Source organism: Rutidosis leptorrhynchoides, chromosome 3, assembly GCF_046630445.1.
Source record: "Rutidosis leptorrhynchoides isolate AG116_Rl617_1_P2 chromosome 3, CSIRO_AGI_Rlap_v1, whole genome shotgun sequence".
Taxonomy (NCBI): domain Eukaryota; kingdom Viridiplantae; phylum Streptophyta; class Magnoliopsida; order Asterales; family Asteraceae; genus Rutidosis; species Rutidosis leptorrhynchoides.
In genome coordinates, this window is record NC_092335.1 from 118368163 (window position 1) to 118440251 (window position 72089).

The 72089-nt window shown below is 34.0% G+C and overlaps 1 protein-coding gene and 1 non-coding gene across 2 annotated transcripts; one reads left to right on the plus strand and one right to left on the minus strand.

Moving 5' to 3' along the window:
* Positions 1–14859: 14859 nt before the first annotated feature.
* LOC139900324 (uncharacterized) lies at positions 14860–44859 on the minus strand. The gene is made up of 6 exons (XM_071883108.1): positions 44745–44859; positions 44569–44669; positions 43017–44508; positions 41689–42479; positions 40545–41617; positions 14860–15418 (listed from the first exon to the last, which is right to left on the minus strand). Exons 1-6 carry the CDS (start codon positions 44857–44859, stop codon positions 14860–14862), a joined length of 4131 nt encoding a protein of 1376 aa, XP_071739209.1.
* A 4428-nt stretch (positions 44860–49287) lies between these two features.
* Positions 49288–49394, plus strand: LOC139903160 (small nucleolar RNA R71). The gene has a single exon (XR_011778002.1). It is a non-coding gene; the product is annotated as a small nucleolar RNA R71 (small nucleolar RNA).
* The last annotated feature ends 22695 nt before the right edge of the window (positions 49395–72089 follow it).

Sequence of the window (72089 nt, forward strand, 5' to 3'; positions counted from 1 at the left end):
AATAAAAACTGTACATACTTACCTGTGAGATAGAATTCTGAGAGACCTGCTTTAGACGACTCATAGGAGAGTCGTTCAATTTGGTTTTCCATAGCTACATAGGCGTAACCTCAATTCTTCAATAACTTTTCTTCTAAACATATGAATGGTCCTTCTCTGCATAGAGTAACAAATTCGGTATTGGAATGTGTTTGATTGTTCGAACATTTCCCTTCGTGTGACCATTTTCCGCATTTATGACATCTTTCAAGGTGTCGTGCTCTTCTTTTTGTTGCGGATTTTGATTTTTCTTTACCAAAGTGTATCTTATGATGATCTTTCCTGAGTTCTTTCCTCACTTCGTCCATTTTGCCTCTTATGAATGATACCAGTTCACTCGGGAAGATGTTATTATTACGTTTAGTAATCATAGCGTGTAGTAGTAGACCATGGTTCAGATCAAAGGAATTCTTCATCTCGTAAAACCTAAAAGAATTAAAAATTCAGAATGGAGGGAGAAGACTAGTTCTTTAGGGTCTGCTAGGGAAAGACCATTCGGATTCCATACTCGGAAACTACACGAAAACAGAACATCTAATTCTAACAGAAATTCATATTACCCTTAAAAGATTCGAATCTTCCCACACTTAGTTAGCTGTGGTGTCGAAATTGTAATTAACTTCATCTTCAACTACCATTGGATTATCTATGTAATGTTTAACTCTGTGACCGTTAACCTTAAATTCAATCCCGTTTGAATTTATTAACTCTATTGTTCCGTACGGGAAAACTCTTTTGACTATGAATGGTCCAGACCATCTTGATTTCAATTTTCCAGGAAATAGCTTGAATCTTGAATTGAAAAGAAGAACTTTGTTTCCTTCCTTAAATTCTTTTGAACTTCGGATTCTTTTATCATGCCATTTCTTCGTTCTTTCCTTATAGATTAACAAATTTTCATATGCATCATGTCTTAATTCTTCTAATTCGTTTAGTTGACTTAACCGTAGACGTCCGGCTTCATGTAAATCAAGATTACATGTCTTCAAAGCCCAAAATGCTTTGTGCTTAATTTCTACTGGAAGGTGACATGCTTTTTCATAAACAAGTTTAAAAGGTGTGGCTCCAATTAGAGTTTTGTAGGCTGTTCTAAAAGCCCAGAGTGCATTCTCCAATTTCATGGACCATTTCTTTGGATTTGATCCTACGGTTTTCTCTAGAATACATTTTAAAGCTCGGTTGGTATTTTCAACTTGTCCACTTGTTTGTGGATGATAAGCAGTGGAGATTTTATGAGTTACTCCATATCTTTTAAGAACTTTCTCAAGTTGATTATTACAAAAATGAGTACCCCGATCACTTATTAAAGCTTTCGGTGTTCCGAACCTTGCAAAAAGACATTTTAAAAAGTTGACTACAACTCGTGCATCGTTTGTTGGGAGAGCTTGTGCTTCTACCCATTTAGATACATAATCAATGGCAACGAGAATGTAGAGATTATTATGAGATTTTGGAAATGGACCCATGAAGTCAATACCCCAAATGTCAAATACTTCACATACTTGAATGACATTTTGTGGCATTTCATCACGTTAACTTATTTTTTCGGCCCTTTGACATGCATCACAGGATTTACAAAGAAGGTGTGCGTCTTTGAAAATTGTAGGCCAATAGAATCCAGCGTCATAGACTTTTCTTGCTGTGAGTTGAGGCCCATAATGCCCTCCTGTTGGTCCTGTGTGACAATGGTTTAAGATTTGACTAACTTCATCTCCGAATACACATCGGCGTATTATTCCATCGGGACAACTTTTAAACAAATGTGGATCTTCCCAAAAATAGTGTTTTATATCACTAAAGAATTTCTTTCGTTTTTGGTACGACAATCCTTTTTTAAGGAATCCACATACTAAGTAGTTTACATAGTCTGCAAACTATGGAATTTCATTATAATCGATCTTCAAAAGATATTCATCAGGAAAGTTATCTCGTTTGGCCGATTCATTTAGAAGTTCTAATTCAGGATTTTCAAGACGAGAAAGATGATCAGCTGCGAGATTTTCTGCTCCCTTTTTGTCTCGGATCTCAATATCGAACTCTTGTAAGAGTAAGATCTAACGGATTAATCGTGGTTTGACATCTTGTTTCAAAAATAGGTATCTAAGAGCAGAATGATCGGTATAGACCACCGTTTTAGCTAGAACGAGATATGAACGAAATTTGTCAAAAGCAAAGACAATAGCAAGGAGTTCTTTTTCAGTAGTTGTGTAATTCGTTTGTGCTCCTTGTAACATCTTACTAGCGTAATAAATAGGTTGAAATCGTTTTTCAATCCTTTGTCCTAAAACGGCTCCCATTGCAAAATCACTTGCATCGCACATGAGTTTAAATGGTAGGTTCCAATTTGGAGTTATCATGATCGGCGCATTAGTGAGTTTTTCTTTAAGAATATTAAAAGATTTGATGCATTCATCTGAAAAGATGAATGGAACATCCTTTTCTAGGAGTTTATTCATAGGAGTGGCAATTTTGGAAAAATCTTTTATGAAACGTCGGTAAAAACTGGCATGCTGTAGTGACCCGAACTTTTTCATGTTTATATATATTAAATGAAATTGATATTTACATGATTAAGTGTTTCCAATATGTTAAGCAATCAAACTTGTTAAGACTTGATTAATGGAAATAGGTTTCATATAGACAATTGACCATCCAAGTTGACCGGCGATTCACAAACGTTAAAACTTGTAAAAACTATATGATGACATATATATGGATATATATATATGGATATATATATATATATATATATATATATATATATATATATATATATATATATATATATATATAGTTAACATGATATTATGATAAGTATGTATCTCATTAAGTATTTTAACAATGAGTTATATATATAAAAATGAGACTATTGAATTAAGAAACTCGAAAACGATATATATAACGATTATCGTTATAACAATGTCTTACTAATTACATATGAATCATTTTAAGATATTGATACACTATATATAAACATGATAAATGATAAGTAAACATATCATTAAGTATATTAACAATGAACTACATATGTAAAAACAAGACTACTAACTTAAGGATTTCGAAACGAGACATATATGTAACGATTATCGTTGTAACGACATTTAAATGTATATATATCATATTAAGATATATTAATACATCATAATATCATGATAATATAATAATTTAACTTCTCATTAGACGTAATAAACAATGAGTTAACAACATTTAACAAGATCGTTAACTTAAAGGTTTCAAAACAACACTTACATGTAACGACTAACAATGACTTAACGACTCAGTTAAAATATATATACATGTAGTGTTTTAATATGTATTCATACACTTTTGAAAGACTTCAATACACTTATCAAAGTACTTCTATTTAACAAAAATGCTTACAATTACATACTCGTTCATTTTCATTAACAATTCTACTCGTATGCAATCGTATTCGTACTCGTACAATACCTAGCTTCTAAATGTATTTACTATTGGTATATACACTTCAATGATCAGCTCTTAGTAGCCCTTGTGAGTCACCTAACCATGTGGAAACCATCATTTAACATCTAGCATGAAATATCTCACAAGATTACAAACTAATGGAGGCTATATGTCAAGCCTCATTCACGTGAACACTCACCAACCATAAACACATTTCAATTCCAATTTTTATGCATCAAATTACTCTCTCTCAAGTGTTCTTCCTTTGTTCTAAGTGTTCTTCATCATCTTCATCAAAATCTAGCTCAATCTAGTTCATAAATCCATACATAAACCAAGATACAAAACAACTACTCAAGAACATACCAACAACACTTCCAAGTTTGCTAGCTTACTTTTAATCTTGCAAATCCATTTCAAGTGATCATCCAACCTCAATAAATCTTTCTTATATACAGTAAGATATCTCTCTAATACAAGGTAGTACTCATATTCAAACTTTGATTCAATTTCTATAACTATAACAATCTTATTTCGAGTGGAAATCTTACTTGAACTTGTTTTCGTGTCATGATTTTGCTTCAAGAACTTTCAAGCCATCCAAGGATCCTTTGAAGCTAGATCTATTTTTCTCGTTTCTAATAGATTTATCCACAAAACTTGAGATAGTAATGAAGTTCATAACATCATTCGAATCATATATATAAAACTATCTTATTCGAAGGTTTAAACTTATAATCACTAGAACATAGTTTAGTTAATTCTAAACTTGTTCGCAAACAAAAGTGAATCCTTCTAACTTGACTTTTAAAATCAACTAGACACATGTTCTATATCTATATGATATGCTAACTTAATGATTTAAAACCTGAAAACACGAAAAACACCGTAAAACCAGATATACGCCGTCGTAGTAACACCGCGGGCTGTTTTGGGTTAGTTAATTAAAAACTATTATAAACTTTGATTTAAAAGTTGTTCTTCTGGGAAAATGATTTTTCTTATGAACATGAACTATATCCAAAAATCATGGTTAAACTCAAAGTGAAAGTATGTTTTTCAAAATGGTCATCAAGACGTCGTTCTTTCGACTGAAATGACTACCTTTACAAAAAATGACTTGTAATCTGTATTTCCGTCTATAAACTTATACTTTTTCTGTTTAGATTCATAAACTTAAGTTTAATATGAAACCATAGCAACTTGAATCACTCAAAACGGATTTAAAACGAAGAAGTTATGGGTAAAACAAGATTGGGTAATTTTGCTTGTTGTAGCTACGTGAAAATTGGTAACAAATCTATATTAATCATATCCTAGCTAACTTATATTGTATTATACATGTTTTCTAATATATTATGTAATCTTGGGATACCATAGACACGTATGCAAATGTTTTGACATATCATATCGACCCATGTATATATATTATTTGGAACAACCATAGACACTCTATATGCAGTAATGTTTGAGTTAGCTATACATGGTTGAGGTTGATTCCAAAAATATATATACTTTGAGTTGTGATCTAGCCTGAGATGTGTATATACTGGGTCGTGAATTGATTCAAGATAATTTATATCGATTTATTTCTGTACATCTAACTTTGGACAACTAGTTGTAGGTTACTAACGAGGACAGCTGACTTAATAAACTTAAAACATTAAAACGTATTAAAAATGTTGTAAATATATTTTGAACATACTTTGATATATATGTACATATTTGTTATAGGTTCGTGAATCGACCAGTGGCTAAGTCTTACTTCCCGACGAAGTAAAAATCTGTGAATGTGAGTTATAGTCCCACTTTTAAAATCTAATATTTTTGGGATGAGAATACATGCAGTTTTATAAATGTTTTACGAAATAGATACAAGTAATTGAAACTACATTATATGGGTGAATGATCGAAGCCGAATATGCCCCTTTTGCTTGGTAGCCTAAGAATTAGTAAATCGATCTACTAATTGACGCGAATCCTAAATATAGATCTATTGGGCCTAACGAACCCCATCCAAAGTACCGGATGCTTTAGTACTTCGAATTCATTTTTATCATGTCCGAAGGATTTCCCGGAATGATAGGGGATATTCTTATATGCATCTTGTTAATGTCGGTTACCAGGTGTTCACCATATGAATGATTTTTATCTCTATGTATGGGATGCATATTGAAATATGAAATCTTGTGGTCTATTATTACGATTTGATAAATATACAGGTTAAACCTATAACTCACCAACATTTTTATTGACGTTTAAAGCATGTTTATTCTCAGGTGATTATTAAGAGCTTCTGCTGTTGCATGCTAAAATATGGACAAGATATGGTGTCAGCATGCTTGTATAATATTGTTTAAAACTGCATTCGAGATTTACTTTGTTGTAACTTATTAATATTGTAAACCAACATGTATTGGTAGTGTGTAAGTGTGATATTTTTAGATTATCTTTTCTGATAATCTAGGTGGTGTCCTTTTAACCTTGTCGATAAAATAAAGGTTATGGTTTGTTTTAAAAACGAATGCAGTCTTTGAAAAACGTCTCATATAGAGGTCAAAACCTCGCAATGAAATCAATTAATATGGAACGTTTATAATCAATATGAACGGGACATTTCACATGCCCTAGAAAACTCCTAACTCCTCTAACATTGGTGGGATGTGGAAGTTTAGCAATTACATCTACTTTAGCTCTATCCACTTCAATTCCTTCCTTTGAAATTTTATGACCAAGAACGATGCCTTCTCTAACCATGAAATGGCATTTCTCCCAATTAAGTACAAGATTTGATTGCTTGTATCTAATAAGCATTCGTTCAAGATTAAATAGACATGTTTCAAAAGTATCACCGAAGACTGAAAAGTCATCCATGAAAACTTTCATGCATTCTTCTATCATGTCGTGAAAAATCGCCATCATGCACCTTTGAAAGGTTGCAGGGGCATTGCAAAGTCCAAATGGCATGCGTTTGTAAGCAAAAGTACCATAAGGGCACGTGAATGTGGTTTTCTCTTGGTCCTCGGGTGAGATTGGAATTTGAAAGTATCCGGAGAAACCGTCAAGAAAACAATAGTAACTGTTCCCAGCTAACCTTTCCAACATTTGATCAATGAAAGGTAAGGGAAAGTGATCTTTTCTGGTGGCGTCATTTAATTTTCTATAATCAATACAGACACGCCATCCTGTTACAGTCCTAGTAGGAATAAGCTCATCTTTTTCATTTGTGAGGACAGTCATGCCACCCTTCTTAGGTATACATTGAACTGGGCTTACCCATGGACTATCAGAGATTGGATAAATTAAACCTGCATCGAGCAGTTTAATAATTTCTTTCTTAATAACATCTTGCATATTTGGATTTAGTCTTCGTTGGCATTGCACATATGTTTTATGACCTTCTTCCATAAGGATTTTATGTGTGCAATACGAAGGACTTATGCCTTTAATGTTATGAATCTTCCATGCAATAGCTGGTTTAGGAGCTTTTAGCAAAGAAATAAGTCGAGATTTTTCATTTTCAGTAAGAGAAGACGATATTATTACAGGTAATTCAGATTCACCATGTAAATAAGCGTATTTCAAATGGTTTGCAAGTGGCTTTAACTCTAATATTGGTGGTTCTTCTATCGATGATTTGTATCGATATTTGTCTTCCTCTTTTAACATTTGAAGTTCTTCTGTTGTTGGTTCGTATTCATTAGCCATGAGTGCGGCTAACATTTCAGTTTCATCAATTGGTTCAGTTCCTTCTCCTAAAGAACATTCTCCTGTTCCTTGTAATTCTGGAAATTTGATCGATGTCGAAGGGTCTACCAAAAATAGCCTAATTACTCTAACTTAGCTAGGGTAAGTAGGGTTCGTTCCACGGAAAGTTATGGTTAACAAGCAAGCAATTTCCAGATTGAGTTGTTGGTTTAACTAAAGACTACTTAGATTAATCACTACTTAAAACTTAAACTTAAACTAGCGTGCAGTTGAAAAGATTGAAATGTAAACAATGAGAGTAAAGTCTTTATCCTTTCACAATCCCAATTTAACATGCATTCATTCAAACAAGTATTATGTTTATCAATTGTTGATCAAATCTCATAGACAAGACTTCTTGAGTTCAATAATTCAATTATCTTGGGTTTAAACTATGCAATCTAGACAAAGTGTCTTTATCCCTAATCTAATTAACACTAAGTTGGATCAAGAACACGCTGTTAAATCACAATAATTTAACTTGCAATAACAAACATAGAACTTGCATTAATCAAAAATCAACTTGATTCATAACATCAAAATCCAAAAGTAACATCACAAATCACATAATCTTGAATGAAATTATACATGATTCACTTGTTCATGGAAAGGATAAAGTTTAGAAAACTAGCCAAGCATGTTGGTGATGATAATCAATGAGTTTCTTGATGATTGCATGATGAACCACACCTTGATCTTGACTTGAATCCTTGAATAATGATGATTGGATGGTGTTTTGAGGTGTTTTGGAATGTTTTCCTGCTGCCAAAACTGATGGAAAAAGTGTTGGTTTCGTAACCCTAGAGCTCCCTTTAAATAGGGGTTAGAAAACTTGGCCACAAAGCTAATTTTCGAATTTCACCAGGAATTTTGGACTGGCGTATTTTACGCCACATCTGGCGTATTTTACGCCAATGTTATTTTTTCTGGGCGTATTTTTACGCCAAAGATGGACTTTTGTTCTGGATTGACCTGAGCTGTGGCGTATTTTACGCCAAAAATGGCGTATTTTACGCCAATACAAATTTCCTGATCACTCTTTAAGCTCTCAAATCTTGTCCATAATCCACTTTAAACCGCTGTTTTGTACCACATTTTGATCCAACATCTTTCTTACCTGTAAAACATAAAACCACATCAAAGTATCTTCTTTTTCACTCACACATAGTTAATTTTGCGTATTTAAACATAAATAATCGTGACAAATAAGGAACGATAAAACCCCCACACTTGGATTTTGCTTGTCCTCAAGCAAATCTGTTTTTAACTACAAGACCACAACACCTAGGTGGTATTAACTCAAATAATTTTTCGCAAACAAAATTAACTATTAAACAAGATGTAAGGACGATATGGGCCAATCACTCAAAACCTCAAGCAACTTTTATCCTCTAACACATTCAATCATGAACTTCTTTTCACAGAATATTTCCTTAGCTCAACAATTCCTCCGCTAATCATATCATCATAAACCTCAAGCATTTCCCCGAATCATCAAATGGATCAATACTTAGACTAGGTTAAACAACTATGCTTCACAACTTTTATGATCCACACTTACTCTTTTAATCAACAATACAAATGCATCTAAGTAACATGTCAAAAGAAACACAAAACGGGTTTTATTACATCCGGAGTGATTGTATAAGGGTTAGTCATGACTCAAATAAAAATAGGTGTAAAGCGGTTACAAATGTCGAACCAATCAAACTTTATAAGGTTTAGAAATTTTAACGTGACCCTCATTCGCACCAAGATAAATTAATTTAAATCGGAATGTCCACTAAAACTAGAATCATACATATGTTTGTGTTCTTATCCTCCTTAACTTTTCAACTAGCCAAACTCATGCCCTTGTCTACACTAGTACTAAGTGCATAGCTTCTAAGTCCCGACACCAATGAACCCCCTAAGTCTAATTGGAAATACCCCATACCACAAGCTCGGTGAAGTGGATTTTGGTTACATTGCCCATTTATACGAGGCATCACATGAAAGGTGTAGGTACTTTGTAAGGTTATAAGGAGTTTTGAATTCTTGACTTGACATTTCATCGAGAACGAATTTTATGCCTCAGTGGTCCATGCTTTATAAGGCACTAGTTTCACAATTTTTGGCATACTCTTCTTCTACTCTCTTTTTATCATTCATTTTTTTTTCTTTTTTTTTCTATGCCTCAGTGGTCCATGCTTTTTAGAGCAATCGTTTCACAATTTTTGGCATATATCATTTTCAAATTCGTCTCTTTCACTTCCTCCTCTCTTTTTTTTCATGATAGCACATATCATATAACATTTTAAGAATATTTAGGATGTAATGGTGAATATGTGGTGATGGTGACAATGATATGTAGGTATATGTATGTAACGTAGATGATGGTTGTTGGGTGTATATCATTGTCATAGCTTGTGATATAAAGTACCCCCTTTCGACCTTTGCCTAGGGAAGAGTAAACTCTACAAGTGTTGCATTGGTGACTATCATCATTATTATGCACTTTCATACTAGTGAGTAAATCGCGGAATCCATTGTGGAACCTCGGAAACCACTCTGAGTCAAACTAATTAAAAAACCACAAACACTATAACATAATAGCTAGTTATAATTGCCATGCTAATTTAAACCAATTATGTCTTAGCAAAAATGAGTTGCATTGTCACCTAATGTTACCAAATCTAAACAAGATAAAGCAAGATTACATTCGACATCAATAACCAAAAATAAGGGTAGGAATGGGAAGTTGGTTTTTCTCTTTTGTTTTTTTCTAAGGCTTAGGCTGCTAATGGTCACTACTTGATTCTAGTACACAATTGTGTACTAACGACCTGGGTAGACTGGCTGCGAAAATAAAATAAAAAAAATTGGTTTAAAAAGAAAATCCTAAAGTGCTTCTTTATCATTCATGCTACTTAGCATACAACAATGAGATCTCATTCTCAGCCTTTCTTTTCCCATAAAAATACAATTTCTTAAAGTTAATTCGTCAAGGTCAACAAGTCAAATGCCTAACACTATCATTCCTCACCGGCCAAGTCCAAAAACTTTCAAGTTAATTCTTAATCACTATGGGTATTCTCATGGGTCAACATCTTGATTATAGCTTATAAAAAAATTAAAAATTAAAAATTTTTACCACCTAGGCCATTAAAACCATTTATGTCATAAAACCTTTAAACAACAAGCATTTTCAAGCTAAGCCAAATGTGCAAATTTCCTTCCTCCCCCCCACACTTAAGTCATGCTACGTCCTCGTATGCATGTGTAAAAGTTATGTTAGCCCACAGTGAGGAAATTTAACAAGGAGAAAGAAGAAAAAGAACAATATTACCCGGGATTAAAAGCAACTTCCATAACAATTGTCACAAGCATACCAACTCCAATTCATCACACAACATGTTCCTTCCATCCAACTTTATTCTTACAAAACAAAAACAAAAGAAAACATAAAAACTAACTAGCCCACTTTCGGAGGGATCTGCTTTAAACCACCCGATAGCGCGGGTGGACAAGTTTTGTCTCGTGAGGGCTTCTAGCGAACATACCCACAAAGTTCATTTAGCTACTAATAAAATAAAATAAAATAAGCAAAATAAAAGAAAAGAAAAGTGTACATGTTATTACAGACAGAGCACATGACCTGATTAAAATCAGAGAGGCTCATCCCATCCTAGGATTGGGACCAAATATGCTGTCAAATAAGCTCTTTGATAACGGTGCCATATCAAACACTGACTTCCTGCCCTCTTCTCTAGCTCTCTCCATATCCGGTGGTAGTGGTGTGGGTTGCTGATAAAACAATGGTGGTGCTACAGATGGTGCGGGTGGATTCACATACTCCACCCCTGGTGCAAACCCCGAAGCATAAGTCGAATAATCAATCGGCTCATAATACTGCGTAACCGGCCAATTCTGCAACTTATCCTCATACTGAAGCCTTCGGTTATCCCTTTCAAAAACATCTTGTTGATATCGCTCAGTCAGGTAAAGCTGAGCCCTAGCTGCATCAAGAAGGGTACTCTGTTGCTCCTCCATTCTAGTCAACCTTTGTTCATCCACCTGAATATATCTCCTACCTCTACTCGATCCTTCACCTTGAGGGTTGTAGTTCGGATCATCCCTATCATTTATATTCTCAACAGCTCGGATAATCCGCTCGGCCGACGCTGCTGAATCATAATCTTTTTCTTCTTCAGGAAGTTAAATCATCCTCTACCCCGAAAGTGTACCTCTCCAAATAAGATGGATTCTCGATTACATAAGCATCCCCTTGTCGCATAAACTCCAACCCGGGAACCTTTTCTTTCACTTTCTTAATTTCTTCTCTTTTTCCCTTGGGATTATTCAAGGACAAAAACCGCATATAAGGGATCACCGCCCTTTGTTTCAATTGTTCTTGACATTCCCAAATCCAAGTCATCATAACAAATCGTAATGAAGGTACCGTTGCATTGGTTACTATGGCATACAACAAAGGTAGCTCGTGCATTCGAACCAACATAAGATCGCTTTTTCTCTGAAGTATATTGTAATTAATCACCGTTGACAACAACCTTGGAATTATTTTTAGCTTGTTTCTTGAAAGCTCAAAGTTCTCAACATCATGTCGATCAACATGAAATAGCCTTCTCACCACCATAGCATATCTATCAGCCGGTACTTCAAACAACCCTTTTGTAGTCGGATAATCATACCCATTCTTCCCCTCAATTCTTATCCCTGCATCATATGGTAGGTCTGGGTATGCTAACTGATTAAAAGTCTTCAATCTCATTGGAATCACAGTGTTTCCCACTTTACCTTCTAATACCAATGTATGTGGAAAATTATCCCCTGGGACCCACTTTAACGTTGACATCCAATTAAACACCTGTGTGGGATAAGTCATCTCCCATGAGCAATTCAGCTGTGTGCTCGAAAAACCCATTTGGACTGGTTGAAGTGCAGCTTCCCATCCCCAGTCTGAAAATACCTGAAAAAACCCCATATTTTCTCCACACACTTGCAGTTATGTACCTTTCGCAGAAAGCGTTTCTCAAGAGTTGTTCCTTCTTTTCTTTATACAAATGAACCTGCCAATCATAAGGTAATTCACTTAACCACTTCTTATCCATCCAATTTGGAGATTCTCCTTGATTGCTACAGCTTCTCTTACCTTTTCCCAACATTTTCTGTAATTACACAATCTCAACAAACAATTTAGGACTTAAACAAAACAATTTACATGTCATTGCTCAATATATCACATTATAAACTTTTAGCAATACATGCAAATCCTAACCTCATGCACTAAATCAACACATCAATCTTATATACCTCGTTTAACCACAAGACACTTAATTTAACATGTTATACATTATCATCACCATTAATCACCCCCTTATTCAAGTAAACTTTATATTACATTGTAATCATCATTCCAAAGAAAACTACAAACTTTATTATCTAACAATGTTGCATTGACACTTAACAAACACCAATTTAAACATTAAACATTGAAAACACACATTCAAGTCACAAACATTACCAATTTTTCAGTCAAAGTCAACCCTAGTCAACTACTTGGAAGCAATTAACAAGTTTTAACCTAAACTTTCAAATTGGTCATGCATACATATCCTACTAACATATCTAAGCACAATTAACAATAGATAGAATAAAAACAATGCTTAAACATAATTATTTCGAATTAACCCTAGCACATAAACATGAAAGTAGCAAAAACCCTAATTTGATAATCAAAAACAATGAAAAACACAAGAATGATGATTACCTTGATGTTAAAACACTTGAATTGAAAGAATACTTGAAGAATTTAACCCACAAATCAAAACCCCCAAACTTAGGTTTTAGCCAAGAACACAAATCAACACCCAATTTGAATGATTTTGTAAGGATTTGGATGTTTTTGTGAAGTGTTATGACGAATTGATGATGTTTTAAGCTTCGATTTGGTGTTTAGATGATGAAAAATTAGGGTTTAGAGTGATGGTGGTCGCGGTTAATGGCTGCACATGAGTTATATATAAATATATAATTTTTCCCCATTTTAAACCCCTAAAACCGGCACCAGCGAAATTACACGGGCGTAAAATACGCCGGATCTGGCGGAAATTACGCCAATACAATTTCTGGCGTACAAACCTGGCGTATTTTTACGCCCAAGATGCAAAAATTTTCTGACTGCACGAGTTACATAGGCGTAAAATACGCCAAAAGTTGCGTAAATTACGCCAGTACTCAGGTACCCAAAAAATTTTAAATTTCCATTTTTCACATTCTTTTCGCACAAATCGTTTTTGGGACTAAAAACCTTGACCTCCTCCCACACTTTGAGTATTGCATTGTCCTCAATGCACAAAGTTAGAGATAGTCCTTTAAACCAATCCCATTTTAAGCCTCAAAAATGGTTCTTTGCCCCACCCGTATGTACAAAACAAACTAAAACACCTACAACTTACAAACTTTACAAAGGTGTGCGGATTTTGATGGAGTCGTGCACTCGACTCCTCTTCCGGATTAGCATTTATCCAGATCATCGGCCCCGTTGTTGCTAGAGCCGAATCCATCTTCCATACGGAGCGTGATCATGTTATCTTCATCTTTAATTATCAAAGTCCCCGTATCAAAATCTAGTGACATCCTTGCGGTTGCTAGGATGCCTCGTCCCAATACAATTGGAGTGTTTGCATCCTGTTCACAATCCATAATGAAGAAATCTTCTTTGTAACCAATACCGTGGATAATGAAAAGAACATCTTCTGCAACCCCGATTGGGTCATCAACCGTTTGATTTCCAAATCGAATACTCGTATTAGTTCGAACCAACTCCCGGATGCCTATTGATTTTGCAACCTTAGTTGGCATCATATTAACACTTGCACCCGAATCTAGCAATGTCCTGTAAGTCTTCTTCTTTTTAAATTGACACATAACTGAAAACTTGCCCGAATCTCTATACTTAATGCGAGGTTTGAATTCACATTTTGGTTTGGATTCACATTTTGGTTTGGACTCAACGTACTCAACTTCAATTGTCCACCCCTCATCATCAACAAAAGATGTTTTGGTGTTGTTCATGAATCTTTCCGTGTTTTCTTTTCCCCACATACTTTCAAGCGTCTTACAAATCTCCTCTACATCCACATCCGGTTCTTTTTCTACTTTGGGTGTTTCCGTAACCGTGTTAACACAAATGGTTTCATCTTTGCTCGAACACTCATCACTCTTCCTCTTCAATTTTCTTTCCAAGTAGAGATGAAAAGACTTTTCTTCTTCAATTATTTCTAGAAGTACTTCACCTTCTTCCGGACTTAACTCGAACAACATCTTCTCGGTTAACTTGTGGTCGCTCCTAGCTTTCTTGAACTCCTTACACTTTCGTTTCATGGAGTCATACATAATTTCAGCTCGTTCGCTTAACTCGAAGTCTAAGCGTTGATCGAAGCGAATACCCCCACACTCAACACTTTGATAGATTTCGTCCATGTCTATAGTATCCTCTACCATTTCTTTACTAACTACTTTATTTGTGTTAACCTCTTGTATCCCAAGCATCATACAATAACCCTCATCAAATTATCTCTCAACTATATATGCCGAAGGAAAACGCATATTTTCCGAATTATAAAATCTAAAAGTTCCGTTTCCTCATTCAAAAGTGATAGAACCTGCACCCGGGTCTATTTTACAATCCGCGGTTGCAATGAATCCACGCCCGACTAACAATGGAACATCTTCATCCGTAGGCATATCAAAAATGGTGAATGGTACTTCAAGGAAAACACCTTTCACACTAACCATCACATCACGAAGTACACCAAGTGCCTGGCACTTAGTATTGTTGCCAAGTGTGATGACCGCATCGGATTTAGTCAACGAACATAAAGAACATTTGTCATGAAATAATCGCTTGTACATCACGTATGACATGATATTAATTGTAGACCCCGTATCGGCAATCACCTTGAATTCACGATGATCGTTAGCAAAGTGGGGTAAGACCCCAATGAAACTCAATTCGAACAATACTTCCCCTGGATCTTCTTCTTGACGATGGAACTCCGGACTTCCCTTAACATCTTCTTCCAATGACAACTTTTCATCAAACTCATCAAAACATTCATCTGAAATAACCTCAGACACCTCATCCTCGGGCGCATCATCAAATCGCCCATCATCATCCCAAATGTCACAATTGGGCATACGACTATGATAGTACTCCAAATGAACATATATTTAGTATCAATATCCTTCCGATATGTAAAGTTTTCAGTTGCAATTGTTCTATTTTCAAGTAATATTCGTTTAAATAAATAAGTGCGAAGACAAAAGGCGAAAACGACGATTTGAAGACGTAAACGTCCAAAAAGCTCAAATGTACAAGATACAATCCAAGTGATTCAATTTATTGATAAGAAACGTCTAAAAATGACAAAAGTACAAGTTGCGGAACATAAAGTACAAGATATTAAATTATACGAAAGGACGTTCGAAAATCCGGAATCGGGACATGAGTCTACTCTCAACGCGCGACGCAACGGTGCAAAAATTACAAGTCAACTATGCACATAAATAAAATATAATATTTAAATAATTCTTAAAATTATTTATATATTATATTATTATTTAATAACGTCGACAAGCAAAGATCCAAAATCATGTGAGCTGGAAATTCAAACTCCGCGACTCGCGGAGTTTGAAGGGTAAAAGTGCCGCAACTCGCGGAGTTTGAAATTTCAGAAATGTCCTATAAATATCAACGTTTTCTGCCGAGTTTTAAACACACCAAAATAATAATAATAATACTCCCTATGTAATAATAATATATATATATATATAATATATATATATAGTATAGGTTAGTTTTATATTAGATTAGTTTGGGTTAATGTAAAGGTTATTTTACGGGTTTTAAAGTTGGAGCTCTGTCCGTGTAACACTACGCGATAAATAATCAATGTAAGCTATGTTCTCCTTTTTAAATTAATGTCTCGTACTTAAGTTATTATTATGCTTATTTAAGACGAAGTAATCATGATGTTGGGCTAAAAATATTAAAATTGGGTAATTGGGCTTTGTACCATAATTGGGGTTTGGACAAAAGAACGACACTTGTGGAAATTAGACTATGGGCTATTAATGGGCATTATATTTGTTTAACTAAATGATAGTTTGTTAATTTCAATATAAAGATTTACAATTGGACGTCCCTATAAATAACCATATACACTCGATCGGACACGATGGGCGGGGAATTTATATGTACGAATAATAGTTCATTTAACCGGACACGGGAATGGATTAATAGTCACTAGAATTATTAAAACAGGGGTGAAATTATGTACAAGGACACTTGGTGTAATTGTTAACAAAGTATTAAACCTTGGATTACACGCAGTCGATATCCTGGTGTAATTATTAAACAAAGTATTAAAACCTTGTTACAGTTTAAGTCCCCAATTAGTTGGAATATTTGACTTCGGATATAAGGATAATTTGACGAGGACACTCGCACTTTATATTTATGACTGCTGGACTGTTATGGACAAAAACCAGACGGGCATATTAAATAATTCAGGACAAAGAACAATTAACCCATGGGAATAAACTAAAAATCAACACATCAAACATCATGATTACGGAAGTTTAAATAAGCATAATTATTTTATTTTATATTTCATCGCACCTTTAATTATTCGTCATTTATATTTTTTGTTATTTATTTTATTTTGTTAATTAAATTTACTTTACGCTTCGCTTAAAATATAAAATCGACAAACCGGTCATTAAACGGTAAAACCCCCTTTTATATATTATTAATATAATATATTTTGTACGAATATATTTGTTTAAAATATAGTGTGAAATAAGCCAGCTCCCTGTGGAACGAACCGGACTTACTAAAAACTACACTACTCTACGATTAGGTACACTGCCTATAGTGTTGTAGCAGGGTTTAGGTATATCCCATTTGTAAATAAATAATTAAAACTTGTCATATTTTGTGTAAAATTGTATCGTATTTAATAGTTTTTCCTAGTAAAATATATAGCTATTTCATATACACCTCTGCGCACATCAAGTATTTTTGGCACCGCTTCCGGGGACTCGGCGAAATGCTATATTTTTAATTTATTTTTTGTATAAATATATTTATATATCATTTTAGAAAAACAATATAAAATTTAAAAAAAAAAAACGTTTTTTAACCTCCGCGACTCGCGGAGATTTGATGGTATGTGGAACCGCGACTAGCGGAGCTGCCCTGACGCGCCTGGTAAACCCTAATCGCATTAATTACGGATTATATTAATTATTATTATTTTTAAAACCCTAAATTAGTTTAATTAATTTATTATTTAGTTTTAGTTTTAATTAATTAGTTTTAATTAATTATAATTAGTTTTATTATATATAAAAATTTATACTTTTATAAAATAAATATAAAAATAATATTTTTATAAAAATAAGTAATTTTATCACTTTTTATTTTTATATTTTGTATCCTTTTATTTAGTGTAATCGTAATATTTTTATTTTTATCGTTCGTAGTTAATTTTAAATTTAGTTTTGCCGTAGCTTATTTTATATTTTCTAGATTTTTAGGCTTATTCGTAAAATCCCTTAAGTGCTTTTTCTTTAGACTAAGATTTAGGTGCTTTAGAATTTTGCGACGCTGTTTTTAGATTTTAGTGTCTAATTAAGTTATTGCCGTTTTGGATATAGAATTCCTTTAAGCTTTAATACCTTTAGGCGTAACTTTTTAGATTTAATTTTTAGACTTTTAAGTTACGACGCGCTATTTTCTTATTTTTATTTTTTGACGTTTTTCGACGCGCACTCTTTTTCTTTCTTATTTCTCGACACGCTAGTTTTTAGGACTTAGAAATTTTCTCTACTTCTTCTCTAAAATTCCAAACGAAAAATTATTTTAAGCGGTTAAATTGATAGACATCCAAATTTTCTGGTTCGTAGTAATAGTTGGATTTGTTAGTGGCGAGTTGTGGGCTTCCGATTTAAAGGGTCCTGGCTACCTGCTGCATCTATTGGCTATTCGAAACGTGGGCAAAATCAGAAAAGTCTATTAATTTGATAACTTATATAATTTTTTATTTTATAACTAATAGAATAATTAGTAAATGCACCACATTGTAGCTAAAATTTGGTAATAAGCGCATTATGAAAAGTCTCGAAGATATTTTGGAAACTCTTAATGAAATACGAAATCAATACTCTCAACCGAGTGTTGATGACAATTCGCTCAGTCAATCTTGGATCACGAATGACGAAACAATAACTGGTTCTGAAATTTGTGGAGAATATCACTCAACATGGGAATGTTATTATTACGTTCCTATGGAAAATTATGCACCCATGGAACCTGAATGGAACGATTATGAGGAATACAATTCTAATTGGGATTATTCACAAGAATATATCCAAACTCAACGACCAGAAGACGAGGAAAATTATGTGCCTGAAAATTCTTTAGATTATATGAAAATCAAACTCGAAGAACTTCATGCTCAAAATGAACAAATGAGAGAGTTTGTAAACCGGCAATCTGAAACTCTATCAGACTACACACCTGTTGATCTGAGGAGTATTGTGCAAGAAAATCTCATATCATCGAATTTTGATGAATTCGAGAGCTCCGAAATCACCAACTATCCCGATGATACTTTTTATTCAGTTTTACCAATTTCACAACATATCGACACATTAGCCTCTATGGATGAAGAAGAAGTAAGGGTGACAAATTGGTACTCTTGGAAAAACGATAACGTTGAAAATTTTACCCCCAAGACCAAAATGGTGAGACCAATAAGTACCATTAATGAAGAAGAATTTGATTTGATCCCGAAATTCACCATTCCACAACCTTCCAACCCAATATTCTCAATAGACGAATCATCCACCGGAAATGAAATACGAGCTGTAATAGATAATGACACCTCGAATTTCACCCAATTGGGTAATAGAGGTGAAATCTTTGATCCCGAGAATGAACGGAAGGAAATGTTAGGAATTGTCCGCCCTATAATATGTATGTTGATGTATATCGATCCATTTGACCAAGAACCAGAAAAGAGACATATCCATTTATTAAAAGCTACACTTAAAGAATTAAGTAGTGATATTCGGGTGAGTCTAAACTTTAAACCCATTGATATATTTTATACCACCCGAGATGTAAATAAGTGGCTCACTATTTTAATTCGTGGAACTTATTCTACCGACTTCACATGTCGTAAGCTAAGTGTGGGGAAGTCTAACCCCACTTAACGTTAAATTAGGGGTTCGGGTTAGTGCATAACTCGTTAATAAAAATGCATGATGAGTTAGGGTAAAGACGTATTTTCAAATATTAGATAACAGTTCAGAAAAGCAACCGTTATTGAAGAAAAATATGTGTGATAAAACAAGAAGGAATGAACGATGAGGCGCGCCATCTATCATTCGACGAGCTTTGTAATTACAAACTGGGTATTTTCAATCACTTTTCTACACTAATCACCCTCATGAATTTATAATTAGAGTCTGATTTCATGCAAATGAGGGCATTGCATGATCTCAAGTGTGGGGAAGGGTTATAAATTCTCTCGGGTTTATACTTGGCTTATTTTCTAAATATTGTGAAAATTTTAAAATTTTTCAACTAAATGAATTCAAAATCATGTTTATACATATTTATGAACGATAAAACTAGGTGTTAATACCGAAATTATTGTTACCTCGAAAAGGACATAAATTGAGAAACAACTAAAACGCTTGAATTTATTTATTAAGATATAAAAAGACGCATGAAAAAAGCCAAGTGTGGGGAGAATGTACCAAGTTATTCAATTAAAAACTATCTGTCACATGTTTCTGTAAAGTTTATTGCAGGTGCTTTTGTTTTGGATTAAATTAACTGTTTTACCCGGTTTACTGTAATATATTTGAAAGAGAGATGGATCTACACGATGAATCAATTCCATCATTAAAAGGAAGTAAAGTCTTCCTAAAAAGACACGCGCTTCTTAATTTAGGTCATGAAGTTGTTGTCCAGACCAGCTGTAGGTTGACGAAAAATCTAGAAAAGTCATCTCTAAAATCAGCAGGAAATCCACGGACCTCAGCATCAAACAGGGTCGCCAAGTGGTCAGATTTATCCTAACCATGAGAAGAATTTATCTCGTACAATGGGGGGACGCCGTGCAAATTAGCTGGATAAGACTAATGAATCAGATCCCCGGAAAGGATAATCTCCTTAAAAGATCAAAAAACAGCTTTTAAGACTGATATTACTCAATCCTAGAGATTGACCTTAAAGATTGAGAATTACAAACTCATGGAATTCGATGATATCTAAACTCGAGCTTGAACGAGAAAATATTTTGATCAAAATTACAAACCGATTTGTTTTCTGAAAACCCATTTTCAATGCGTTCATTACCATTGAACGTAAAATCCTAGGAATTCACCTGGAATTCATTAGGTCACCTGAACCAAATCGGGTGTCAACCGTAAGAACGGTGGTTGCATAGCATGGTCGGAGACAGGACCTTGTGCCAGACCGAAAAATCATAGGATGATCTTTACTATTGCTCCTACAAAGGATAGTACGAGCATCCGACACGTTTATAGACCATAATCAAAAGCAAGTCACGGGACATTGCCTTAACAGTTGCTTGTTCATCGCTTTCCTTTACAACCGGACGGTAGTTTACCGAAAGGTAATATACGGGACAAGTAAACTGGATGTGTTGCTTTCCTAATACAAAGTTAGCAAGCGGGTGACACAAAACCATAAGTTTTGAGCCAAAATTTTCAAATCTGAAACCCACAAAACCCACAAAAACATTTTGCAAACACCGGTGAGGGTTATTCCGGAAAACTTATCTAGGGTAAAAGCTAAAATAAATTTTCAAAATATCAAATGTTTTCATAAAAATCCAATTTCCTTAAGGATCTAAATTTTCATAGTCATGTGGGACTGTAAACCACATCGTTACTACCATTGTTCATACCGCCATATCAAAATCACTGATGCACAAAGTGTGAAGAATAAAGAAGTGATTCGTGTGATGTATTATATTATTTCAAGTTATTTATTGCCTGAGGACAAGCAACGTTCAAGTGTGGGGATATTTGATAGTACTCCAAATAAACATATATTTAGTATCAATATCCTTTCGATATGTAAAGTTTTCAGTTGTAATTGTTCTATTTTCAAGTAATATTCGTTTAAATAAATAAGTGCGAAGACAAAAGGCGAAAACGACGATTTGAAGACGCAAACGTCCAAAAAGCTCAAATGTACAAGATACAATCCAAGTGGTTCAATTTATTGATAAGAAACGTCTAAAAATGACAAAAGTACAAGTTGCGGAACACAAAGTACAAGATATTAAATTATACGAAAGGACGTTCAAAAATCCGGAACCGGGACATGAGTCTACTCTCAACGCGCGACGCAACGGTGCAAAAATTACAAGTCAACTATGCACATAAATAAAATATAATATTTAAATAATTCTTAAAATTATTTATATATTATATTATTATTTAATAACATCGACAAGCAAAGATCCAAAATCATGTGAGCTGGAAATTCAAACTCCGCGACTCGCGGAGTTTGAAGGGTAAAAGTGCCGCAACTCGCGGAGTTTGAAATTTCAGAAATGTCCTATAAATATCAACGTTTTCTGCCGAGTTTTAAACACACCAAAATAATAATAATAATTGATAAGGCTAAAAAGGAACATATATTTTATAGCATTATTCCCCAAGAAAGACAAGATTTTAGTTGGTATTGTTCGATTTACAAGCAATATTCGTTTAAATATTAAAAAGTGAAGACAAAAGGCAGATTCGACAAATTGAAGACAAAAAGGTCCAAAGAGCTAAAAAGTACAAGATACAACTAAAAAGGTTCAAAATATTGATGAGGAACGTCTCAAAATGACAAGAGTACAAGTTACAAGACGCAAAGTACACGATATAAAATAATACGCGAAGACGTCCGAAAATCCGGAACCGGGACCTGAGCCAAGAAGAAACGCCCGACGCAACGGACCAAAAATATCTAGTCTACTATGCACAAGAATATAATATAATATATATATAATTATATATTATATTATATATATTATTATATTACGTCGGCAAGAAGAAAACAAACCAATTTGGCTGGATCCAGGGTGGCCATGCGACTCGCATGGCCAGAGGCACAAAATCCATGCGAGTCGCATGGAGTGAAAATGCTGGTCAGGTCCTATATAAAGCCAGTTTTCTGCCGAGTTTTAAAGACCAACAAAAACACCATAATATCTATCTCCCTCTATCTCAAACATATGATATAAATAAATATTTATAACTTTAATTTTAATTAATAATAATAATAAGGTTATGTTAAGGATTGTTTTAAGGGTGTAAGTCGAAATTCTGTCCGTGTAACGCTACGCTATTTTTAATCATTGTAAGTTATGTTCAACCTTTTTACATTAATGTCTCGTAGCTAAGTTATTATTATGCTTATTTAAAACGAAGTAATCATGATGTTGGGCTAATTACTAAAATTGGGTAATTGGACTTTGTACCATAATTGGGGTTTGGATAAAAGAACGACACTTGTGGAAATTAGACTATGGGCTATTAATGGGCTTTATATTTGTTTAACTAAATGATAGTTTGTTAATGTTAATATAAAGATTTACAATTGGGCGTCCCTATAAATTACCATATACACTCAATCGGACACGATGGGCGGGGTATTTATATGTACGAATAATCGTTCATTTAACCGGACACGGGAATGGATTAATAGCCACTAGAATAATTAAAACAGGGGTGAAATTACATTCAAGGGTAATTGGTGTAATTGTTAACAAAGTAGTAAAACCTTGGTTTACACGTAGTCGATAACCTGGTGTATTCATTAAACAAAGTATTAAAACCTTGTTACAATTCGAATCCCCAATTAGTTGGAATATTTAACATCGGGTATAAGAATAATTTGACGAGGACACTCACACTTTATATTTATGACTGATGGACTGTTATGGACAAAAACCAGACGGACATATTAAATAATCCAGGACAAAGGACAATTAACCCATGGGGATAAAACTAAAATCAACACGTCAAACATCATGATTACGGAAGTTTAAATAAGCATAATTCTTTTATTTCATATTTAATTTCCTTTATTTTATATTTAATTGCACTTCTAATTATCGCATTTTTATTTATTCGCACTTTTAATTATCGTACTTTTTAATTATCGCAAGTTTATTTTATCGCACTTTTATTATTCGCAATTTCATTATCGTTATTTACTTTACGCTTTAATTTAAGTCTTGTATTTATTTTATATTTTACATTAGGTTTTAACTGCGACTAAAGTCTTAAAATCGACAAACCGGTCATTAAACGGTAAAAACCCCCCTTTATAATAATAATATTACTTATATATATGTTTGTATTTTTATAAAAGTAAACTAATATAGCGTTGAGCTTTGTTTAAAGATTTCCCTGTGGAACGAACCGGACTTACTAAAAACTACACTACTTTACGATTAGGTACACTGCCTATAAGTGTTGTAGCAAGGTTTAAGTATATCCATTCTATAAATAAATAAATATCTTGTATAAAATTGTATCGTATTTAATAGTATTTTCGCACTAAAAATAATACTATTTTATATACACCTCGCATAACATCAAGTATTTTTGGCGCCGCTGTCGGGGAACGCCGAAGCAAAACGTCAAAATATTTATAAAATTTTTTTAAGTTTTAATTAGTTTTTTTATAAATATATATTTTTGTTTAAATTTTGAAAAATATAAAAAAATTAAAAATTTTATAAAACCGAAAAAAAAAATATTTTAAAATCTATTTTTAAGTTTTTCTTTTATATTTATAAAATTATAAGTATTTTTATTTTTTTTAGTTTTAAAATTAAGTTTTTATTTAAATTGTATATTTATTTTATTTTAAAACAGAAAAGGGAAATAAATATTAAAAAAATTACGTGACCTGTCATAATTGACCTGCTGCCTTGTCCCATGCGACTCGCATGGTAAGCCCAGACAGGCCACAAACTTACCCTAATTCCGCATTTATTACGGGTATTATTTAATTAATATTATCTAAACCCTAGATTTTATTAATTATTATATTTAAGTTTTAGTTTAATTAATTTTTATTACTTATAATTATTTTTTATATTTTATAAACTTAATACTTTTATTATATAAAATACCAAAACAATATTTTTATAATAAACTAATAATTTTTATTAACTTTTTATAACTTTTATATTTTATACTTTTTAATCGTTTTAGCGTAATTTTTATATTTTTCTTCGTTCGTACTTAGTTTTTAAGTCTAGTTTTTTTTTGCCGTAGTTTTTATTTTTATTTCTAGAATTTTTAGGATTGCCGTAAAATCCCTTAAGTGCCTATTCCTTAGATTAAGTAGTAGGTGCTTTAGAATTTTGCGACGCCTTTTTAAGTTTTAGTTTCTTTTTAAGTTATTTCCATTTGGGATTTAGTTTTTCCTGTAAGCTTTAATATTTTTAGACCTTTTACTATGTATCAATTATCATTCCAATTAGTAATCTCAATTTGCGATTATAATTTTAAGTTAGTTGTAGTAATAAGGTTAGGTTAGTTAAGTATTTTTAAGTTTTTATAAGTTTCTTTTATTTTTCCGTCACCTTTTATTTTTCAACCATTTTTTCTTTTTCTACCTTTTGCGACGAACTCTTTTTCTCTCTTATTTCTCGCCATTCTAGTTTTTAGGACTTAGAATTTTTTCTACTTCTTATCTAAATTTCTTAAAATTACGAAAATTTATTTTGAGTGGTTAAATTGATAGACATCAAAATTTTCTGGTTCGTAGTAATAGTTGGATTTGTACGTGGACCGGGTTATTGGAGCCAAACAGTCCTCAATTATATTGAGACCAAACGAATCCTGCCCCTCTGCTGCATCTTTTGGCTATTCGAAACGTGGGCAAAATCAGAAAAGTCTATTAATTGGATAACTTATTATAATTTTTCTTTCCTTTTAAAAACTAATAGGATATTCAGTGAATGCACCGAGCAAGACGTTCATCACCTTTTGTACGTTCACCACCTGTAACTAGATCAAGACATCTAGCCAATATTGTCGCCGTTGATTTTTCTTTAGAATCGTCATCCAGTCGACCAAGTACTTCAGTTCAAATTTCCGATAATCCATTTTTTGAACCCAACCTCACAATTGAGAATCCAGAGAATATTCAGGAACGGTTCGTAGATCCTGAACCATTAAACTTTCCTCCGGAGCCACCAATCATTCAAACAGAGATTGTTGAGGAACGAACCATTAAATCAGAATCATCTAGTGATACCGATTCAACAAATTCAATTATGGAGAATCTGGAACCTTTGAGTATGGAAGACCGAATGAGAGCTAAACGCACTGGCCAAGGTCACGCAATTACTCATCCAGACATTAATGCGCCAGATTATGAAATCAAAGGACAAATTCTACACATGGTGACTAATCAATGCCAATTTAGTGGTGCGCCGAAGGAAGATCCAAATGAACATCTACGTACCTTTAATAGGATCTGCACACTATTTAAAATCCGAGAAGTGGAGGATGAATAGATATATCTCATGTTATTTCCCTGGACTTTAAAGGGAGAAGCCAAAGATTGGTTGGAATCGTTACCTGAAGGGGCGATCGATACATGGGACGTTTTAATTGACAAATTTCTTAAACAATTCTTTCCTGCATCTAAAGCCGTAAGACTTCAAGCAGAAATTGTTACGTTCACACAGAAACCAAATGAAACTCTATATGAGGCGTGGACAAGATATGGAAAGTTATTAAGAGGATGTCCGCAACATGGTTTAGACACCTGTCAAATAGTACAAATATTCTACCAAGGATGCGACATCACTACAAGGAAAGATATAGATATAGCAGCTGGTGGTTCTATTATGAAGAAAACCGAAACTGATGCTTACAAAATTATTGATAACACTGCTTCCCACTCACATGAGTGGCACCAAGAAAAAGATATCATTAGATCATCTAAAGCAGCTAGAGCCAATTCTAGCCATGACTTAGATTCCATTTCCGCAAAGATAGATGCTGTGGAGAGACGAATGGAAAAGATGACTAAAGATATTCACTCAATACGAATTAGTTGTGAGCAGTGTGGAGGACCACATTTGACAAAAGATTGTCTCAGTATTGAATTAACAATGGAACAAAGAGAGAATATTTCATACATAAACCAAAGGCCTGGAAATAATTATCAGAATAATTATCAACCGCCAAGACCGATTTACAATCAAAACCAGAATTATAACCGAAATATTCCATACAACAACCAACAAGGTCCTAGCAATCAACAAGTATCCAATAATACTTACAATCAGCAAAGACCTAATTTTCAAAACAAACCACCACAACAAACCGATGATAAAAAACCAAATTTAGAAGATATGATGACGAAGCTAGTTGAAACTCAAACGCAGTTTTTCACATCTCAGAAACAAACAAATGAACAAAATGCTCAAGCATTTAGAAATCAACAAGCTTCTATTCAAAATCTGGAACAAGAAGTGAGTAACCTAGCAAGGTTAATAGGTGAAAGAAAACCGGGAAGTCTACCTAGTGATACAAACGCTAACCCCCAGAATGAAACAGCTAAAGCTATTACCACAAGAAGTGGTACAACACTTAAACCACCTGAAATACCTGTAACTTCTGATGAAACCATTCCTACTCCACAAGAACCACAACCTGATCAAGATAAGGAAAAAGAACCGGTAGTTGAAAAGGTTAATGAAGATAACACAGTTAAGGATAAACCTTATGTTAAACCATACCAACCACCACTTCCTTACCCGAGTAAAATGAAGAAAGAAAAACTTGAAGCCGAGCAATCCAAATTCTTGGATATGTTTAAACAGATAAATGTAAATCTTCCTTTCATTGATGTGATTTCAGGAATGCCAAGATTTGCTAAATTCTTGAAAGATCTAATCTCAAATAGAAAGAAAATGGAAGAACTCTCGGCTGTTACTATGAATGCTAATTGTTCAGCAGTGCTGTTGAATAAGATACCAGAAAAACTATCTGATCCAGGAAGTTTCACAATTCCATGTTTTCTGGGTAGTCTTAGTTCAATAGAAGCATTGGCAGACTTAGGTGCTAGTATAAATCTAATGCCGTATTCACTATACGCTAAACTAGACCTTGGAGAATTGAAACCAACCAGAATAAGCATACAACTAGCCGATAGATCAATAAAATATCCTAGAGGGATAATGGAGAACATGCTAGTTAAAGTTGGTACTTTAGTATTTCCAGTAGATTTTGTTGTTCTGGACATGGAAGAAGATTCTCAAGTTCCTCTCATATTAGGAAGACCATTCTTAAACACGGCTAAAGCAATGATAGACGTGTTCGGTAAGAAACTGACCCTAAGTATAGAGGATGAGAGTGTTACCTTTTCAGTTGATAGAGCAATGCAACAACCACAATCTGCAGATGATACATGTTATTATATTCAAACTATAGATGCACATGCAGAATTATTAGAAGAATTTCCAGAATTACAAGGAACAGGAGAATGTTCTTTAGGAGAAGGTAATGAACCAATTGATGAAGCTGAAATGTTAGCTACACTTATAGCTAATGGATATGAACCAACAACAGAAGAAATTCAAATGCTAAAAGAAGAAGACAGATATCGATATAAATCATCGATAGAAGAACCTCCGAAATTAGAGTTAAAGCCACTTCCAAACCATTTGGAATACGCTTATTTACATGGTGAATCTGAATTACCTGTAATAATATCGTCTTCTCTTATTGAAAATGAGAAATCACAACTCATTTCTGTGTTGAAAGCTCATAAACCAGCCATTGCATGGAAGATTCATGATATTAAAGGAATAAGTCCTTCGTATTGCACACATAAAATCCTTATGGAAGAAGGTCATAAAACGTATGTGCAACGCCAACGAAGACTAAATCCTAATATGCAAGATGTAGTTAAGAAAGAGATTATTAAACTGCTAGATGCAGGTTTGATATATCCAATTTCTGATAGTCCATGGGTAAGCTCAGTTCAATGCATGCCTAAGAAGGGTGGCATGACTGTCATTACAAATGAGAAAAATGAGCTTATTCCTACTAGGACTGTAACAGGATGGCGTGTGTGTATTGATTATAGAAAATTAAATGACGCCACCAGAAAAGATCACTTTCCCTTACCTTTCATAGATCAAATGTTGGAAAGATTAGCCAGAAATAGTTACTATTGTTTTCTAGATGGATTTTCCGGATATTTTCAAATTCCAATAGCACCCGAAGATCAAGAGAAAAGCACATTCACGTGCCCTTATGGTACTTTTGCTTACAAACGCATGCCATTTGGACTTTGTAACGCCCCTGCAACCTTTCAAAGGTGTATGATGGCGATTTTTCATGACATGATAGAAGAATGCATGGAAGTTTTCATGGATGACTTTTCAGTCTTCGGTGATACATTTGAATCATGTCTAGTTAATCTGGAACGAATGCTAATTAGATGCGAAAAATCAAATCTAGTACTTAATTGGGAGAAATGCCATTTCATGGTTAAAGAAGGCATCGTTCTTGGACATAAAATTTCAAAAAAAGGAATTGAAGTGGATAGAGCTAAAGTAGATGTAATTGCTAAACTTCCACATCCCACAAATGTTTGAGGAGTTAGGAGTTTTCTAGGGCATGCCGGTTTTTACCGACGTTTCATAAAAGATTTTTCTAAAATTGCCACTCCTATGAATAAACTCCTAGAAAAGGATGCGACATTCATCTTTTCAGATGAATGTATCAAATCTTTTAATATTCTTAAAGAAAAACTCACTAATGCGCCGATCATGATAACACCAAATTGGAATCTACCATTTGAACTAATGTGCGATGCAAGTGATTTTGCAATGGGAGCCGTTTTAGGACAAAGGATTGAAAAACGATTTCAACCTATATATTATGCTAGTAAGACATTACAAGGAGCACAAACGAACTATACAACTACTGAAAAAGAACTCCTTGCTATTGTCTTTGCTTTTGACAAATTTCGATCATATCTCGTTCTAGCAAAAACGGTGGTCTATACCGACCATTCTGCTCTTAGATACCTATTTTCAAAACAAGATGCTAAACCAAGATTAATCCGTTGGATCTTACTCTTACAAGAGTTTGATATTGAAATCCGAGATAAAAGAGGAGCAGAAAATCTCGCCGCTGATCATCTTTCTCGTCTTGAAAATCCTGAGTTAGAAGTTCTAAATGAATCGGCCATACAAGACAACTTTCCTGATGAATATCTATTGAAGATAGATTATAAAAAAATCCCATGGTTTGCAGACTATGCAAACTACTTAGTTTGTGGATTCCTTGAAAAAGGATTATCGTACCAAAGACGAAAGAAATTCTTCAGTGATATAAAACACTATTTCTGGGAAGATCCACATCTGTTTAAAAGTTGTCCCGATGGAATAATACGCCGATGTGTATTTGGAGATGAAGCTAGTAAAATTTTAAACGATTGTCACACAGGACCAACAGGAGGGCATTATGGGCCTCAACTAAGAGCAAGAAAAGTTTATGAAGCTGGATTCTATTGGCCTACAATTTACAAAGACGCACACCTTCTTTGCAAATCCTGTGATGCATGTCAAAGGGCCGGAAAAATAAGTCAACGTGATGAAATGCCACAAAATGTCATCCAAGTATGTGAAGTATTTGACATTTGGGGTATTGACTTTATGGGTCCATTTCCAAAATCTCATAATAATCTATATATACTCGTAGCAATTGATTATGTATCTAAATGGGCGGAAGCACAAGCTCTCCCAACTAACGATGCACGAGTTGTAGTCAACTTTTTAAAACGTCTTTTTGCAAGGTTTGGAACACCGAAAGCTTTAATAAGTGATCAGGGTACTCATTTCTGTAATAATCAACTTGAGAAAGTTCTTAAAAGATATGGAGTAACTCATAAAATCTCCACCGCATATCATCCACAAACAAGTGGACAAGTTGAAAATACCAGCCGAGCTTTAAAACGTATTCTAGAGAAAACCGTAGGATCAAATCCAAAGGAATGGTCCATTAAATTGGAGGATGCACTCTGGGCTTTTAGAACAGCCTACAAAACTCCAATTGGAACCACACCTTTTAGACTTGTTTATGGAAAAGCATGTCATCTTCCAGTAGAAATTGAACACAAAGCATTTTGGGCTTTGAAGACATGTAATCTTGATTTACATGGAGCTGGACGTCTACGATTAAGTCAACTAAACGAATTAGAAGAATTAAGACATGAAGCATACGAAAATTCGTTAATCTATAAAGAAAGAACGAAGAAATGGCATGATAAAAGAATCAGAAGTTCAAAAGAATTTAAAGAAGGAGACAGAGTTCTTCTTTTCAATTCACGATTCAAGCTATTTCCTGGAAAATTGAAATCAAGATGGTCTGGACCATTCATAGTCAAAAGAGTTTTCCCATACGGAACGATAGAATTGATAAATTCAAATGGGATTGAATTTAAAGTTAATGGTCACAGAGTTAAACATTACATACATGGTCCGATGGAAGTCGACAACGAAGTTAATCACAATTTCGACACCACAGCTAACTAAGTGTGGGGAGAATCAAGTCTTTAAAGGATAATATGTATTTCTGTTAGAGTTAGATTGTCTGTTTTCGTGTAGTTCTCGAAAATGGAACCCGAATGGTCTTTCCCTAGCAGACCCTAAAGAACTAGTCTTCTCCCCCCATTCTGAATTTTTAATTTTTTTTTAGGTTTTTACGAAATGAAGACTGCCTGTGAACTAAACCATGGTCTAATGCTACACGCTTTGATCACTAAACGTAATAATGACATACTACCGAGTGAAATAGTATCAGTAATCAGAGAAAGAATGGACGGAGTTAGAAAAGAATCCAGATGCGAAGATAATAAGTTACAATTTGGTAAAGGAAAATCAAAATCCGCAGCGAAAAGAAGAGCACGACACCTAGAACGATGTCACAAATGCGGAAAATGGTCACATGGAGGTAAATGTTCAAATAATCAAACCTATTCAAATACCGAATTTGTTACTTTATGCAGAGACGGACCGTTCATATGTTTAGAAGAAAAGACACTGAATGCTCGAGGTTACGCTTATGTAGCCATGGAAAACCAATTAAACCGACTATCTTATGAATGGAATAGATCATATAACTAAGAAATCCATTTCACAGGTATGTCTATACAGTTTTTATTTTTATTTTTATTTTTAACCTTTTGATAATAAACGCTAATTTGTTCGCTAAAAAGTATTAAATTGGTATTGAATAAAATTAGGTTTGGCGACCGAAATTATTGATATCATTCAAAAATTTATTACATCACTGCGAAATTTAACGTTTATTCTTAAGGTATAAATATCTTTAATCAATCAACCCAAAATATTTCAAAAATTCGTCATGAGTCAAATTAGGTCTTGGAACCGAAATTACTTTACCGAAAAGAGGGGCGCATATTTTTGATAATATTTGATTGATTAAAGTGGGATAAAAAGCCAAAAAGATTTTTAATTTTATTTTTACCATGTTTTTAAAATTAATATAAATCTTAAATTAATATTGTAAACTTTGTAAAAACAATATATTTAAAATTGTAAATATTTGAAAAATTAATATAAGTTTGGTGTGAATTTATAATATGAATTTTTAATATAAGTTTGGTGTGAATTTATAATATGAATTTTTAAATTAAGTCTGGTGTGAATTTTTAAAATATGAATTTTTAATTTTATGCATTTCAAATTTTAAGTTTGGTGTGATTTTTTTTAATATTAATTTTGAATTTTATATTTAAATTGTGTGAATTTAAAAACAAAAATTTACTCTATCTCATTAAGTTAAAAATATGATCTTTAAAATTCGTTGTAAGTTGAAGACTAGGTCTTTGAACCGAAATTGCTTTACCCGATGGCGGGACGAGAATTTTTATTATCATTATTTTTAAGCTTATTGATTTAAAGTATGCCAAAAAAAAAAAAAAAAAAAAAAAAAATCCAAAAATCTAAGCTTTTAAAACAATCGCTTGAAAATGACAAAATTTTAAAATTTTGTCGAGGGACGGACTAGGGCATCGTCCCGAAACGACCTCGTCCTAAAAAGAAACAAAATTTTTAAAATTTTATTTAATTATATGTTTTAAAAGTATAAGATTTTATAAAAAAAAAAAAAAAATATAAATATCTGGAATTTAACCCCATGCGACTCGCATGGGGATGGGCAGGAAACCATGCGACTCGCATGGCTAAAGAAATCTGGTCAGGATCATTTATCCAGCGAATCTGCTTATGTCTCTCACAAATACACACACATACACGAACTTACTCTCAAATCCTCTCAATTTTTCATCATTTCTCACCAAATTTCTTGCAAAACTTCACAACAATCATGCCTAGATTCAGTAGTCTCAACCCCTTCAGGAGAACGGTAAAGATTTCACCCCTAATCTCTTTAAATTCGAATTATGTGTGTTCTTGAGCCATTTTACCTAATTTAATTTTTGTTAATTTTTAGTGAAATTAGTGTTAAATTGATGTTATATTATGCATGTATATCCTAGATAGAAGCTATTTAACATGAATTGAAGCTAAAAACTTCAAATTTTTAAGAATCTAGGGTTTGTGTTCTTGAGCAATTTGTGGCTTTTTGATATAAACAGGTTATGGCCGATTTTTGTCATGAATTGTTGCTAAATTAAGTAGTGTAACATGTTTAGGTAGTTAATTGATCCAAACTTTGAGCCTAAACATGTTTTTGAGAATTAAAGTGGACTTTTTAAGTCTAAAAATTCATGAACTTGGATAATTTGATATAAAGGCCATTTGAAACTTGTTTCATTGCTAGTAGTGATTATTTTGGCATGTTATTTGAGATAAATGCTTATGAACTTGATGTACATTTTTCGTATATGCTTATTTGACAAAGTGTAGACTTGACAAAAATATGAAAATGAGCACTAGTTTGATTTGAATGCCATGTAACAAGTGTTTAATTGCTATAATGATTATTGTTGACATGTTTAAGAGTTTAAATGTGATAAAACATTGTACACATTTTCGTATGTAAAAGTGTAGAATTGTTATTGTTAAGAAAATGTGTATAAAATGTGTAATGAATTGAACATGTCATCATAATTGTTTCAAGTTATTATTTTGCTAACACTAATGCATATTTGGATGCACAAATTTTGTGTTTAATGTGTTTTGCAGAGAAATACAGATACGGACGGTGCATCATCGTCCAGACAACCAGAGCCCGAACCGGAAATGTTTTATGAACAAGAACAACATATGCAACAAGAAGAAGAACAACATGAGGATCAACATATTCCATATCACGATCAAGATCAATTATTCATGAATCAGTTTCGTCAATTCGCTCCACATCAAATGATTCTGAGCTTAGACATTAATGAAGATCAGTTACACCCAAATCTGAGATTTGATCGATGTTTGATAGAGTATCCAGATTATCAAAAGAACATGCACATTCTCTACTTTAAGGTTGTTGAAATGCCAAGGGCAATTGACTGGGTACCTTTGGAAACAGTTGACCTTGAGGAACCGATTCGGGAATTATTGGTGCAAAGGTATGGTAATTCTCAGTTTAACGATTGGATGCGCCTATTTTCCATTCGTAGAACCATATATAGGGAATGGTGTATAGAATTACTTAGTACTATTAAGTTAAACAGTGATGTTAGGAGGATAGATGATAGAAGCTTTATTAGATTTCTGTTAGGTGGACGCATGTACAGAATGTCCATGATAGATTTAGCCAGGGCCTTACATATTTACACCCCTGCTGAACTTTTGAGCCCCGACTGTAATAGCCTGATTGTCCAAGGAGAAAGGATAGATAGGGAATTTGATATTAATGCCGTCTGGAGGCGTATGTCCCACTTTAATGAATTTCACGCCAGTGGAAATCATACATACTTAGATATAGATAGAGCTGAACTCCGGGTGATTCATAGATTCTTAGCAAACACAATTACACAAAGGGGTAAGAATAAGGAGAAATTGACCGTAAACGATTTGTTCTACCTCAAGTGTATTAGAGACCCGAGGAGTTTCATTAACATTCCCTATTGTGTTGGTTATTATCTCGCTAATGTAGTTTCGGGGATGAAATCGGGGAGTATTATAGGTGGTGGTATTTTCATTACTCTCATTGGAGAGTATTTAGGTGTGGATAAGCACCAAGGGGGTCCAATGAACGAAATAGAGGACGAAGGTGAAACTATAAGTTCAAACCTTTATCACGGTGCAAGGGTATTATTGATGAGACGTGGTCGGGTATATCGATACGAGGGACCTCAGCGACAGGTAGAAAGAGGTTCGGATGACGAAATGGAAGAGGCGAACAACATTATAGGAGTTGTTCGGGAGACTGCTCTTGATTTAGGCGTTCGTATGGAGGATGAATACATGACGAACTATGATAGGCATATGCAGTACGAGGCATGGCAACGTCGGAATGACTACGAGCATTCCCGGCAACGAGAGCATGGCCGATGGGATTATCATCAGCGCCAAATTATAAGCCAGTTGCAGCCTGGCGAGATGTATTATCCGACCCGACCCGCATACTATCCCGCACATCAGCCAGAAATGAGACCACCCTATGATTTATATGATTATGACGCAGCATACCAGTTCACCTATCATCAGCCATGGAACCCGGACGCGAACATGAATTGGGATCCATATCCTAATTTTCCTCCTAACCCACCTCCTGATCAGTAGAGATAAGTTGGTAATTTATATTTTTATTATTTTAAACACTTAACATTTTAATTACATTTATGTAATGTTTGATATTTCTATTATTATTGTGTACTAATATTTTTCTTATAATTTGAAAGTGGGATGCCAAAGTTCCATTTCAAATTGCATGTATGATTATATTTGTATTGTATGTATTTTATGTTATGCACAAAACAGGATAAAACAACGTGTTTTCAAAGACTGGCATTAAGTTCAGCAAAAGCAAGTAATTTTGACGATAAGATGCAAAATATATGTGAAATAACAACAAGACGGAATGAACAAATGACGTGCACCATTTATCATTCAACAATCAAACGACAATATGTTTGAAACTTTGGTAAAATTTAATCATTTTTCTACGCTAATAACCCTCAATAATTTAAATTGTTTCTGATTTCTTGCAAATGAGGGCATTACAAGATCTTAAGTGTGGGAAGGGGTTAAATTCTTTCGGATTTAAAAAAAAAAAAAAAAAATTTTTGATTTAAACACTTGGTTACCATTAAAAATGCTAGTAACGCAGTAGTTGTGTTAGAATCTAGTGCTCTCCGATAACAAGGAACAGCCCTAGTCTTATATACTGACTACCCACTTCTAGTAAAATTTTCAAAATTTTTAACAAAATGAATTCAAAATCATGTTTATATATATTTATGAACGATTAAAACTAGGTCATTGAGCCGAAATTATCGTTACCTCGGAAAGGACATAAATTGAGAAACAACCAAAATGTTAGAATTCATTTAATAAGAATGGAATAGAAGAGAAAAAGGCAAAGAAAAACATAAATAAAAGCCAAGTGTGGGAAAAGTTTACCAAGTTATTCAAAATATCACATATTTTTGTACAAATTTTTGAAAATACTTTTGCTTTGAACAATAATCAACTGTTTTATCCAATGAAACTATCGAAGAGAGATGGATCTACACGATGAATCAATTCCATCATTTAAAAGGAAGTAAAGTCTTCCGAAAAAGACACGCGCTTCTTGATTTAGGTCAAGAAGTTGTCGTCCAGACCAGCTGTAGGTTGATGAAAAATCTAGAAAAGTCATTTCTAAAATCAGCAGGAAATCCACGGACCTCAGCATCAAACAGGGTCGCCAAGTGGTCAGATTTATCCTAACCATGAGAAGGATTTATCTCGTACAATGGGGAGGCACCGTGCAAATTAGCTTGATAAGACTAATGAATCAGATCCCCAGAAAGGATAATCTCCTTTAAAGATCAAAAATCAGCTTTTAAGCCTGATATTACTCAATCCTTGAGATTGACCTTAAAGATTGAGAATTCAAACTCATGGAATTCGATGATATCTAAACTCGAGCTTGAACGAGAAAATATTTTGATAAAAATTACAAACCGATTTGTTTTCTGAAAACCCATTTTCAATGCGTTCATTACCATTGAACGTAAAATCCTAGGAATTCACCTGGAATTCATTAGGTTACCTGAACCAAATCGGGTGTCAACCGTAAGAACGGTGGTTGCATAGCATGGTCGGAGACAGGACCTTGTGCCAGACCGAAAAATCATAGGATGATCTTTACTATTGCTCCTACCAAGGATAGTTCTAGCATCCGACACGTTAAAAGACCATAATCATCTGCATGTCACGGGACATTGCCTTAACAGTTTCTTGTTCATCGCTTTCCTTTACAACCGGACGGTAGTTTACCGAAAGTTAATATACGGAACAAGTAAACTGGATGTGTGCTTTCCGATACAGGGATAGCAGTGGATTACACAAACCTAAAAGTTTTAGCCAAAATATTGATCCACAAATATATTTTGCAACACCAAAGAATGGATTAAATCAGAAAACTTGTCTAGGATAAAATCTAGCTTGAATTTTCAAAAGATCAAATGTTTTCATAAAGATCCAATTTCCTTAAGGATCTACATTTTTATAAGTCATGTGGGACTGTAAACCGCCTTTCAAATGTGCACTTTGCTTTGGAAACCGAAAGTAAATCGGCTATTTGATTGCCAGTGTCGTTGACCTAAACCCGAGGCAACTATAAAAGACACACCCACCTTAACCACATCGTTACTATCATTGTTTATACCGCCATATCAAAATCACTGATGTATAAAGTGTGAAGAATAAAGAAGTGATTTGTATGTTTTTATTTCAAGACTGTATTGCTTGAGGACAAGCAACGCTCAAGTGTGGGGATATTGATAAGGCTAAAAAGGAACATATATTTTATAGCATTATTCCCCAAGAAAGACAAGATTTTAGTTGGTATTGTTCGATTTACAAGCAATATTCGTTTAAATATTAAAAAGTGAAGACAAAAGGCAGATTCGACAAATTGAAGACAAAAAGGTCCAAAGAGCTAAAAAGTACAAGATACAACTAAAAAGGTTCAAAATATTGATGAGGAACGTCTCAAAATGACAAGAGTACAAGTTACAAGACGCAAAGTACACGATATAAAATAATACGCGAAGACGTCCGAAAATCCGGAACCGGGACCTGAGCCAAGAAGAAACGCCCGACGCAACGGACCAAAAATATCTAGTCTACTATGCACAAGAATATAATATAATATATATATAATTATATATAATTATATATTATATTATATATTATTATTATATTACGTCGGCAAGAAGAAAACAAACCAATTTGGCTGGATCCAGGGTGGCCATGCGACTCGCATGGCCAGAGGCACAAAATCCATGCGAGTCGCATGGAGTGAAAATGCTGGTCAGGTCCTATATAAATCCAGTTTTCTGCCGAGTTTTAAAGACCAACAAAAACACCATAATATCTATCTCCCTCTATCTCAAACATATGATATAAATAAATATTTATAATTTTAATTTTAATTAATAATAATAATAAGGTTATGTTAAGGATTGTTTTAAGAGTGTAAGTCAAAATTCTGTCCGTGTAATGCTACGCTATTTTTAATCATTGTAAGTTATGTTCAACCTTTTTACATTAATGTCTCGTAGCTAAGTTATTATTATGCTTATTTAAAACGAAGTAATCATGATGTTGGGCTAATTACTAAAATTGGGTAATTGGACTTTGTACCATAATTGGGGTTTGGATAAAAGAACGACACTTGTGGAAATTAGACTATGGGCTATTAATGGGCTTTATATTTGTTTAACTAAATTATAGTTTGTTAATGTTAATATAAAGATTTACAATTGGGCGTCCCTATAAATTACCATATACACTCAATCGGACACGATGGGCGGGGTATTTATATGTACGAATAATCGTTCATTTAACCGGACACGGGAATGGATTAATAGCCACTAGAATAATTAAAACAGGGGTGAAATTACATTCAAGGGTAATTGGTGTAATTGTTAACAAAGTAGTAAAACCTTGGTTTACACGTAGTCGATAACCTGGTGTATTCATTAAACAAAGTATTAAAACCTTGTTACAATTCGAATCCCCAATTAGTTGGAATATTTAACTTCGGGTATAAGAATAATTTAACGAGGACACTCGCACTTTATATTTATGACTGATGGACTGTTATAGACAAAAACCAGACGGACATATTAAATAATCCAGGACAAAGGACAATTAACCCATGGGGATAAAACTAAAATCAACACGTCAAACATCATGATTACGGAAGTTTAAATAAGCATAATTCTTTTATTTCATATTTAATTTCCTTTATTTTATATTTAATTGCACTTCTAATTATCGCATTTTTATTTATTCGCACTTTTAATTATCGTACTTTTTAATTATCGCAAGTTTATTTTATCGCACTTTTATTATTCGCAATTTCATTATCGTTATTTACTTTACGCTTTAATTTAAGTCTTGTATTTATTTTATATTTTACATTAGGTTTTAACTGCGACTAAAGTCTTAAAATCGACAAACCGGTCATTAAACGGTAAAAACCCCCCTTTATAATAATAATATTACTTATATATATGTTTGTATTTTTATAAAAGTAAACTAATATAGCGTTGAGCTTTGTTTAAAGATTTTCCTGTGGAACGAACCGGACTTACTAAAAACTACACTACTTTACGATTAGGTACACTGCCTATAAGTGTTGTAGCAAGGTTTAAGTATATCCATTCTATAAATAAATAAATATCTTGTATAAAATTGTATCGTATTTAATAGTATTTTCGCACTAAAAATAATACTATTTTATATACACCTCGCATAACATCAATAATACTCCCTATGTAATAATAATATATATATATATAATATATATAGTATAGGTTAGTTTTATATTAGATTAGTTTGGGTTAATGTAAAGGTTATTTTACGGGTTTTAAAGTTGGAGCTCTGTCCGTGTAACACTACGCGATAAATAATCAATGTAAGCTATGTTCTCCTTTTTAAATTAATGTCTCGTACTTAATTTATTATTATGCTTATTTAAGACGAAGTAATCATGATGTTGGGCTAAAAATATTAAAATTGGGTAATTGGGCTTTGTACCATAATTGGGGTTTGGACAAAAGAACGACACTTGTGGAAATTAGACTATGGGCTATTAATGGGCTTTATATCTGTTTAACTAAATGATAGTTTTTTAATTTTAATATAAAGATTTACAATTGGACGTCCCTATAAATAACCATATACACTCGATCGGACACGATGGGCGGGGAATTTATATGTACGAATAATAGTTCATTTAACCGGACACGGGAATGGATTAATAGTCACTAGAATTATTAAAACAGAGGTGAAACTATGTACAAGGACACTTGGCATAATTGTTAACAAAGTATTAAACCTTGGATTACACGCAGTCGATATCCCGGTGTAATTATTAAACAAAGTATTAAAACCTTGTTACAGTTTAAGTCCCCAATTAGTTGGAATATTTGACTTCGGATATAAGGATAATTTGATGAGGACACTCGCACTTTATATTTATGACTGATGGACTGTTATGGACAAAAACCAGACGGGCATATTAAATAATCCAGGACAAAGAACAATTAACCCATGGGAATAAACTAAAAATCAACATATCAAACATCATGATTACGGAAGTTTAAATAAGCATAATTATTTTATTTTATATTTCATCGCACCTTTAATTATTCGTCATTTATATTTTTTGTTATTTATTTTATTTTGTTAATTAAATTTACTTTACGCTTCGCTTAAAATATAAAATCGACAAACCGGTCATTAAACGGTAAAACCCCCTTTTATATATTATTAATATAATATATTTTGTACGAATATAATTGTTTAAAATATAGTGTGAAATAAGCCAGCTCCCTGTGGAACGAACCGGACTTACTAAAAACTACACTACTCTACGATTAGGTACACTGCCTATAGTGTTGTAGCAAGGTTTAGGTATATCCCATTTGTAAATAAATAATTAAAACTTGTCATATTTTGTGTAAAATTGTATCGTATTTAATAGTTTTTCCTAGTAAAATATATAGCTATTTCATATACACCTCTGCGCACATCAGACTAATAGTAATATTTTGATCAAGCCACGCATCAATGTTTTCTTTACTAACATAATTCTTTGATTCATTCACCCGAATTGTTCTAAGTTGATGGACTTTCATGGGTTCAAACTGAATTGTTTCAACCACCCTAGCATCATCAAGCGATAAACCGGAAGCAATTTTCAATCGTTGCCCATTAACTAAGAATGGTTCCCCACCTTTTGGATCTTTTATTTCAATTGCCCCATATGGAGTAACCTTGGTAACCACATAGGGACCGTTCCACTTACTTCTCAACTTACCCGCAAATAACTTTAGCCTTGAATTAAACAACCACACACTTTGCCCCACTTCAAACGTCCGCCTTACGATTTGTTTATCATGAAACGCTTTTGTTTTCTCTTTGTGAATTTTTGAACTTTCATAAGCATCGCGTCTCAACTCATCCAGCGCCGATAGGTCTAACTTTCTTGCTTTTCCTGCCTCATCCATGTTCATGTTCACCTGTTTAATAGCCCACTCTCCACGATGCTCAATTTCAACAGGTAAGCGACATGCCTTCCCATAAACAAGTCGATAAGGTGAAGTACCAATAGGGGTTTTATAAGCTGTCCGGTAAGCCCAAAGCACATCGTCTAGTCTTAAAGACCAATCTTTGCGATTAGGATTTACAGTTTTTTCTAAAATCCTTTTTAATTCCCTATTAGATACTTCCACTTGCCCACTTGTTCGGGGATGGTAAGGCGTAGCAATTCGGTGATTTACCCCATAATCCCTTAAAAGTTTAGCAAAATGCGAGTTCTTAAAGTGCGAACCCCCATCACTAATTATGGCCTTAGGTACACCATGACGACAAAAAATATTTTTCTTAACAAACTTTAGGACAACTTTGTGATCATTGGTCCGAGTAGCCTCAGCCTCCACCCACTTGGAGACATAATCAACGGCTACTAGTATATACTCAAACCCAAAAGAAGGTGGAAAGGGTCCCATAAAATCTATGCCCCAAACATCAAAGATTTCATAAACCAAAATTGGGTTCATGGGCATTTCATTACGCTTATAGATTCCCCCATCCTTTGACACCTAGCACAATTTTTAACATACTCACACGCGTCTTTAAAAATAGTAGGCCAAAAGAAACCTGAGTCGAGTACTTTGTACCCGGTTTTCTTGACTCCGTAGTGTCCTCCACATGCAAAAGTATGATAATGAGCTAGAATGTCCTTATGCTCATCTTCCACCACACATCTTCTTATGATTTGATCGGGTCCAATCCGGTAAAGAATCGGGTCCTCCCAAATGTAACGCTTAACCTGTGAGAAAAAGTAATCCTTCTTTTGCTTGTTCCAATGCTCCGGTACTTTTTTAGTCACCAAATAGTTATCAATATGAGCGAACCAAGGTACCTGCACAACACTAAACAAACACTCGTCCGAGAAATTTTCCTGGATCGGTTTAGTAGGGTCAAACGGTGGCGGGGGTATCCTAGATAAATGGTCGGCTACCACATTCTTTATACCCTTTTTATCCCTTATTTCCAAATCAAACTCTTGTAGCAACAAAATCCACCTAATCAATCTAGGCTTAGACTCTTTCTTTTCAAGCAAGTGCCTTAGAGCACTATGGTCTGAAAAGACAACTACCTTAGACCCCCACAAATACGATCTAAATTTGTCTAAGGCAAACACTACTGCTAATAATTCTTTCTCGGTTGTGGTATAATTCACCTGGGCATCCGAGAATGTCTTACTAGCATAATAGATAACAACCGGTTTCCTATCAACTCTTTGACCCAAAACAGCCTCAGCCGCAAAATCACTAGCGTCGCATATAATTTCAAATGGTTTGGTCCAATCGGGTGATTGCAAAATGGGTGCTTCGGTCAACTTACGCTTAAGGGTGTTAAAGGCCTCCTTACATTGGTCATCAAAGTCAAAAGGTGCGTCTTTTAATAACAAATTACACAATGGTTTAGAAATAACGTTAAAATCTTTGATAAACCTACGATAGAATCCCGCATGTCCCAAAAACGATCTTACCCCCTTAACATTGGTTGGTGGAGGTAATGTGGAAATAAGTTGCACTTTTGCCCTATCGACTTCGAATCCCCATTCAGACACAATGTGTCCCAAAACCACCCCTTCCCTTACCATAAAGTGGCTCTTTTCCCAACTAAAGACAAGGTTGGTCTCGGTACACCTCTTTAAAACTTTTTCCAACATATTCAAACACGACTCAAAAGACTTGCCAAATATTGAAAAATCATCCATGAAAATTTTTAAAGACTCGCCTATTAACTCTGAGAAAATACTCATCATACACCTTTGAAAAGTAGCAGGTGCATTACATAAACCAAAAGGCATTCGTCTAAAAGTATAAGTTCCATAAGGACAAGTAAAAGTCATTTTTTCTTGGTCATTAGGGTGAATAGGTATTTGATTATATCCCGAATACCCATCTAAGAAACAATAAAATTTCTGACCTGACAACTTTTCGATGATTTGATCAATAAAAGGCAAGGGAAAGTGATCTTTTGAAGTCGCAGCATTCAGCTTCCTGTAATCAATACATACCCGCCAACCCGTCACGGGACGGGTTGTGATCTTTTTACCTTCCTCCGTTTCCATTACCGTTATCCCAGCTTTCTTTGGCACTGTTTGCGTGGGGCTTATCCACTGACTATCTGAAATAGGGAAAATAATCCCTGCATCTAACCACTTGAGAACTTCCTTCTTTACAACTTCCTGCATATTCGGGTTTAACCTGCGTTGCGTATCATGAGCAGGTTTAACCTCCAGATCTGTAACTATCCTATGCATACACACTGAGGGACTTATCCCTTTCAAATCAGCTATCGTCCACCCTACTGCAGCCTTGTACTTATGAAGCACTTCCATCAAGGCTTTTTCCTGCACACCTGTCAAATCTGAAGCAATAATAACTGGCAAAGTGCCGTCAGTACCTAAAAATGCATACTTCAAATAAGAAGGTAACGGTTTTAACTCAAGAGTCAGTGGTGACTCTAGTGAAGGTCTCGTATTAGTATCAATGGATTTAGGTAGTGACTCATATTTATGAGTCCATGGTGGCAACCTAGCATCTATTGTACTTGCTACTGCTAATTCTACTGCCTTGACCTCTTCACACTCAACATCCTCTTTGTCACCTAAGCAAAATATTTTTACTGGATCATTGGTTATTAGGTGAGAAGTATGTTTTTCCACTAATTCATCAATTACATCTATCCGATAGCATTCATGGACATCCGGTGTATGAAGAGAATTAAAGATATTAATCCTCATCTTGCGATTACCGAAAGATATGTCCATAGCTCCCGTTCGACAATTAATGTAAGCATTAATGGTGACCAAAAACGGGTGTCCCAAGATTATAGTGGGTTGGGCATCTCTATTCCTAAGTTCAATGTCCATAACAACAAAGTCAACTGGGTAATAGAAATCCTCCACTTTTACTATCACATCTTCTAATATCCCCCTAGGCGTTTTGATTGACTGGTCTGCTAGTTGAATAATTATGTCAGTTCTTTTCATTAAACCCAATTCAAATCGGTCAACTAGACAAAAAGGTAAAATATTTATGCTAGCTCCTAGGTCCAATAACGCCTTTTTCACATTCACCTTTCCTACAGTCACAGCTATCAATGGGGTCCCTGGGTCCTTAAACTTAGGTGAAAGTGTACCCAAAACAACCGCACTTAGGTGCTCGATTAGCTCCACCTTTTTGGGTAAAGTCGCCCTTTGCTTCCTCTTTTGAGTGCAAAGGTCCTTTAAAAATTTAGCATAAGACAGGACTAGCCTAATAGCATCGAGGAGGAGTAAATTTATCTTAACCTGTTTAAACGTTTCCCACATGTCCTCTGGTTGTGGTCCCTTTTTCCCATAATGGAATTGGTTTGGGGACTCTAAGGCCTTGGGAAATGGGACGGATTTTGATTCCGTCTCCGGTTTCCCGATCTAAATAACAATTGGGTCCTTATTTTTCACCCCTTTTCCATGGTCATCAACTTCACTTACCTCTTCCTCATCAAGAACAATAGGAGACTTACTTGACTCTGGTTGCACTACCTCTTTTTCACCAACCTTATTGTCATACTTCTTTCCGCTTCTCAAGGTACCTACTATGTTAACGCTTTACCCTTTTCCTTGATCCTTATGATTTGGATTTAGAATCGTGTAGCTTGGAATTGTACCTGGTTCCCTATTTCCCTTACTTTCTGCTACATTACCGATCTCCTTAGCCAAAGCACCAATCGACTTATTTTGCACTTCTATCATTTTTCGCATTTCGGAGATGAACGCATCCATCTTAGCATCCGAGTTAGATGGTTGATTAGTTGAAGTACTGTTTTGATTTTGGTTTTGGTTTTACCCTTGGTTTTGATAATTGTTTTGGTTTTGGTTTCGATTGTTGGGATAAGGGTTTTGATAGTTTCTTTGGTAGTTGCCTTGGTTCTGAAAGTTACCCTGGTTTTGAAAGTTGTTTTGTGGTTTAAGTTGGTTCCCTTGGTTAGCATTCAGAGCGTTGTTATTGCTCCAACTGAAATTAGGATGATTTCTCCAACCCGGATTATACGTGTTGGAGTATGGATCAAATCTCCATCCCTGAACCTCGTTAACTTGTTCTTCCACTATATGCTGATTTACCGGTGGAATCCCATTTCTACATCTGTATGCAAAGTGAGAAGGATCTCCACAAATCTCACATACTTCCTGAACCTACGAAACATTACAAGCAAGACCCTGGTTTGGGTTGTTAAATATAAGCATTTTCAAATCATCAAATTCCTGCTCTAAGTTCCTAAATGAACCACCCGAATCGGAAACATGATTCACTCGGGAGGTACTAGGTTGTTTACGATTAACCGAAGCTTGGGTTTTTGAACCCTTGCTTAACTGTTCAAAGAACGTCCATTCATCATCACTAGACCGAGTTAAGAATGCCCCACCACTAGCCGCCAAAAGAAACTGCCTGTTTTGGAAATCTAAACTATCATAGAAAACTTTAACCAATTCCCACTTGGGTATCTCATGGTGTGGGCATGCCCTAAGTAACTCCATCAGACGTTCATACGCTTCATGAAATAATTCACCCGGTAATTGTTTAGAAGATTTTATTTGCCTACGCATATCTGAAGTTTTACTTATGGGGTAAAATTCCTCTAAAAATCGTTTTTTCATTTCCGCCCAAGTATTAATACTCCGGGCGGGCAAGGAGAGAAACCATCTTTTTGCCTTATCCTTAAGTGAATAAGGAAATAATCGAAGATGTACCTCATCATCAGTGAAACCGTTTACCTGATTAGTAGCACATATCCCATTAATTTCAGTGATGTGTTCATATGGCTCCTCATTAGCCATACCTCGGTAGGTTGGCAAGATCGAAATGAGTTGAGGTCGGACCTCAAATCGTCGGTTGTTTCCTCCTGCCGGTGCAGGATAAACAATGGGTGAATGATCCTCAAAATCACCTGGTTGGTAGTAGGTGTCTACTCCTCTTGATCGTTTGGCCATCTCGTCTCGTTGATCAAAAACTTCCTCTTCAGTTTCAGATTAGCTTTTCGATTAGCTTTTCGTGTAGCTTTTCGATTAGCTTTTGCAGATTTCTCGATTTTCAGGTCTAAAGGCTTAAGATTTTGATCTCCCGAACTCCGAGTTTGCATACACTAACCTGCACTTCAACAAAAACAAGAACACCGAGCGTAAAACTGACAGAAACAAAAATAAACAAAACACTATTTTTGGGTTTTTATTGATTTTATAATTTTTATGGTTTTTTCTAATCAACACAAAAGCAATAAAATAAGCGCTTACAAATCAAGCGCACACCTCCCCGGCAGCGGCGCCAAAATTTGATCGATGTCGAAGGGTCGACCAAAAATAGCCTAATTACTCTAACTTAGCGAGGGTAAGCAGGGTTCGTTTCACGAGAAGTTATGGTTAACAAGCAAGCAATTTCCAGATTGAGTTGTTGGTTTAACTAAAGACTACTTAGATTAATCACTACTTAAAACTTAAACTTAAACTAGCGTGCAGTTGAAAAGATTGAAATGTAAACAATGAGAGTAAAGCCTTTATCCTTTCACAATCCCAATTTAACATGCATTCATTCAAACAAGCATTATGTTGATCAATTGTTGATCAAATCTCATAGACAAGACTTCTTGAGTTCAATAATTCTATTATCTTGGGTTTAAACTATGCAATCTAGACAAAGTGTCTTTATCCCTAATCTAATTAACACTAAGTTGGATCAAGAACACGCTGTTAAATCACAATAATTTAACTTGCAATAACAAACATAGAACTTGCATTAATCAAAAATCAACTTGATTCATAACATCATAATCCAAAAGTATTAAACATCACAAATCACATAATCTTGAATGAAATTATACATGATTCAATTGTTCATGGAAAGGATAAAGTTTAGAAAACTAGCCAAGCATGTTGGTGATGATAATCAATGAGTTTCATGATGATTGCATGATGAACCACACCTTGATCTTGACTTGAATCCTTGAATAATGATGATTGAATGGTGTTTTGAGGTGTTTTGGAATGTTTTCTGCTGCCAAAACTGATGGAAAAAGTGTTGGTTTCGTAACCCTAGAGCTCCCTTTAAATAGGGGTTAGAAAACTTGACCACAAAGCTAATTTTCGAATTTCCCGGCACCAGGAATTTTGGCCTGGCGTATTTTACGCCACATCTGGCGTATTTTACGCCAATGTTATTTTTTCTGGGCGTATTTTTACGCCAAAGATGGACTTTTGTTCTGGATTGACCTGAGCTGTGGCGTATTTTACGCCAAAAATGGTGTATTTTACGCCAATACAAATTTCCTGATCACTCTTTAAGCTCTCAAATCTTGTCCATAATCCACTTTGAACCGCTGTTTTGTACCACATTTCGCGCCAACATCTTTCTTACCTGTAAAACATAAAACCACATCAAAGTATCTCCTTTTTCACTCACACATAGTTAATTTTGCATATTTTAACATAAATAATCGTGACAAATAAGGAACGATCAAAATTCTTCTAACAATTCTGCATGTGAATCTATAGTTTGAATATAATAACATGTATCATCTGCAGATTGTGGTTGTTGCATGGCTCTATCAACAGAAAAGGTAACACTCTCGTCCTCTATACTTAGGGTCAGTTTCTTACCAAACACGTCTATTATTACTTTAACCTTGTTTAAGAATGGTCTTCCTAATATGAGAGGAACTCGAGAATCTTCTTCCATGTCCAGAATAACAAAATCTACTGAAATACTAAAGTACCAACTTTAACTAGCATGGTCTCCATTATCCCTCTAGGATATTTTACTGATCGATCGGCTAGTTGTATGCTTATTCTTGTTGGTTTCAATTCTCCAAGGTCTAGTTTAGCGTATAGTGAATATGGCATTAAATTTATACTAGCACCTAAGTCTGCCAATGCTTCTATTGAACTAAAACTACCCAGAAAACATGGAATTGTGAAACTTCCTGGATCTGAGAGCTTTTCTGGTAGCTTATTCAACAGCACTGCAGAACAATTAGCATTCATTATAACAGCCGAGAGTTCTTCCATTTTCTTTCTATTTGTGATTAGATCGTTCAGGAATTTAACATATCTTGGCATTCCTGAAATCACATCAATGAAAGGAAGATTTACATTTATTTGTTTAAACATATCCAAGAATTTGGATTGCTCGGCTTCAAGTCTTTCTTTTCTCATTTTACTTGGGTAAGGAAGCAGTGGTTGGTATGGTTTAACATAAGGTTTAGCCTTAACTGTGTTATCTTCATTAACCTTTTCAACTACCGGTTCTGTTTCTTTCTCTTGCTCAGGCTGTGGTGCCTGTGTAGTAGGAATAGAGTCATCAGAAATTACAGGCATTTCAGGTGGTTTAAGTGTAATACCACTTCTCGTGGTAATGGCTTTAGCTGTTTCATTTCGGGAGTTAGCATTTGTATCGCTAGGTAGACTCTCCAGTTTTCTTTCACCTATCAACCTTGCTAGGTTGCTTACTTCTTGTTCCAGATTTTGAATAGAAGCTTGTTGATTTCTAAATGCTTGAGCATTTTGTTCATTAGTTTGTTTCTGAGATGTGAAAAACTGCTTTGAGATTCAACTAGCTTTGACATCATATCTTCTAAATTTGGCTTTTTATCATCGATTTGTGGTGGTTTAATTGGAAAAATAGGTCTTTGCTGATTGTAAGTATTATTAGATACTTGTTGATTGCTAGGACCTTGTTGGTTGTTGTATGAAACATTTCGGTTATAATTCTGATTTTGATTGTAATTTGGTCTTGACGGTTGATAATTATTTTGATAATTATTTCCAGGCCTTTGATTCATGTATGAAACATTCTCTCTTTGTTCCATTGTTTGTTCAATACTGAGACAATCTTTTGTCAAATGTAGTCCTCCATACTGCTTACAACTAATTCGTATTGGGTGAATATCCTTAGTCATCTTTTCCATTCGTCTCTCGAAAGCATCTAACTTTGCGGAAATGGAATCAAAGTCATGGCTAGAATCGGCTCTAGCCGCTTTAGATGATCTAACGATGTCTTTTTCTTGATGCCACTCGTGTGAGTGGGAAGAAGTGTTATCAATAATTTTGTAAGCTTCAGTTGCGGTTTTCTTCATAATGGAACCACCAGCTGCTATGTCGATGTCTTTTCGTGTAGTAATGTCGCATCCTTGGTAGAATATTTGTACTATTTGATAAGTGTCTAAACCATGTTGAGGACATCCTCTCAACAACTTTTCAAATCTTGTCCACGCTTCATATAAAGTTTCATTTTCCATCTGCGTGAACGTAACAATTTCTCCTTGAAGTCTCACGGCTTTAGATGCTGGAAAGAATCTTTTAAGAAATTTCTCAACTAAAACATCCCATGTATCAATCGCTCCTTCAGGTAACGATTCTAACCAATCTTTGGCTTCTCTCTTTAAAGTCCAGGGAAATAACATGAGATAGATCTGTTCATCCTCAACTTCTCTGATTTTGAATAGAGTACAGATCCTATTAAAGGTTCAAAGATGTTCGTTTGGATCTTCTTTTGGCGTACCACTAAATTGGCATTGATTAGTTACCATGTGTAGGATTTGTCCTTTGATTTCATAATCTGGCGCATTAATGTCTGGTTGAGTAATTGCGTGACCATGGCCAGTACGTGTAGCTCTCATTCGATATTCCATACTTAGAGGTACTGAATTTTCCATGATTGAGTCTGTTGAATCTGAATCACTAGAGGATTCTGATTTAATGGTTTCTTCCTCGACAATCTCTGGTTGAATGATTTGTGGTTCAGGAGGAATGATTAGTGGTTCGGGATCTCTGAATTGTCCTTGAATATCCTCCGGGTTCTCAATTGTGAGGTCGGGTTCAAAAAATTTATTATCGGAAATTTAATTGGAGTACTTGGTCGACTAGATGACGATTCTAAAGAAAAATCAACGGCTATAATATTGGCTAGATGTCTTGATCGAGTTACAGGTGGTGAACGTTTTGCTCGGTGCATTCACTGAATATCCTATTAGTTATAAAGATAAAAATTATATAAGTTATCAGTTTAATAGACTTTTCTGCTTTTGCCCACGTTTCGAATAGTCAAAAGATGCAGCAGGGAGCCAGGATCCTTTAAGTCAAAAAATCCACAACTCAGCCACTAACAAATCCAACTATTACTACGAAGCAGAAAATTTTGGATGTCTATCAATTTTAACCGCTAAAAATAATTTTTTCGTCAAAAATTAAAGAAAATAAAGAAAATTCTATGTCCTAAAAACTAGAGCGTAGAAATGAGAAAGAAGAAGTGTGCGTCGAAAAACGTCGAAAAACGTCGAAAAATAAAAGGTCGAAAAACAATAATAAGAAAGTAGAGCGTCGAAACTGTCTAAAAACTAAATATTAAAAGTAAACTTAAAAGGAATTCTATATCCAAAATGGAAATAACTTAATTAAGCACTAAAATCTATTAAATACTAAAGCGATAAGTGACGTCGTAAAATTCTAAAACGCTTAAATCTTAATCTAAAGAAAAAGCACTTAAGGGATTTTATGGCAAAGCCTAAAAATCTAGAAATATAAAAAAATAACTACGGCAAAAACTAGAACTTAAAACTAGTTACGAATGAAAAATATACAAATTACAAATTAAACTAATAAAAAGATACAAAATATAAAAATAAAACTTAAAGTTATAAAAATACAATTTTTATAAAAATATTATTTTTATCTTATTATTTTATAAAAGTATTAATTTTATAATTAATAAAACTAAATAAAACTTAGAAATACAAATTTAATTAAAATTAAAATTAATTAGTATTTTAATTATACCCTAATTAGGTTAATCAATAAAAATAAAAATTAATAAAACCCTAAACTGTAATTAATGCGAGTACCAGGTTTAGCCGGTCAGAGCAGCTCCGCGAGTGCGGATGTCTGCTGCCCAAAAATACTTGATGTGTGCGAGGTGTAGTACGTAATAGATTATATTTTACTACGAAAAACTATTACATACGATACAATTTTACACAAGTTATTTATTTATTTTATTGAATGGATATACCTAAACCTTGCTACAACATTTATAGGCAGTGTTCCTAATCGTAGAGTAGTGTAGTTTTTAGTAAGTCCGGCTCGTTCCACAGGGACTCAGCTAAGTTTAACGCTATATTTATTTTAAACTATATTTGTATAAAAATATATATATAAGTAATATTATTATTATGATAAAAGGGGGTTTTTACCGTTTAGTGACCGGTTTGTCGATTTTATGTCTTAAGTCACAATTAAAACCTAATGTAAAATATTAAATATAAATATAACTTAATTTAAAGCGTAAAGTAAATGACGATAAATAAAAGTGCGATAAATAAAAGTGCAATAATTTAAAGTACGATAAATAAAATGACGATAAATAAAATGACTGTGAGATATAAATTAAAGGAATTATGCTTATTTAAACTTCCGTAATCATGATGTTCGACGTGTTGATTTTAATTTATTACCATGGGTTAACTGTCCTTTGTCCTGGATTATTCGATATGTCCATCTGGTTTTTGTCCATAACAGTCCATCGGTCATAAATATAAAGTGCGAGTGTCCTCGTCAAATTACCCTTATACCCGAAGTCAAATATTCCAACTAGTTGGGGATTTAAACTGTAACAAGGTCTTAATTCTTTGTTAATGATCACACCAGGATATCGACTGCGTGTAACTCAAGGTTTTAATACGTTGTTAACAATTACACCAAGTGTTCTTGTATGTAATCCACCCCTGTTTTAATGAGTCCATTGACTATTAATCCATTCCCATGTCCGGTTAAATGAACAATTACTAGTATTTATAAATATCCCGCCCATCGTGTTCGATCGAGTGTATGTGGTTATTTATAATTACCTCAAATTGTAAATCTCTATATTAAATTAAGGAACTATCATTCAGTTAAACAAATATAAAGCCCATTAATAGCCCATAGTCCAATTTTCACAAGTGTCGGTCTTTTGTCCAAACCCCAATTATGGTCCAAAGCCCAATAACCCCGTCTTAATATTTAGTCCAACATCACGATTACTTTGACTTAAATAAGCATAATAATAATTTAGCTACGAGACATTAATTTAAAAAGGTTGAACATAACTTACAATGAGTATTAATCGCGTAGTGTTACACGGACAGAATTTCGACTTACAAACCTTAAAACATTCGCCACTATAACCTTATTATTATTAATCTTAAATTAAAATTAAAATTATAATATATATATATATATATATATATATATCGTATATGATATGAGAAAGGAAAAGAAAAATGTGTAATGAATCGAGCAGAATGCGCGACCTTTTATAGGCCCACTTTGAACTGTACAGCTTCGCGAGTGCGGTACTTTGTGCCTTACAGCTCCGGGAGTGCGGAGCTTCAGATTCCAGCTCACCAAATTGAGTTAAACGTGGGCTGCTGAATATTATAATATATAATATAATAATATATAATTTTATATAATTATATATTATATTATATTATATTATATTATATTCTTGTGTATAGTTGACTTGTAATTTCAGCTCCGTTGAGTCGCACGTTGATAGTTGGTTCATGTCTCGGTTCCGGATTTTCGAACGCCTTTTCGTACAATTTAATATCTTGTACTTTGCTTTTTGCGGCTTGTACTTTTGTAATTTTGAGACGTTTCTCATCAATAAATTGAACCACTTGGATTGTACTTTGTACTTTTTAGCTTTTTGGTCGTTTGCGTCTTCAAATCATCGAATCTGTCTTTTGTCTTCACCTTTTATTATTTAAACGAATATTACTTGAAAATAGAACAATTGCAACTAAAAGGTTGTCTTTCTTGAAGGATAATGCAATGAAATATGTGTTCGTTTTTAGCATTATCAAATTTAGTAATAAGCATATTATGGAAAATCTCGAAAATATTTTGGAAACTCTTTCTGACATGCAAAATCAATTAAATCAATACTCTCAAACGAGTGTTGATGAAAATTCGTTCGGTCAATCTTGGATTACGAATGACGAAACAATAATTGGTTGTGAAATCTGTGGAGATTATCACTCAACATGGGAATGTTATTATTACGTTCCTATGAAAAATTATGCACCCATGGAACCTGAATGGAATAATTATGAGGAATACAATTCAAATTGGGATTATTCCCAAGAATATATCCAAACTCAACAACCAGAGGATGAGGAAAATTATGTGTCTGAAAATTTTTTAGATTATATAAAAATCAAACTCGAAGAATTTGACGCTCAAAATGAACAGATAAGAGTGTTTGCAAATTGGCAGGCTGAAACTCTATCAGACTACACACCTGTTGATCTGAGGAGTATTGTGCAAGAAAATCTCATATCATAGAATTTTGATGAATTCGAGAGCTCCGAAATCACCAATTATCCCGATGATACTTTTTATTCAGTGTTACCAATTTCACAATATATCGACACATTAGCCTCTAATGACGAAATCATCGATCCATCAATGGATGAAGAAGAAGTAAGGGTGACAAATTGGTACTCTTGGGAAAACGATAACGTAGAAAATTTTACCCCCGAGACCAAAGTGGTGGGACCGATAAGGACCGTTAAAGAAAAAGAATTTGCTTCGATCCCAAAATTCACCATTCCACAACCTTCCAACCCAATATTCTCAATAGACGAGTCATCTACCGAAGATGAACTACGAGCTGTAATAGATAATGACACCTCGGATTTCACCCAATTTGGTAATAGAGGTGAAACCTTTAATCCCGAGAATGAACAGAAGGAAATGTTAGGAATTTTCCACCCTATAGAAATATGTATGTCGGTGTATAACGATCCATTTGACCAAGAACAAGAAAAGAGACATATCCATTTACTAAAAGCTACACTTAAGGAAGAATTAAGTAGTGACGATCGGGTGGGTCTAAACTTTAAACCCATTGATATATTATACACCACCCGAGATGTAAATAATTGGCTCACTATTCTAATTCGTGGAACTTATTCTACCGACTTCACATGTCGTCAGCTAAGTGTGGGGAAGTCTAACCCCACTTAACGTTAAATTCGGGGTTCGGGTCAGTGCATAACTCGTTAATAAAAATGCATGATAAAATAGGGTAAAGACGCATTTTCAAAGATTAGCAAACAGTTCAGAAAAGCAACCATTTTTTTAAGAAAAACATGTGTGATAAACCAACAAAAGGAATGAACGATGAGGCACGCCATCTATCATTCGATGAGCTTAGTAATTACAAACTGAGTATTTTTTTCACTTTTCTACACTAATCACCCTTATGAATTTATAATTATAGTCTGATTTCATGCAAATGAGGGCATTGCATGATCTCAAGTGTGGGGAAGGGTTATAAATTCTCTCGGGTTTGCACTTGGTTTAATTTTCAACTAAATGAATTCAAAATCATGTTTATACATAATTATGAAATATAAAACTAGGTGTTAATACAGAAATTATCATTACCTAGGAAAGGACATAAATTGATAAACAACCCAATATGCTTGAATTCATTTAAAATGGAAAAGAGGAGAATAAAAAGGCAAAGAAAAAAATAAATAAATAAATAAAAGCCAAGTGTGGGGAGAATGTACCAAGTTATTCAAATAAAAACCATCTATCACATGTTTCTGTAAAGTTATTGCAGGTGCTTTTGTTTTGGACTAAATTAACTGTTTTACCTGGTATATTGTAATAAAGATGAAAGAAAAGATGGATATACATGATGAATCAATTCCGTCGTTAAAAGGAAGTAAAGTCTTCCGAAAAATACACGCGCTTCTTGATTTAGGTCAAGAAGTTGTCGTCCAGACCAGCTGTAGGTTGATGAAAAATCTAGAAAAGTCGTCTCTAAAATCAGCAGGAAATCCACGGACCTCAACATCAAACAGGGTCGCCAAGTGGTCAGACTTATCCTAACCATGAGAGGATCTATCTCGTAAAATGGGGAGGACGCCGTGCAAATTAGCTTGATAATACTAATGAATCAGACCCCCAGAAAAGGATAATCTCCTTAAAAGATTAAAAATCTGCTTTTAAGCCTGATATTACTCAATCCTTGAGATTGACCATAAAGATTGAGAATTACAAACTCATGGAATTCAATGATATCTAAACTCGAACTTGAACGAGAAAATATTTTGATCAAATTAAAACCGATTTGTTTTCTGAAAACCTATTTTCAATGCGTTCATTACCATTGAACGTAAAATCCTAGGAATTCACCTGGAATTCATTAGGTCACCTGAAGGTAAAATCCTAGGACCTTGTGCCAGACCGAAAAATTATAGGGTGATCTTTACTATTTCTCCTACAAAGGATAGTAATTGCATCCGACACATTGTGGACCATGAACAAATGCATGTCATTAGACATTGTCTTAAAAGTTGCTTGTTCAACGCTTTCCTTTACAACCGGACGGTAGTTTACTGAAAGGTAATATACGGAGCAAGTATACTTGACGTGTTGCTTTCCTAATACAAGGTTAGCAAGTGGGTGACACAAAACCGTAAGGTTTAGAGCTAAAATTTTCAAATCTGAAACCCACAAAACCCACAAAAATATTTTGCAAACTCCGGTGAAGGGTTATTCCGGAAAACTTGTCTAGGGTAAAATCTAGCTTGAATTTTCAAAAGATCAAATGTTTTCATAAAGATCAAATTTCCTTAAAGGATCTAAATTTTCATAGTCATGTGAGTCTATAAACCATATCATTACTATCATTATTTATACCGCCGTATCAAAATCACTGATGTAGAAAGTGTGAGAATAAAAAAGTGATTCGAGTGAAGTGTGATTTAATTTCAAGTTATGTATTGCTTGAGGACAAGCAACGCTCAAGTGTGGGGATATTTGATAGTGCTCCAAATGAACATATATTTAGGCACAATATCTTTCCAATATGTAAAGTTTTCAGTTGCAATTGTTCTATTTTCAAGTAATATTCGTTTAAATAAATAAGTGCGAAGACAAAAGAAGAAAACGACGATTTGAAGATGTAAATGACCAAAAAGCTCAAATGTAAAAGATACAATTCATGTGGTTCAATTTATTGATGAGAAACGTCTAAAATTGACAAGAGTACAAGCCGCAAAACGCAAAGTACAAGATATCTAAGCATATGAAAAGGCGTTCAAAAATTCAGAAGTGAGACGTAAACCGAGCATCAACGCGCGAGTCAACGGACCTAAAATTACAAGTCAACTATGCACAAGAATATAATATAATATATAAATAATTATATATATATATATATATATATATATATATATATATATATATATATATATATATATTATATATTAAAAAATTAACAGCAGCCCACATTTAAATCAATTGGTGAGCTGGAGTGCGAAACTCCGCGATCGTGGAGCTCCAAGGCACAAAAGTACCACGATCGCGGAGCTGCCTGGGATAGAATTGCCTATAAAAGCCAACGCATTCGGACGATCACACAGACACCAATATCAATCTCTCTTCTCTCTGTATAATATATATATATATATATATATATATATATATATATATATATATATATATATATATATATATATATATATATATATATATATAATAAATATTATTTTAGTTTTATATTAGTTAGTTTGGGTAATGTAACGGTTATTTTACGGGTTTTAAAGTCGGAACTCTGTCCGTGTAACGCTACGCGATAAATAATCACTGTAAGCTATGTTCTGTAGAGACCCGTCCTAATCCATCCGGACGAAGTCCATATCGATTACAAACGATTCACGACAGTTGATTACATCGCGAGGTAATTGACCTCTATATGATACATTTTACAAACATTGCATTCGTTTTTAAAAGACAAACTTTCGTTACATCGACAGTTGACAAGCATGTATAACATTTCATAATATATCCAAATATAATTGACTTAATAATAATCTTGATGAACTCAAAGACTCGAATGCAACGTCTTTTGAAATATGTCATGAATGACTCCAAGTAATATCTCTAATATGAGCAAATGCACAACGGAAGATTTCTTTCGTACCTGAGAATAAACATGCTTTCAAGTGTCAACCAAAAGGTTGGTGAGTTCATTAGTTTAACATAAATAAACATTTCCATCATTTTAATAGACCACAAGATTTTCATTTCTCATAAACATACGTCCCATGCATAGAGACAAAAATAATCATTCATATGGATTGAACACGTGGTAACCGACATTCACAATATGCATATAAGAATATCCCCATCATTCCGGGATCCTCCTTCGGACATGATATAAATTTCGAAGTACTAAAGCATCCGGTACTTTGGATGGGGCTTGTTGGGCCCGATAGATCTATCTTTAGAGTTCGCGTCAATTAGGGTGTCTGTTTCCTAATTCTTAGATTACCAGACTAAAAAGGGGCATATTCGATTTAATAATCCAGCCATAGTGATGTTATGCGAGGTGTATATAAAATAGTTATTAATTTTAGCAGGAAATACTATTAAATACGATACAATTTTACACAAGATATTTATTTATTTATAGAATGAATATACTTAAACCTTGCTACAACACTTATAGGCAGTGTACCTAATCGTAAAGTAGTGTAGTTTTTAGTAAGTCCGGTTCGTTCCACAGGGAAATCTTTAAACAAAGCTCAACGCTATATTAGTTTACTTTTATAAAAATACAAATATATATATAAGTAATATTATTATTATAAAAGGGAGTTTTTACCGTTTAATGACCGGTTTGTCGATTTTAAGACTTTAGTCGCAGTTAAAACCTAATGTAAAATATAAAATAAATACAAGACTTAAATTAAAGCGTAAAGTAAATAACGATAATGAAATTGCGAATAATAAAAGTGTGATAAAATAAACTTACGATAATTAAAAAGTACGATAATTAAAAGTGCGATTAAATAACAATAAATAAAAGTGCGATAATTAGAAGTGCAATTAAATATAAAATAAAGGAAATTAAATATGAAATAAAAGAATTATGCTTATTTAAACTTCCGTAATCATGATGTTTGACGTGTTGATTTTAGTTTTATGCCCATGGGTTAATTGTCCTTTGTCCTGGATTATTTAATATGTCCGTCTGGTTTTTGTCCATAACAGTCCATCAGTCATAAATATAAAGTGCGAGTGTCCTCATCAAATTATTCTTATACCCGAAGTTAAATATTCCAACTAATTGGGGATTCGAATTGTAACAAGGTTTTAATACTTTGTTTAATGAATACACCAGGTTATCGACTGCGTGTAAACCAAGGTTTTACTACTTTGTTAACAATTACACCAATTACCCTTGAATGTAATTTCACCCCTGTTTTAATTATTCTAGTGGCTATTAATCCATTCCCGTGTCCGGTTAAATGAACGATTATTCGTACATATAAATACCCCGCCCATCGTGTCCGATTGAGTGTATATGGTAATTTATAGGGACGCCCAATTGTAAATCTTTATATTAACATTAACAAACTATCATTTAGTTAAACAAATATAAAGCCCATTAATAGCCCATAGTCTAATTTCCACAAGTGTCGTTCTTTTGTCCAAACCCCAATTATGGTACAAAGCCCAATTACCCAATTTTAGTAATTAGCCCAACATCATGATTACTTCGTTTTAAATAAGCATAATAATAACTTAGCTACGAGACATTAATGTAAAAAGGTTGAACATAACTTACAATGATTTAAAAATAGCGTAGCGTTACACGGACAGAATTTCGACTTACACCCTTACAACATTCGCTAACATACCCTTATTATTAGAATTAAAATTAAAATTAAAATATAAATTATATATATATATATAAATTTTACGTATGATAAGAGAAGAAAAAGATGAAGATTTTGATCAGAATTCGGTTGGCTTTATAGGCAGTTTTCAATTTTGGGGCTCCGCGACTCGCGGTGAAAACCTCTTCAAACTCCGCGAGTCGCGGAGGTTACTTTTACAGCTCAGTCCTTGGAATTTTTCTCTGCCGACGGTTTTTTATTTATAAATATAATATATATATAATTAATATAATTAATTATATATTATATTATATTTATATACATAGTTAACTTGTAATTTTTAGTCCGTTGCGTCGAGCGTTAAGAGTTGACTCTGGTCCCGGTTCCGGATTTTCGAACGTCCTCGCGTACAATTTAATATCTTGTACTTTGCGTTTTGAATCTTGTACTTTTGTAATTTCGAGACGTTTCTTATCAATAATTGGAACCTTTTTGATTGTCTTTTGAACTTTTGAGCTTTTTGGTCGTTTGCGTCTAAAATTCGTCGAATCTGTCTTTTGTCTTCACCTTTTATTATACAAACGAATATCACTTGTAAATAGAACAATTGCAACTAAAAGCTTGTCTTTCTTGAGGAATAATGCTATGAAATATATGTTCGTTTTTAGCATTATCAAATATTCCCACACTTGAGCGTTGCTTGTCCTCAAGCAATATTGTCTTGAAATACTAGAATCACTTCTTTATTCTTCACACTTTGTACATCAGTGATTTCTATACGGCGGTATAAACAATGGTAGTAACGATATGGTTTACAGTCCCACATGACTATAAAAATTTAGATCCATTAAGGAAATTGGATCTTTATGAAAACATTTGATCTTTTGAAATCTAGTTTTTACCCTAGATAAGTTTTCCGGAATAACCCTTTACCGGTGTTTGCAAAATATTTTTGTGGGTTTGGTGGGTTTCAGATTTGAAAATTTTAGCTCAAAACTTGCGGTTTTGTGTCACCCACTTGCTAACCTTGTATTTGGAAAGCAACACGTCCAGTTTACTTGTCCCGTATATTACCTTTCGGTAAACTACCGTCCGGTTGAAAAGGAAAGCGTTGAACAAGCAACTGTTAAGGCAATGTCCCCTGACATGCTTTTAATTATGGTCTATAACGTGTCGGACGCAATTACTATCCTTGGTAGGAGCAATAGTAAAGCTCACCCTTATAATTTTTTCGGTCTGGCACTAGGTCCTGTCTTTGACCACTATGCAACCACCGTTCTTACGGTTGACACCCGATTTGGTTCAGGTGACCTAATGAATTCCAGGTGAATTCCTAGGATTTTACGTTCAATGGTAATGAACGCATTGAAAATAGGGTTTTCAGAAAACAAATCGGTTTATAATTTTGATCAAAATATTTTCTCGTTTAAGCTCGAGTTTAGATATCCTCGAATTCCATGAGTTTGTAATTCTCAATCTTTAAGGTCAATCTCTAGGATTGAGTAATATCAGTCTTAAAAGCTGATTTTTAATCTTTAAGGAGATTATCCTTTCTGGGGATCTGATTCATTAGTCTTATCCAGCTAATTTGCATGGTGCCCCCCCCCCCATTGTACGAGATAAATCCTTCTCATGGTTAAGATAAATCTGACCACTTGGCGACCCTGTTTAATGCTGAGGTCCGTGGATTTCCTGCTGATTTTAGTGATGACTTTTCTAGATTTTTCGTCAACCTACAGCTGGTCTGGACGACAACTTCATGACCTAAATCAAGAAGTGCGTTTCTTTTTCGAAAGACTTTACTTCCTTTTAATGATGGAATTGATTCATCATGTAGATCCATCTCTTCTTTTCTTTCATCGGGTAAAACAGTTTAGTTTAGTCCAAAGCGAAAGTATTTTCAGTTATTTGTTACAGATATATGTGACATATGTTTAAAATAACTTGGTAAATTTTCCCACACTTGGCTTTTTATTTTTCTTTTTATCGTCCTCTATTCCATTTTAAATGAATTTTGACATTTTAGTTTGTTTCTTAATTTATGTTCTTTCTGAGATAACAATAATTTCGGTGTTAAAACCTAGTTTTATCGTTCATAAATATGTATAAACATGATTTGAATTCATTTAATTGAAAAATTTTACTAGAATTGGGTAGTCAGTATATAAGACTAGGGCTGTTCTTTTTTATCAGAGAGCACTAGATTCTAATACAACTACTGCTTTACTAGTATTTTTAATGGTAACCAAGTGTATAAAGTAAAAAATTTTAAAATCCGAAAGAATTTAACCCCTTCTGACACTTAAGATCTTGCAATGCCCTCATTTGCAAGAAATCAGTAACAATTTAAATTATTGAGGGTGATTTGTGTGAAAATGATTAAATTTTTACCAAAGTTTCCAAATGTATTGGCGTTTGTTTGCTGAATGATAAATGGTGCACATCATTTGTTCATTCCGTCTTGTTGTTATTTCACATATATTTTGCATCTTGTCGTCAAAATTAGTTGCTTTTGCTGAACTTAATGCCAGTCTTTGAAAATGCATTGTTTTACCCTGTTGTGTACATAAGATAAACTGCAAACATATATACATATTTTTGAAGTTTGGTATATTACCCCACATTCAAAAATTATTAAAATCTAAGAATAAAAGTTAGATAATTATAAAAATGATTACAATATTAACAAAAGTATTAAACGTATCAATAATTACAAATTACAAAATAAAAAAAAATAAAAAGTAAACTAAGGATGATATTGGTACCAATAGGGGTTCCAGGCATAACCATAAGTGCTATAGAATGCTTCGGCAGGGTCATACGTAGGATATGGTGGCTGCATCTCTATCGACCAAGGAGGGAAGATGGGTTTCGGTGTAGGAATATAGTTTCTACCTATATGTTGGCAATGAGCTATGATCTGGTTCTGATGAACTTGCCAATCTTCAAATGCTCTCTGTCTAGCATTTTCGTATTCCTGAGAAGCTATAAACCTATGCATTTCTTGCATCTCATTCCCCCCTCCTACATTACCTTGCTGCTGGTTTCTCTCCACCTGTGGATGTCTACCATGGTATCGTACTGCGGCGTTATTTCGCCTCTTCAAAACTTTCGCACCATGGTATACATTTAAACCTATAGTATCGCGGGGTTCCGGCTCTTCTAGTAATAATCCCCCCGACTTATATCCACACTGAGATATTCACCAATCAAAGTAATAAAAATACCACCTCCTATTATGCTATGTGGTCGCATCCCCCGAACCATAGCTGATAAATAATAACCCACACAATATGGTATACTTACAACGCTTTGTGGGTCTCGAATACACATATGGTAAAACAAATCTTGTTCATTTACTTTTTCCTTGTTTTTACCCCTTTGTGTAATCGAATTAGCTAAAAACCTATGTATCACTCTTAACTCGGCTCTATCTATATCCAAATAAGAGTAATTTCCCCCTTTGAAACGGTGATGGCTTGTCATTTGACTCCACACACCGTGTGTATCAAAATTTTCATCTATCTTTCTACCGTTTAGTATCAATCCTCTACAATCGGCAGACGCTAACTCCTCAGGCGTATATATACGTAAAGCCTGAGCCATGTCCAGTAAAGACATGTGGCGCATCGAACCGCCTAACAAAAATCTAATAAAAGAACGATCGGTTAAACTAGCTACCCGATCATTCAACTCTATACTACATAACAATTCTTCACACCATACTTTATATACAGGTCTACGTATGGTGAATAAACATATCCAGTCATTAAAAGAAGAATTACCATACCTCTGTACAAGTAATTCCCTAATTGGCCCGGCCAATTTTACAGCTTCTAAGGGTCCCCATTCTATGACCCTCGGTACCTCAACAACCTTGGAATGAAGAGTATGCAAACCCCGTTGATATTTTAGATAATCTATCCAAAGTCTGTCAAATCTCAGGTTCGGGTGCAACTCTTCCAAATGCATATCGGAAAAGGTCATGACTGGATGAGGTATATCCTGCTTGTAGTAGTTATCCACCTCCTGTTGTTCCAAATTCTCAGCAGGAGCATTGCGGGCTTGGGATGAAGATTCACCCCTTTCATTCTGTAAAACACATCAAACACAATTTTTGTGCATCCAAATATGCATTAGTGTCAGCAAAATCATCAATCAAAATAATTACAATGACATTATCAATTTATATCAAACTTAAGCTTATTTTCACATTTTTATCAAATCTACACTTTTTCAAATAAGCATATACGAAAATTTTCGCCAAGTTCATAAGCATTCAACTCAAATAACATGTCAAAATAATCATTACTAGCAATTAAACAAGTCTCAAATGGCATTATCTTTCAAAAATCAAGTTCATGAATTTTAGACTTGAAAAAGTCCACTTTAATTCTCAAAATCATGTTTAGGCTCAAAGTTTGGATCATTTAACTACCTAGACATGTTACACTACTCAATTTAGCAACAATTCATGACAAAAATTGGCCATAACCTGTTTATATCAAAAAGCCCCAAATTTGCTCAAGAACACAAACCCTAGATTACTCAAAATTTGAAGTTTAAGGCTTCTAATCATGTTAAACAGCATCAATCTAGGTTATACAAGCATAATACATAAACAATTTAAGCTTAATTACACTAAAAAGCATCAAAATCAAATTGGGGAAAAAATAGCTCAAGAACACCAAATTTCGAATTAAATGGTGTTTAGGTGTAGAAATTTACCGTTTTTCTTGAGTAATTCTTAGATAGCATCCTTCTCAACATGATTTTAGCAAAAGATTTGGTGATTAACGGTTAAAAATTGTGATTTTTGGGGTTTTTTCTCGGGTTTTTCCGGGTTTTTTCGCTGTGAAATTCGCTGTGTTTTTGAGTTGTGGAGTGTACTGATCGTTCAGCTCTTTTTATTTTTTTTCTGATTTTCGGTACCTCCGCGAGTCGCGGAGATTTCCCTTTCAAACTCCGCGAGTCGCGGAGTTTGCTCTTTTTTTTTTTTTTATAATCTTTAACTTATAAAACAATTAAGTAATTAATTTTAAAATTTTGTTTCCCTTGTTATTTAGGACGAGGTCGTTTCGGATCGATGTCCTAGTCCGTCTCTCGACAAAATTTTAAAATTTGTCTTTTTGTAGCGATTGTTTTAAAAGCTAAGATTTTTGGGTTTTTTCAATGTTTTTGGCATACTCTAATTCAATAAGATTAAAAATAATGATAATAAAAGTTCTCGTCCCTCCCTCGGGTAAAGCAATTTCGGTTCAAAGACCTAGTCTTCAACTTACGACGAATTTTAAAAATCATATTCTTAACTTAATGAGATAAAGTAAATTTTTGTTTTTAAATTCACACAACTTAAATATAAAATTCAAAATTAATATTAAAAATTCACACCAAACTTAAAATTTGAAATGCATAAAATTAAAAATTTATATTTTAAAAATTAAAAGTTCACACCAAACTTAATTTAAAAATTTATAAATTCATATCAAACTTATATTAATTTTTCAAATATTTACAATTTTAAATATATTAATTTAAGATTTAAATATTAATTTTAAAAACATGGTAAAAATAAATTTAAAAATCTTTTTGTCTTTTTATCCCACTTTAATCAATCAAATATTATCAAAAATATGCGCCCCTCTTTTCGGTAAAGTAATTTCGGTTCCAAGACCTAATTTAACTCATGACGAATTTTTGAAATATTTTGGGTTGATTGTTTAAAGATATTTATACCTTAAGAATAAACGTTAAATTTCGCAGTGATGTAATAAATTATTGAATGATATCAATAATTTCGGTCGCCAAACCTAATTTTATTCAATACCAATTTAATACTTTTTAGCGAACAAATTAGCGTTTATTATCAAAAGGTTAAAAAAAATAAAAAATAAAAACTGTACAGACATACCTGTGAAATAGATTTCTTAGTTATATGATCTATTCCATTCATAAGATAGTCGGTTTAATTGATTTTTCATGGCTACATAGGCGTAACCTCGAGCATTCAGTGTCTTTTCTTCTAAACATATGAACGGTCCGTCTCTGCATAAAGTAACAAATTCGGTATTTGAATAGGTTTGATTATTTGAACATTTACCTCCATGTGACCATTTTCCGCATTTGTGACATCTTTCTAGGTGTCGTGCTCTTCTTTTCGCTGCAGATTTTGATTTTCCTTTACCAAATTGTAACTTATTATCTTCGCATCTGGATTCTTTTCTAACTCCGTCCATTCTTTCTCTGATTACTGATACTATTTCACTCGGGAGTATGTCATTATTTCTTTTAGTGATCAAAGCGTGTAGCATTAGACCATGGTTTAGTTCACAGGCAGTCTTCATTTTGTAAAAACCTAAAAAAAATAAAAATTCAGAATGGGGGAAGAAGACTAGTTCTTTAGGGTCTGCTAGGGAAAGACCATTCGGGTTCCATTTTCGAGAACTACACGAAAACAGACAATCTAACTCTAACAGAAATACATATTATCCTTTAAAGACTTGATTCTCCCCACACTTAGTTAGCTGTGGTGTCGAAATTGTGATTAACTTCGTTGTCGACTTCCATCGGACCATGTATGTAATGTTTAACTCTGTGACCATTAACTTTAAATTCAATCCCATTTGAATTTATTAATTCTATCGTTCCGTATGGGAAAACTCTTTTGACTATGAATGGTCCAGACCATCTTGATTTCAATTTTCCAGGAAATAGCTTGAATCGTGAATTGAAAAGAAGAACTCTGTCTCCTTCTTTAAATTCTTTTGAACTTCTGATTCTTTTATCATGCCATTTCTTCGTTCTTTCTTTATAGATTAACGAATTTTCGTATGCTTCATGTCTTAATTCTTCTAATTCATTTAGTTGACTTAATCGTAGACGTCCGGCTTCATGTAAATCAAGATTACATGTCTTCAAAGCCCAAAATGCTTTGTGTTCAATTTCTACTGGAAGATGACATGCTTTTCCATAAACAAGTCTAAAAGGTGTGGTTCCAATTGGAGTTTTGTAGGCTGTTCTAAAAGCCCAGAGTGCATCCTCCAATTTAATGGACCATTCCTTCGGATTTGATCCTACAGTTTTCTCTAGAATACGTTTTAAAGCTCGGTTGGTATTTTCAACTTGTTCACTTGTTTGTGGATGATATGCGGTGGAGATTTTATGAGTTACTCCATATCTTTTAAGAACTTTCTCAAGTTGATTATTACAGAAATGAGTACCCCGATCACTTATTAAAGCTTTCGGTGTTCCAAACCTTGCAAAAAGACGTTTTAAAAAGTTGACTACAACTCGTGCATCGTTTGTTGGGAGAGCTTGTGCTTCCGCCCATTTAGATACATAATCAATGGCTACGAGTATATATAGATTATTATGAGATTTTGGAAATGGACCCATAAAGTCAATACCCCAAATGTCAAATACTTCACATACTTGGATGACATTTTGTGGCATTTCATCACGTTGACTTATTTTTCCGGCCCTTTGACATGCATCACAGGATTTGCAAAGAAGGTGTGCGTCTTTGTAAATTGTAGGCCAATAGAATCCAGCTTCATAAACTTTTCTTGCTGTTAGTTGAGGCCCATAATGCCCTCCTGTTGGTCCTGTGTGACAATGGTTTAAAATTTTACTAGCTTCATCTCCAAATACACATCGGCGTATTATTCCATCGGGACAACTTTTAAACAGGTGTGGATCTTCCCAGAAATAGTGTTTTATATCACTGAAGAATTTCTTTCGTTTTTGGTACGATAATCCTTTTTCAAGGAATCCACATACTAAATAATTTGCATAGTCTGCAAACCATGGGATTTCTTTATAATCTATCTTCAATAGATATTCATCAGGAAAGTTGTCTTGTATGGCTGATTCATTTAGAACTTCTAATTCGGGATTTTCAAGACGAGAAAGATGATCAGCGACGAGATTTTCTGCTCCTCTTTTATCTCGGATTTCAATATCAAACTCTTGTAAGAGTAAGATCCAACGGATTAATCTTGGTTTAGCATCTTGTTTTGAAAATAGGTATCTAAGAGCAGAATGGTCGATATAGACCACCGTTTTTGCTAGAACGAGATATGATCGAAATTTGTCAAAAGCAAAGACAATAGCAAGGAGTTCTTTTTCAGTAGTTGTATAGTTCGTTTGTGCTCCTTGTAACGTCTTACTAGCATAATATATAGGTTGAAATCGTTTTTTAATCCTTTGTCCTAAAACGGCTCCCATTGCAAAATCACTTGCATCGCACATTAGTTCAAATGGTAGATTCCAATTTGGTGTTATCATGATCGGCGCATTAGTGAGTTTCTCTTTAAGAATATTAAAAGATTTGATACACTCATCTGAAAAGATGAATGGAGCATCCTTTTCTAGGAGTTTATTCATAGGAGTGGCAATTTTAGAAAAATCTTTTATAAAACGTCGGTAAAAACCGGCATGCCCTAGAAAACTCCTAACTCCTCTAACATTGGTGGGATGTGGAAGTTTAGCAATTACATCTACTTTAGCTCTATCCACTTCAATTCCTTCTTTTGAAATTTTATGTCCAAGAACGATGCCTTCTTTAACCATGAAATGGCATTTCTCCCAATTAAGTACTAGATTTGATTTTTCGCATCTAATTAGCATTCGTTCCAGATTAACTAGACATGATTTAAATGTATCACCGAAGACTGAAAAGTCATCCATGAAAACTTCCATGCATTCTTCTATCATGTCGTGAAAAATCGCCATCATGCACCTTTGAAAGGTTGCAGGGGCGTTACAAAGTCCAAATGGCATGCGTTTGTAAGCAAAAGTACCATAAGGGCACGTGAATGTGGTTTTCTCTTGATCTTTGGGTGCTATTGGAATTTGAAAATATCCGGAAAATCCATCTAGAAAACAATAGTAACTATTTCCGGCTAATCTTTCCAACATTTGATCTATGAAAGGTAAGGGGAGTGATCTTTTCTGGTGGCGTCATTTAATTTTATATAATCAATACATACACGCCATCCTGTTACAGTCCTAGTAGGAATAAGCTCATTTTTCTCATTTGTAATGACAGTCATGCCACCCTTCTTAGGCACGCATTGAACTGGGCTTACCCATGGACTATCAGAGATTGGATAAATTAAACCTGCATCTAGTAGTTTAATAATCTCTTTCTTAACTACATCTTGCATATTAGGATTTAGTCTTCGTTGGCGTTGCACATACGTTTTATGACCTTCTTCCATAAGGATTTTATGTGTGCAATACGAAGGACTTATTCCTTTAATATCATGAATCTTCCATGCAATGGCTGGTTTATGAGCTTTCAACACAGAAATGAGTTGTGATTTCTCATTTTCAGTAAGAGAAGACGATATTATTACCGGTAATTCAGATTCACCATGTAAATAAGCGTATTCCAAATGGTTTGGAAGTGGCTTTAACTCTAATTTCGGAGGTTCTTCTATTGATGATTTATATCGATATCTGTCTTCTTCTTTTAGCATTTGAATTTCTTCTGTTGTTGGTTCATATCCATTAGCTATAAGTGTAGCTAACATTTCAGCTTCATCAATTGGTTCATTACCTTCTCCTAAAGAACATTCTCCTGTTCCTTGTAATTCTGGAAATTCTTCTAATAATTCTACATGTGCATCTATAGTTTGAATATAATAACATGTATCATCTGCAGATTGTGGTTGTTGCATTGCTCTATCAACTGAAAAGGTAACACTCTCATCCTCTATACTTAGGGTCAGTTTCTTACCGAACACGTCTATCATTGCTTTAGCCGTGTTTAAGAATGGTCTTCCTAATATGAGAGGAACTTGAGAATCTTCTTCCATGTCCAAAACAACAAAATCTACTGGAAATACTAAAGTACCAACTTTAACTAGCATGTTCTCCATTATCCCTCTAGGATATTTTATTGATCTATCGGCTAGTTGTATGCTTATTCTGGTTGGTTTCAATTCTCCAAGGTCTAGTTTAGTGTATAGTGAATACGGCATTAGATTTATACTAGCACCTAAGTCTGCCAATGCTTCTATTGAACTAAGACTACCCAGAAAACATGGAATTGTGAAACTTCCTGGATCAGATAATTTTTCTGGTATCTTATTCAACAGCACTGCTGAACAATTAGCATTCATAGTAACAGCCGAGAGTTCTTCCATTTTCTTTCTATTTGAGATTAGATCTTTCAAGAATTTAGCATATCTTGGCATTCCTGAAATCACATCAATGAAAGGAAGATTTACATTTATCTGTTTAAACATATCCAAGAATTTGGATTGCTCGGCTTCAAGTTTTTCTTTCTTCATTTTACTCGGGTAAGGAAGTGGTGGTTGGTATGGTTTAACATAAGGTTTATCCTTAACTGTGTTATCTTCATTAACCTTCTCAACTACCGGTTCTTTTTCCTTATCTTGATCAGGTTGTGGTTCTTGTGGAGTAGGAATAGTTTCATCAGAAGTTACAGGTATTTCAGGTGGTTTAAGTGTTGTACCACTTCTTGTGGTAATAGCTTTAGCTGTTTCATTCCGGGGGTTAGCATTTGTATCGCTAGGTAGACTTCCCGGTTTTCTTTCACCTATTAACCTTGCTAGGTTACTTACTTCTTGTTCCAGATTTTGAATAGAAGCTTGTTGATTCCTAAATGCTTGAGCATTTTGTTCATTAGTTTGTTTTTGAGATGTGAAAAACTGCGTTTGAGTTTCAACTAGCTTCGTCATCATATCTTCTAAATTCGGCTTTTTATCATCGGTTTGTTGTGGTGGTTTGTTTTGAAAATTAGGTCTTTGCTGATTATAAGTATTATTGGATACTTGTTGATTGCTAGGACCTTGTTGGTTGTTGTATGGAATATTTCGGTTATAATTCTGGTTTTGATTGTAAATCGGTCTTGGCGGTTGATAATTATTCTGATAATTATTTCCAGGCCTTTGGTTTATGTATGAAATATTCTCTCTTTGTTCCATTGTTAATTCAATACCGAGACAATCTTTTGTCAAATGTGGTCCTCCACACTGCTCACAACTAATTCGTATTGAGTGAATATCTTTAGTCATCTTTTCCATTCGTCGTTCCACAGCATCTATCTTTGCGGAAATGGAATCTAAGTCATGGCTAGAATCGGCTCTAGCTGCTTTAGATGATCTAATGATGTCTTTTTCTTGGTGCCACTCATGTGAGTGGGAAGCAGTGTTATCAATAATTTTGTAAGCATCAGTTTCGGTTTTCTTCATAATAGAACCACCAGCTGCTATATCTATATCTTTCCTTGTAGTGATGTCGCATCCTTGGTAGAATATTTGTACTATTTGACAGGTGTCTAAACCATGTTGCGGACATCCTCTTAATAACTTTCCATATCTTGTCCACGCCTCATATAGAGTTTCATTTGGTTTCTGTGTGAACGTAACAATTTCTGCTTGAAGTCTTACGGCTTTAGATGCAGGAAAGAATTGTTTAAGAAATTTGTCAATTAAAACATCCCATGTATCAATCGCCCCTTCAGGTAACGATTCCAACCAATCTTTGGCTTCTCCCTTTAAAGTCCAGGGAAATAACATGAGATATATCTGTTCATCCTCCACTTCTCGGATTTTAAATAGTGTGCAGATCCTATTAAAGGTACGTAGATGTTCATTTGGATCTTCCTTCGGCGCACCACTAAATTGGCATTGATTAGTCACCATGTGTAGAATTTGTCCTTTGATTTCATAATCTGGCGCATTAATGTCTGGATGAGTAATTGCGTGACCTTGGCCAGTGCGTTTAGCTCTCATTCGGTCTTCCATACTTAAAGGTTCCAGATTCTCCATAATTGAATTTGTTGAATCGGTATCACTAGATGATTCAGTTTTAATGGTTCGTTCCTCAACAATCTCTGTTTGAATGATTTGTAGCTACGGAGGAAAGTTTAGTGGTTCAGGATCTATGAACCGTTCCTGAATATTCTCCGGATTCTCAATTGTGAGGTCGGGTTCAAAAAATGGATTATCGGAAATTTGAACTGAAGTACTTGGTTGACTGGATGACAATTCTAAAGAAAAATCAACGGCGGTTATATTTGCTAAATGTCTTGATCTAGTTACAGGTGGTGAACGTACAAAAGGTGATGAACGTCTTGCTCGGTGCATTCACTGAATATCCTATTAGTTTTTAAAAGGAAAGAAAAATTATAATAAGTTATCCAATCAATAAACTTTTCTGATTTTGCCCACGTTTCGAATAGCCAAAAGATGCAGCAGAGGGGCAGGATTCGTTTGGTCTCAATATAATTGAGGATTGTTTGGCTCCAATAACCCGGTCCACGTACAAATCCAACTATTACTACGAACCAGAAAATTTTGATGTCTATCAATTTAACCACTCAAAATAAATTTTCGTAATTTTAAGAAATTTAGATAAGAAGTAGAAAAAATTCCAAGTCCTCAAAACTAGAATAGCGAGAAATAAGAGAGAAAAAGAGTTCGTCGCAAAAGGTAGAAAAAGAAAAAAAATGGTTGAAAAATAAAAGGTGACGGAAAAATAAAAGGAACTTATAAAAACTTAAAAATACTTAACTAACCTAACCTTATTACTACAACTAACTTAAAATTATAATCGCAAATTGAAATTACTAATTGGAATGACAATTGGTACATAGTAAAAGTCGTCTAAAAATATTAAAGCTTACAGGAAAAACTAAATTCCAAATGGAAATAACTTAAAAAGAAACTAAAACTTAAAAAGGCGTCGCAAAATTCTAAAGCACCTAAATCTTAGTCTAAAGAAAAAGCACTTAAGGAATTCTACGGCAAAGCCTAAAAATCTAGGAGTAAAAATAACTAAAGCAAAAACTAAGTTTAAAATTAAATATGAGCTAAAAATACAAATATTACGCTACAACGATTAAAAAGGGACAAAATATAAAAATATACAAAAAGTTGTAAAAAGTACAATTTTTATAAAAATATTATTTTTATATTATTTTTTTAATAAAACTACTAATTTTACAATTTAATAAAACTAATTAATACTAAATACATAAATTAAATAAAAAGTAAAAATAAAAATAAAACTAATAATAATAATAATAATAATTAGGGTTAAATAATAATTATAATTAATTATAAACCGTAATTAATGCTGAATTAGGGCTTCCTGTTCGCGTGTCAGAGAAGCTCCGCGACTTGCGGTATATAATGCTTCAAACCCCGCGACTCGCGGGGTTCCAGAATTCAGCTGACAGCTTTCAATATTCGACGCGTTTTTTTCTTTATTTTTTTTTTTTTTTTCTGTTTTTAATTTTTTTTATAA

Excerpts from the sequence above, each read along its gene's own strand:
- LOC139900324 (XM_071883108.1), bottom strand. The coding sequence starts at position 44,859 with ATGGATGCGTTCATCTCCGAAATGCGAAAAATGATAGAAGTGCAAAAT. Across the intron at positions 41,618-41,688 it reads TCAAGAAAACCGGGTACAAA|GTGTCAAAGGATGGGGGAAT; the intron begins GTACTCGACTCA and ends AAATTGTGCTAG. Across the intron at positions 15,419-40,544 it reads AATATTACTATTAGTCTGAT|TCGTATGCCCAATTGTGACA; the intron begins GTGCGCAGAGGT and ends GTACTATCATAG.